Genomic DNA, 70,939 nt, shown 5'->3' with positions numbered 1-70,939 from the left:
GGAGTCTAAATTGGGGAAGGCATTGAGTCCTTTCACTGGGAGGGACTAGCCTGAAGTCCGGACTGAGCAAAGCATGAGGCTGTGCTGTGGGGGAAAGGAAAACTCCCGAGAAGGTCTGCTTCCTATTTGGAGACTGTTTTTCCACTTTGCAACCTCTCCAGGGTTTACTTCAGAAGATTCAATTCTTACCACTACACTTGAGAAACAGTAAGGTGTGTGTGGGAAAGTCAGGTGTGCATCCCTTACCCGAAGGCACTTTTCATACCAAGTATTCTCTCAAGCACTGGCTATTCAGATAGACTCACCCTGTTCTCAGTCACCCATGTAAGGGCTGTCAGGTTGCTGAGGCCAGCCTCCTCCTCTCACAGCCAACCTGTCCAAGTCCTCTTTGGAAACTCATTCTTCAAGCTCCCCTCGTGCTCCTTACGGGAAGCTCAGTCCAGAGTCTTGCTCCTCTACTCAGTGAGAACCTTCTGCTAATTTTCAGTGTGAAGGTGCTCGTGGCCAGTTTATACCAAGCTGTTCTTGTACAAGTATCACCCTGCACTTTAAACAGAGCTTTTCCCACCCTGGTGTCTCGGCTTCTCTGCTGTATTTAGTCTTCCTGAGCTTTTGGCTTGTTAGGTTAAAAAAAGCTGTTTCTCTTGCCTCCAACTGGATTTGCATCAGGCTTCCTACAGCAGAAATCTTGAAGTCTGATGATACCAAGAGAGGAAAGCAGACAGCTGAAGCAAAGAAGTCAGTACAGCACGCAGCATTAAATACATCTTGAAGAAATAAGAGAACTCGAGAGCATTTTATCTCTTTCCCCCCGAGACCACACTGGGTTAAGTTGTCTTTATGCTAAGGCTGTGCCAGAAGAAGTTAGCTTCTGCATACTGAAAATAACTGGAGGTGTTGAAGTCCATTCTTGCAGTCACACAGGCATTTGTTACTCAAAACAAACAGTCCTCTTGCTTCGGTTAACCATTAAGAGTTTAAATTAAGATGCTTTCCTCTTCCATTGAAAGATGCGGTGAGTTATTTGAGACAATATCTGTATTCCTGCTAATGCAGGAATATTGCTGTATCGCCACATGGGAGCCCATCACCTGATGCTGAAACCAATCTAAGTTTTACTCCAAGCCACCTGGAGAACAAGGTGTACACCTGGTGCACAAGGACTCTAGCTACCAGCCTTCAAGAGGCACCCACTTTTCACTGTGCTCGTCTCAAGAACACTTTCAGAGGGCAGTGGAGATAATTTCCCTTGGGAACTACCCCTCCTCCTGCTGGGCAGGCTTGCTGTTTAGGGCTGTTTTGTTGTTTCTAAGGGTAAAGGTTGACTGTTTTGGCAGATGAGGACTGAGGCATCACAACAGTCCTTTGGAAAAGGGATTTGTTGCACAAGCAGAATACAGGCTTGAGGTCAAGGCGTAAGCTACACCTTGCTGCCTAAGTAAGCTCCGTACCCCAGCATTCGGCAATAAAGCATTCACATTAAAGGTCCCTCTGCCTGGCTGATGAGGTTTATTGCGAACGTCTCTCAGACAGATTCCTTGGGAGGGGTAAGCAGATAAGATGGATGAGGCAAGCCTTGCAGATGTTCAGGTGAGAGTTCCTAAAGCAATACTGATAAAGACAGCAGAAGGGCAACATGTTGCCTCCAAAGCAAAGAAGGTCAAGAACTTCATTTTGAGAAAGGAAGATAAAAGCAATCTTCAGTTTCAAACTTAAGGTCAGCCAGATACATGACACCTTATGGCATCCAGTGTCAAACACAGCGTCTAGGGAGAACAGGCTGCAGGAACCCAAAGGCTGCACTGTGCAAGTGCCTTACAGCTCCACGGCAGTTTCTAGACAGGTGTGTACCTGCCTCTCCATCCAATTCAAGTATTCCCATCACTACTTATTTCACCTTTCCTGTCTGCCCCAGTTCGCTGTATGGCGGCAGCAGCTACGAGTTCTGGCATGTGGGTGCAGGCTCTGCTGGGTGCAGCCCTGTGGAGACACAGCACTTGCTCTGAGGAGCTCACAGTCTACACGAAGGGGAGAAAGTCTTCTGTACAGCAGTTTGGAAAAGCAGGTCATGCTGCAGACCGGAGTAAAAGATCTCAAATGATATTTCTGGACACATTAGTTGGGAAGCCTGCCACTTTCTATTCCCAGTTTGATTCAGGCATCTGACACAGCACGTCTCAGAAAAAGACTGACCAAAGCTAAGTTATGTGGTCATCAGAAAACCACACTGACCGATTCTGTTCATTTATAACGGGTGAGGGAAGCGACATGGTCTCAAGCCCACAGGTTATATTAGGATTGGAGCTCCAGATTTTTCTGAAATGTAGTAAGGGCAGAGGTAAGCTTAAAGATAAACTCACACATTGGACCGAGCATGCGAATGGGAGATCCCGTGCTCTTCCACTGCAGAAGGCACGCTCCAACACTCCTTGCCTTGCACTTCTGCAAGCACCAGGAAATTGGCCTCTGCTTCAAAGGAGTTGCCTCAAAGCCACCCCACAACAGCAGAGATGTGCACAAACAAGAATAAACGAGACACCGGAGGAGATATCAACAGCACATCCCAGGTGAAGCGCTCTCATGTCTACAGCACAAGTGAATTTGCAGGAAGTCTTACAGAAACAGAGCATGACGGATTTTACCAGTTAGCAAAGCAAACGTCTACAGCTACAAGGAGCAAAAAGCCAAGAGCAATAGGGGTAAGAGCTTGAATAAAAGTGGCAAAGTTTCCCAAAGGCAGGGAAGCTGCCAGGATACTGGCACAGTCAGCAGGTTGATATATAGCTTCCGACTCTTAGTGTCTAAGAGAGGAGGAATTTTCTCCAAAGTTTTCCAATTTGGAAACAAAAGGGAAAACACAATGGTTCACTTAACTTAGGAAGACTATCCTGCAGGGACCCTGTCACATTACTAAAAGGATGAGTATAAAACTGTAAGAAAGCACTGTTAACTAACAGCAATTTTTCAGAGGAGCACAAGATTTTTCTGCTGTTCAGAATCTAGATGCTATTCTGGAGCAGGGCCCAAAGGAGGAACTCAAAACGTAATGCTCTGTCTCATGTTTTAAGGAACATACTTTACGATCCAAATGAGCTGCTCTAGTTTCAAGTCTGCATCAAACATGCAAGTAGGAGCCACCCTATTTTTGGAACTGACTTGAAGGCAACACAGACTGGAAGAACTCCATTGGGAAAGCCAGTGTCGTATTTAAACAAATTTGACAAACCTCAGAAAGTACGAGCTCCCACATTAAAGCTAAGGCAGATCTAGAGCTAGAATTGCCTTGTCCTCTATAACCCCATCTTCTCAGCCCTTCTCTAGAAACTAATAGTGAACATAATCTGTAACAGACCTTTTCTGTAGCGGTCTAGGAAAGTCTGTCATTTACTCCCCTCTCTCCCATTATTTCATGAAAACAGAATAGCAGGCAGCAAGACGACGTGATGTGCAGCGCCTCTCGGCATTTACACAGATCCCATCCTTTTGATGCCTGATGTGTTCCTCTTCAGAGCTCTTTACTACGGCATGAAAGATAATGCCTGAAAAGTATTCAGCCTAAATGAAAAGCAAGTGTGTCCCATCAAAGCACTGCGAGCAGCACTTACCTGGGCTCCTCTAGAGTAGGATCTGAAAATGGTGCAAAATCTTCCTTGCCCTGATGTGTCCCTGCAACAAAGGAAAGTTACAGCTATAAAATTTGGAGAATCGAATCCCATACTGCACATCTCCTATTGGACCTAAAATAAGTAAGTAAATCAGTGTTGATCTTGTCAGATCTTTAGAACATGCATGGTATCCAAACGGCTCTGCACGGTGTTTTTTGGGAAGAATCAATGGGTGCATCACCACCTTTCCTTACAGTCAGACACACTCCAGAGGTCCTCGCTGTCATCGTGCTTCCCACAGAGAAGGTACAACCCAAAACTCAGCTTCAGCACTACCTTATGACGTACGAGGATGTAAGTCATTTTACTCCCTTGGGCAAAGGATTTTCGCTCTAGTTCCCCACAGTCCACGGGAGTTCAAAGTGAGAGTGAGACCACAGACGTCTCCTAGTCATGGAGAACAGCTAACCTATTGTAAAATGAACATAACCACTCAAGATGGGAGGAATTGTCTTCCACTGTCTAGTTTCACTTATTTTTCCAAACACGTTTTAACCAAAAATGAAAGGAAGTCTCTTTATACCCAGATCTCCGACAGACCTGGTTGGTCATACCCTACAGAGAGCTCAGGAACAGGACTAAGGAACGGCATTTCTAGCCCACTGTGACAATAAGGGGCTATTCAGTCACTATCACTTGTCCTGACTGCAACTCTTGACATGGTGTAAATAAGTTTGACTACATTACCAGCACCTCTCAGTGCCTGCAGGAACATCTGGGACAGTCAGCCAGAGCCCAGCACACTGATTTAACCGGTATATTCTGAAATGCGTCAGGGTAATCAGAGACACGTTATTATGTTTGTCATATCTGTTCACTGGGCCAGCATAAAAGACACATTAACGACCACTGAGAAACCTGATGAATCCCTCAGCCCCAGATTTGCTCCAGCTATATGAAAAAGGCAGTGACCTCAAGTTCAGGACAGTCATTCTTTCAGATCTAAAGCTTTCAAGGTTCATACTATTGGTCATGGATGTTAATCTAACAGTCTGTGCTCTTTCTCCCCCGACAATCAAATATTGGGTTGTATGAGGAAAGTAATGGTAAAAGATTACATTAAGGCATCATAAACCGATGCTACCAGCTTTTCAGGTTCCGTGCTGGTTCTCCAGCTCAAGAATTACAGCATAAAAAGAAGAGGGTTTCCGGAGGGAAGCAATAAGTAACCACACACTTGGGGCTGAAATGTTAGAACAGACATCTTACAAGAGAGACAAAAGAATATAAGCAGCACATATAAACGTACAAGGTAGAAGAGACAAATTAGCTGCTTCTATTCTTTTTTAAGAAAAATTAGGACATTCAGCTTCAGAGAGCAGGGGTATAATTAAACTGTGAAACTATATGCTGCTGGAGGTTGAGAACATGGCGTTCATTCCTATTTAACAATTCACACAGATTACTAACATTCCTGTTACCTGATACAAGCGTTGGTAAAGGAGCTATTTAACTTCATGTTTTAGGGCCCGTGTCATTCCCTACTAGATCTGGGTGAAACCTAGAACAGGGGCAGGCTACCTGTCCTTCCCCTTTCATCTAGAGGATTGCTGTGGCAGCTTCTCAGCAGGTTAAACCTCAGACAAAGCTCGGCCAGAAGGACTCCAGGTCTCCCTCCAGTGCTGACAGATAAGGCAGGGGTCACCCCTCCCATGCAGCGTTCTCCCGTCTCCATCCCAGTGTCAGGTCACTCCAGTAAGTCCTGCTCTCCAGGGGTTTACCATACTGACACTAACTGTGAGGTCTATTCACTGCTCTTGTTTTAATTTTCTACTCAAGTCATTGAGAAATATCCAGCTTCTGTAGGGGCTAAGAGCTTCACCCATTTTTTTCTCCTCTTTGCCTATTCTCTCGGCTGTATTTCTCATCCTAGGATTTCAGGAAAATCCAGTATTACTTCCAAAATAATACTGTTCCCTCAGTGATTGAGAGCTGTATGGGAACACAGTCGGGTATGACGGACAAAGACTGAAATCAGACTCTTCCAGCAAAGAACAGCATGCTGTTTGTGCTACTCTATTAACAGAAAGGGAGCTGGTTTGCTAGAATAACTCACTGGTAAGAACTCAAGCCTCACTGCACGCCTGGGGATGCTCTGCACTCTCCACAGCTCGGTACAGCATCCCACTAGCAGCACTACCGCCCCTGTCACCGGTCCTGCGCTCGCAGCCAAAGCTCACTCACCAGAGTTCCAGCTTGACCCTTCTGCCGTCCAACAAGATAGTAGTGGTCTTGTAGTCAATTCCTGAAAGGAAAACAATAAAAAGCTGAGCAAACACCAAGCAGGTCTTCAGAGACAGACAAGAAATCTGCTCTGCCCACCCAGATCTATCACTTGACATTTACAGAAAGTGATGTTTTCTCCCCCTTGCTGTATTGCGTGTTTGCGGAGGGCTACAGAGACTTGTTAGAAATAGACCTCTGCTTCAAGGCAAACCCCACTCTTGCGGAGCTCTCTCCCTCCTCCCTAAAAATATAGTTAACCCCTAGGTTGCTTCTTACTTCTCCATGGTTGGATAAAAGCTGTTAGGACTCAAGCTGTAGGAGATTCAGCGGTCTGTAGCATTATCCCAAGTGACAGCATTAAGTTACAGACTTTTGGGGGGGTGCGCCAGAGAGACGAACAGTTTAGAAGCATCTCTGCTAAGTCAGCCTGCAGAGCCATCACCTCTCAACAAACATCACTGCCCGAAACATTCAAAGGACATTTTGGGAGGCGGGTGATACTGAAAGCCTGTTTCTTCTTCCGAGCAGCTCTCAGGTGTGTAGTATCGTACAGGGTCAGATAAGGCAGAAAGCACTCCCCCTTTACCAACAGCTGAGAGTGCAGCACAGACAACTGCTTTTCATAGCCATAGTACCAGAGCAGCAGAAGACCCTCAACCACACCACCAGGCTGTGCTGACCAGCAACTCATTCGCACGGGGGGTGCCCAGCATCTTCAGATACACAAAGAGTTTGTTAAAAACTGGGAGCCTGTCTCTCACATTCAGGCAGAGAAGAAGTTTAGAAGAGGGGCAACTCCACTTGCAAGCAGCACGTCCAAACCGAGCCGAACGTGCTGCTTGCCATGGCCCCAGGCACAGGAGGGAAGAGGCACGCCGCACCTCCCACCTCCTTCCCCAAAGCCTGGGCTTGGGAACAGCCAAGGGGCACCAGGTGCCCAGGAAAAGCAGCTTCTCCGCAAGCTCCAGTTAATAAGCTTCAAGAGTATTGAAGTTGCTTAAACAAAGCACCGTGCACCATTACTGCACACCCACTAAAGCATAAACTAATTTACAATCATCTTTAATAAAGCAGAGTCGCTTCACTCCGATTAGATCAACTTTAGGTTTTCCTCTTGCCAATAGATATCAAACTTTGAATCTATATTAAAAACCCACCATTGTGTTACGACCTGTATTTCCCCTTTCCTGCAAGGAGAATACTGCCCTGATAACCAAACAGACAAGTTTGCCAATAAAGCAAATGGATTTTTCTAAGTCATCAGCAGGAGCTCCCTGTTAGCGAAAAACAAATTAGATTTCAGCCTTCACAGGGTGCTATAAAAAGCAATAAAGATAATTATCTTAAATTCCAACTATTTCCACTGCTTTATCACAGAAAATAGGCGGTTTACATTTTATCTTCCTCCAGAGCCAAGTGAATGATCTGTATTTATTTTCAGGTGGATATAAGTCTCCCTCGTCCCCAGGGATGGCGAGCAGTAGTGGGAGCAAGCCTGCTCCGCAACCAGGAGGGAGCATCCAAACATCTCCCCCCCCAAGTTCCTGAACCAGGATCATCCCCTGGCACAGGCTGACGGGCCCTTAGGGAAGGGGCTAATTAAGCCCACTGCCCTGTTTCAGATGCAAAATCCCCAGAGACTCTGCTCCACGCAGAACTGCCCCATTTCTCGTTAGGCACAAGAGCTCCCTGCAAGCAGAAAGTCCTCAGCATCCTCTGTGCCAGCAGCCCAGGCGCATGGATGGAGCAGTTGTGTGCAAGCACCAAGGAGGGGAATAACGACACCCTTTTCGGGGCACAGAGGCCACACGCTTCCATAAATGCCGCCATGGGGTGAAACAAGCTGCCCGACTATCAGCTCTTAAAAGCGAGAGAGGTTCAGCTGGACTGGAAAGAGAAGAAAACGCATTAATGGAAACGCCAAACACACAAACCCAGAAATGCCCTTGTTAGGCTCCACGCTCAGGAACTGCCCAGCCTACACCCCCTACAGAGGGAACATGCGTTCCCTGTCACAAACATACATGACTCAGTCACCAGAGCAATGCTTCTAATACCCGTTCCCTCCATGCCCATCTGAAACTACACCACATACTTTAAATCAGAGCAACGCCAGCCTTTGGGCAGAACAATATGGCTATGACCAAAGTGGGAAACCACCAGAAAACAGCACTGGAAAACTTCCTGAGCTCCTGCTGCAACTGCTCCTCGCTCCAAAGATGCTCAGGGAAAATAAATAGGCAAAGTAGAAGTTCTTCACGTCCTTCACAGCGATGCCTATGCTCAGAAGAGAAGGCATGCGAGATGGAGGGAGGAAGCATGAGGTGCATGGTTGTACCTGCCCCTGCAGATATCCCTTCCCAGGGGACAGGCAGGGATGGCAGCCCATCGCTTGTGCGGGAAATTAACAGAGCTCACCACGATGGAGCGGTTCTGGCAGACTCTCCAGGCACCTGCCGCCCGCCACACTTGACGTCAAACACCGAAGGCAAAGATCACCGAGAAATGAAAGTACCAAATCTCTCTCTTCACGTTTCCAGACAGCTGCCAGTCAACTGGTTTTGCTGCCTGGCCTCAGGGCAGCCTGTGCCTTTGCGCAGAACTTCTCTCCTTGGCATCAGAGTGCTGGAGGTGAAGGCCTTTCTGAGGACTGCACACCTGCGGTACTGCCGTGAAACCGGCCTGAGGAATTCACATACACTTGAGTTAAAAGCAAAGCTGTTTTGACTCTTTATTCTAGGCTACCGTCAGCATTTAAGCAGTATCTGGTAATATGGGTTGGAGGAAAGCGATGCACTTTTTAACTTGCATACATCCAAATTAGGATGAGGGGCTAAATTTACAAAAGGTTTTTGAGCAAAAAAAAAAAAATCTACCTACAAGCTCACGGATAAGGACAAAACCCACGCAACTGCAACATTCTGGAGAAAATGTCAGCTTCCCTCTTCCATACACAGTGCATCAGGACAGCTCAAACGGACTCCCTTTAAAGCTTGCACGCAACATCATTTTTTTTTTGTGCGTGTCTGTTTTTTTAAGCTGATTAGTACTCGGAGCAGGATGCCGCTCACAAGCGCAGCTCTCCCATGGCTGTGCAGGACAGCCATGGCTCGCTGAGGCTAGAAAACTTGCATCAATCACAAATGCCCTTAAAATCGCGGGACTCGCCACAGCAGCTAACGCTGGTGCTGGCCACCTCACAGCTGGCACCTTACTATTTCAGTCCCAGCACCACACAGCAGTTTCCTGAGCTGTAGCCCAATACACACTCCCCCAATTTACAGCAGGCAAGGAAGCCGAGCAGCCCAGCTTGCTTTCCTAGGCTCAGCCTACAGCTCAAGCTCAGCCTTGGCTTCCCCCTCGTCCCAGGGACCCGGGGACAGAGGGCCACAGCCCTGCCGGCCGCAGCAGCCACTAGATGCCACCATTGCACAGAGGCTGCTGGCAGCGTGACAGCCGCTGGCAGAGCGTGCCCTGGCCGTGCTGCTCCAGGGCTGCTCCTCTGCCTTTTCATTTCAGGCAGCTCAGACGCCAGTAAGTTAAGGGAAGTTTTTAAAATTTAATTTCTGTAGCTGACAGGGTTTCCCCCACCTGAGCATCACCTCTGCTTGCAACCAAGTACAGCTCATTTCGAGACTGACATTTATTCTCCACCAGAACATGCTTTGATCCCCCGGAAGGGATGCGCTGCTACAAACCCCACGCAATGCTCCTGCGGCACACGCAGCATCAGCAAACCAGCCGACTCGCCACCAGCAGCTGCCTCCACAACCCCGCCTGGCCCTCGGGGCACGCAGCACCGGGGGAAAAGGAAACAGTCTTGTTTAAAGCTTATTTTATATCAACTGATCTCTTTCCTGACCAATATCTAGCATGATGCAACAAAATGAATGAGGCTTGGAAAACAAGTCTGGGCTGTTCTCTCTAATTTAGCATTCAGGCCGACTCCTCTGCTATTTTTCCAGTCCTGCTTTAGACTCCTACTTACGCTGACGCCATCTCAACCCCACTTCTCGAGCGGCAAGCTGACCTGGCACAGGGCGCTCTGCAAAGCGATCTGCTGTCACCAAGCCTGATGTCAGACACCCGATTCCCCTCCGCAGAGCCAGGTTTCACACTCCCGGGCAACACTCCAGGGAATTTCAAACCTTTATTTCTTTTGCCAATTGGTATAAGGAAAACCTAAGAAAGCAAGCCATTTTCCCATGGGAATAGGCAGGATGCGTTATAGGAAACTCTGACCTCTTCCAAATTACTCACGCAGAGCACAGCACACTTCGCGTCAGTGTGACCTGAAAAAAACCCGCACCCAATCTTAGCTTAGTTCAAACTTACAGACTTTCACCTGAAAGATTACACCTGATGTGACCAGCAAGAGTAAAACCCCTCCAAGAGAAATGACAATTTGCTTCCAGCACTTGATACTACTTTGTATCAGGCTGTCAGTCCCCCTTCCCCGTGGGAATTCACTGCTCGGAGAAAGGCGTCCCTCCGCTCCGCCAAGCCCCTGCACGGCATCTGCACAAGCAGCAGCACACCGAAAACACAATGGAGGAGGCAGCAGGCAAGCAGATGCACGGAACTGGAAGCCACACTGGAAAAGGTAGAAAGACAAGGGAGATATGTATTTCACGCTACTCTTGGGCTTTCCCTTTAAACAGATTAATATTTCAGGAAAATTGCTTTAAATAGCTCAAGTGAACAAGGCTCTATAAAGATTTACTGCTGTGAGCACAGCAGCTTCTTGGCTTTGTGTAGGTCTTTGTCTTAGAGAAAAGGAGACAACTTTGCAGTGGCAGACTCTCAAGATGACTCTGCCCTAACACCTGGGCGGGGGACCAGAAGGGTCGCCTCCCCTTAAAACGGCAGATTTGAGCAAAACCTTACAGCAGTAAGAGCAGCACGTGCCTTTTTCCTCCTTTAGCTTTCCAAGGCGATCCTCCCTTAGTGCTGGGGTGAGAGCGATTCCAGCTCTCAGTGTGATGCTAGAGCCAATACTGCATTTTAGGTTATTGGTCCAAATCTAGTGTCCTCCTCCAGAGATGCTCTAACGATCCAACCCCCAACTAACAGCTTCACTGCACCTATACAAGTATCAAAAAGGTACAACCGGGATTCGCCCCGTGACAGAGGGACGAAGGGACTCGCCCCACATTAAAGCAAGCCATCAGCAAGTTTTCCTGTGACCTTCCTCGAAGGCTAGGCTGCAGCAGGCTGGCAGCAACATCTCCAGTTTGCATCTGCAGTGTCTTTGAGAAGAACATAATTTATTCACACATCTGGGGCAGAAGACATTCCAGGTGACACTCAAAAATCTCTTCCCAAAGGGGAAAAAAATTAAATAAATAATAATAATAATTTAAAAAAAAAAAAATCAATGTACTCAAGTGAGACTGACACATTTTTACGACAAGTTTGCTTCCCTTCCGAGGGACACTCTACTTATCACTTGAAGCCATTTACAGTTTGCGTGAATCAGATTGGCCAAAGATGCTTTTGCCACCTCATTTCTTAAATGAGGTTTTCTGCTTGTGGGAGCTCGGAATCCACCACCTCACTTTCTGTTAGTCTACCCACAACAAAAACCAATGCACATTATTTGAGCTACATTAAAAATATAATCAGTTCCCCCAGCTTACAGACATGCGCTGTATAATGCCACCTCAGCTTTTCTCTTTTTTTTTTTTTTTTTTTAAGTTAAATTAAATTGGGTTCAGTTTATTTATAATTCAAAAGAAGTCAACCAACCCATTTGCAAAGTGATATATAAGGTCAATAGTCAAAACTTGAGGTGCACAATGATGACGAGCCAAGGCCAATCCTTCACTCAATGCATTATATAAATAAGAAAATAAGATAAATTGAGTAGACTTTTGTTACTTATCTGACTAATGCTGCTTTTTGGCAGATTGTTATTTCATCTATAGACATAATTAAGCCAGAGTGGCTCCATTCTGCAACTCTCCTAATAATGATGGCATTTGAGTCCTCAGAGGCGGACTGATGAGCGAGATATGCCTGATCTGTTGGCACCTCTAGAGGAACGCTCTGCTCTACCGGGAAATTCTAACACTGGCTCTCAAGCCACCAGAAACACTCGTCGCGCCACCGCAGTGCCTCACCCAGCAAGCCCGGTGACGGACTTTCATTTGTGACTGTCATTAGTACAGCCAAAGCCACCACGCCACAATTGTCTAACTGAAAATGCTGCATTTTCCCCCAAAGCACCCCCCAGATGCTTCTGTTTTCCTACAGGTCATCAACTCCGCCGAGTCCAGAAAAAGGTCTAGGACTTCTTAAAAGGTCGTCTTAAAAATTTGCAGGTCTAATGCCACACTGACCAGTGACTGCTGGGAGGAGGGAAGAGCGCGGGGCTGGAATAAAAATAAAAAAATTAAAAAAAAGAGAGAATACACATCAAATATTTAACTTGCTGCAATATCACAGTGAACTCGAGTAGCCAGCTATGAAGGGCTGGTCACGCTGCATCGCCTTCAAGAGGATCCTCAGGAGAAATTGATGTAGGTCTTTGTGAGCAACTGGCAAATTAATAACTGAAAAATTTAAAGACATGTCGTGATTATAAAACAGGCAAACACCATCAAGAGTATCGAGCAAACCCTGTTTCTCCTGGGGCAGCACTGAGAATACCTCCCAATCAGCGTGGCGGACTTTACAGACAAATTGCAATGAATTTGTAACCCAAGTGTCGTGGAAATCCTTACTTAATACACAAGGAAGGATCAGAAGCCGTAATCATCCAGTGTGCAGCTGGTCTTGTGGCAGTGAAAACATTCATTTAAAAGTAGATAAACACCAAGAAATGCTTTAGAGTGGGTCAATGGGATATAAATAATTTTTTCCTTCCCTTTTGCAAAAGGAAAAAGTTAAGAATGAGTCTCCAATAAAGCTTCTCAACAGCAAGGACTCCAAGAGCTGCGGCTAAGCAGAGACAGGTAAATTTAGTTTAAAACCTTTATCACCAGTACAGACAATGCTGTGGATGCCAGCAAGAACACCATAACCAACTGTGAATTTTTGGGAAGACATAAACTATACACATGAGCCCTGTCCCCTCCCTGGCAGTCCCTGACCGGCCAGACAACTGCTCACGGGCAGCCAGGCCAGGCTCCCCGGGACGGCCCCGGGAGGGGTCTGGGCAGGGTGTCCCCTCCTCCGAGACGCTCCTGCAGGGCTGGTAGAGCCTGGTTGGGTATCGCTTGGGCTCCCCAACCTGCCACCGTCCCTCGGCACACCTCTGGGGATACGCAGGCAGGTTTTTTTAATCACATAAGCTAGCAGCCGTCTTAGTTGTGTGTGCAAAACGCAAGCTGCTGAAAGGTCCCTCCCTCTCCCTCCAAAGGGCTTGGGCAAACCTTCCAGCTGGACTAAAAGAGGAAAAACCAACCAAGCCATTAATCTGTGCAAAAACCAGTGCAGTGACTGTACAACAGAGCCTTTCTGTGCTCCGGTAAGTTCAACCTAAAGCCATTACTGCAGAAATTAATTTATCCCAAATGCCAGCAATAATTGAGCAGTGTCCAAAGACGACTGTTTATTCTACCAAGTCCCTGGGTGTCACAGATGCTAACTAGACCTTTCTCAGCCATGACTCTCGCAGCTGGGTTTTAAAATGGAAAGCCTCGCCCCTGTGTGCACAGGCACCAAGCAAGGCTGCCCGGCTCCTTCAGAAAGCCGGAGCGACCGCGGCGTGCCATGCATGCGGGGAGAGCGGCCGGCAAACTGACCACGGCCAACGTTTTCGTAGGGTCAAGTTAACGATGAAAAAGCAATAATCATTCCCAATGGAGCAGCAACACCGCGCCGCACCTGACATCTGGGATAGCGTGCCGCTTGGTTTCCCCCAAAACAAATTAGGAGGGATGCCCCCGTCCCTGCTGAGTGCAGAGAAAGGGCAGAAGCAGAGACATCCAGCCAGTCCCGTCCTTATCAACAAGCCGAAGAGAACAAACGAGGGAAGAGAAATGATGGGAGGTCACAAAATTGAGGCCAAAAGATGGGTGCAGTAGCTCCAGGTCTGTGTTGGGACATGACAGCAGACCAGCTCCAGAATAAGAGCATCATTCCCACTTCCAAGCCTCGGCATGCTAAAAACCCCACCCCAAAACCAAGGCAAAACCCCACAGACCACTACCACCCCCATAACCGAACCGCGCTCACTCGTGGGGCTGACAGCTGGAATTTGGACAGCAGCTAACACCACCGTCTGAACAGAGACCCTCCCTGTTAGGTTATTTCAGAGTGAAATAACCCCCCACCCGCAGGGTGTCATCCACAAGCAGCGTTCCCGGCAGCATCCCTCTCCAGTGCCCGGCTTTGGGGGTGTACCGGGAGCTAGGTCAGGCCAAGAGGGACAGAGCTACTCCAGAAGTTTCATAGCACATTCCTGCAACACAGACAGCACCGTACAAACTCACCAGCTTCTCCACAGACTCTTTGCTAAAACCAGAGTGGGCACTGGCCTCCTGGGACTCATCTTCCTGCAGAACAACTGTATTCCACAAGACGACAGCAGTTATTATCCACACACACCCCCAAAACACACACACAGAGCCCCCGTCACCATGTTCACACATTCCCTCTTATTGCATCCCACACCCTGCACCTTTTCATTTAAGAAGAGTTTATAGTGAGATGTTCAACTTACAGCAGCAACTGAGTCCAGCAGCCAAGTTGCTCCAAGAAGCAGAATACGAAGCTAGGATGCATTATGAGCGCAGTTCAAAATGCCTTATTTGGGGGTTTTTCGGGTTCTGTTTTTTTTTTTTTTTTTGTGCCTTCACCAGCCTATGAGTAAAAGAGCAGCCAGGGCTGAAGACTCATATCAGAATTGTTCGCTTGTGAGCAGAAGTCGATACAGAAAGACTTGTTTCATTTCTAGTCAGCGAGGCAGATGGGTACAGAAATGCCAGCAGGCCAGGAGTTGCCAGCTGTTGAATGCACGTTCAAAGCAAACAGGTTTTGCACTGCAGTGTGCAACACCTGAATGTATTAGTCCAACACCAAAATCTGCTCCTAGGCAGAGGGCAGCTGCTGGGGCCAGCACCCAAGTAACGCGTGCACCAAAGACGCAGGTATCTAGATCCTCTGACTCAAGTAATTTAAAGGACAGGCAGTAGCATCTGTACGTAGAAGATACTACCAGGGCATTACCTTCCACTGCAGCTCCTACTATTAACTTAGAGTAGTTATTTTCTCCATCATCTGTAAGTGATACTAAATCATTCAGAAAAAATGTGGTATGAGCACATAAACACTAGCTGATGAAAAAAGTGAATTCAAGCTATTCAAATAACAACTGATGAAGTCATCTGACCTTAAAAAGTGTGTACAACAGCACATTAACAGCAGCAATTTAGCTAGTCAGCTCAGAGCTGTGAGCCGCAGAAAAAATCCCTTCCAAACAACACATGAGCTCATCAGTTTGAGTCATGCATTCAATTACCTACTCTTTAGATAGACAAACAACAAATTATCTCCAACAACAGGGGACAACAAAACATATGCTTTAAAACAAAGGTGGATTCACCCCAGGTCTGTGTCTTTTGCTGTTAGCATTTACCTTGGCAGTATTACTTCTTTGTTTTATTCAGGGTGATAAAAGTTTCCGAACAGCATCACTGCAAAACACCCCCAGCTCGTGCCTGCAGAGCTGGAGCTGAGGGTCAGGAAGCATTTGCTTCTACGCAGATGTTGCACTCCTGTCCTGCACTGTAGCTAAGCAGCCGCCTTGGGAACAGGATCAAGAGGTCTCAGTTCTCACCGGGCACGCAGGAGACCAGTGCTGCTCCTGCATGGTGCTGGCCGGGGGACAGGGGTAGATGGAAGCCATCTGCTCAAGCCTTCATCATCGCCTGCTCGCAGCAGCAAATACAGAATCCACTCTCGCTGCACAACTCACTGGGGGGTAACGAGGAGCTTCTGATTGTTTAACTGTGCAGCAGATGAGTTTGATGAGCTGTTTTGAGCCGAGGAGCTCAGCCCCACGCGCACGGCCAGGAGCCCACGTCCCCGCACGAAGCTCAGCACATCACGCAAGCTCCAGCCAACTCAAGGGAGCTGCTGCGGCACTTGGCAGCTCTGTGTGATACATCCAACAAGCTGCCAAGCACCTCGTACAAAGACACATGCAGAAACAGAGAGAGAACAAACACCTTTCAATTATTTAAAGTTACCCAAATTTGTGGATTTTCTCCCGAAAACGTACTCCGTTTTCCACTCACATCCATCTCATTTCAACTGAGAGTGCTTTTGATTTAGACTGGAAGCCTTTCACAAAAAGGCTGCTCGTGTCAGAGTTTGTTCCCAGGCGTTGTCATCTACAGCTGAGGGCTCGTAGGTGGGGATCTCGGACAAGTAATTGCTTGTTTGGTTTTATAACCAGCCAAAAGCAAAACACTTATTTCGGAGACCTCTAGGAAGCCCAGATTTGCAGAAGACTTCACTTCTCCGCTGCCTGCTCCACAGCCCAGCAGCGTTTCAGCAGCTACGTGGTCCTCGCACAGAGGAACTCTGTTCTGGGCTCATTTAAGGATGACAACTGCATCCGAAAACGGCATTTGGAGCCAGAAGTAAATCTGTTCCTAAAGCTCGAACAATTTCAGCAGACACCCGGGAAGCCACAGAAACAGTCAAAAGTCAGTCCAGAATTGGGGATGTTAAGTGGATTTGTGCTTTAGAAGAAAATCAAGAACGATTTTATGCACAGAAGCAACAACAAACAAAAGAGTTTCTTCATGCTTTACAGTTCACATCTCCATAAAAACTATACAGCTGCACACAGAAACAAAGACAGCCTATGAGGAAAATCAGAGGGCACCATAACAATCTTCATTGTTGCTGGATTACCATACAAACACCAAGATACACTTGGAGACAAAAAAAGCCCCACAACACTCAAAAAAATCTAAGTATTTGTCCAAAATACCTTCAATATCAGGCTATTGAAGAGGTTCACCTTCCACATTTACACCTCTCAACACTGTGCACGTTAATACATGGGAAATGCTGCTCTACACCACCAGACCTTCGTGGCATCACCACCAGGCTGACGTGCGTGCCATCCTGCACGAGGTGCTGGGCTCACACGTACGGCTGCACACCTGCTCGGGGATCCCGCACACGGATCCGGACGCACACGGCGGCAGTTTCCAATCGGCGGGACACGCGTCCGCAGTCCCTCCTGCCATCCACACCCCGCTGCTCAACGCCAGTTGGCATCTCCAGCTTTTGCCATTTAGAGGGTCACATTGCAACACCGCAACAGGGGCAGCCAGCAATGACGCAGCCGTCTCCAGACTGACGCTATACACCCAAACGCCCAGAAAGAAGGCTACAGCATTTCAGCTGGGCGTAGTCGGGTTGAGCACCGCATGCCTGCCGAGCACACGCACTCACAGAGCTCCTGGAGCAGCTACAGAGAGACCACTCACCATGAATTTCACTGGCTCTCAAATTTGGTCTCGCTGCACCAACCACCAGCCCCATGCCGGAAAAAGGACTGCTCCACGCTGGAAGCACCAGGACGCCTGCTAACACTGGTTTCACATTTCGGTGTGCTGCTTCCAGCGATAACAAGTCTCCAGGGACTTGACCTACAATACATCGCTGCGTACACCCAACAGTCCCTCCTTGCCCTTAAAGGATCGGCTGGCCCTGCTAGCAGAGCAAGCACCCCTCTACACTACGTAGAGTGCTGCACGAAGCGTGCCACATCGCAGCGGCTCCACAGCAGCTCTCAACAGCCTGAAATCACGTTTTCAAACCCTCCGTTCTCAGCCCAAATTGGAGCCTCCCAGGTCCTCTCCTCCTCCTGACCTACAGCTGTTGCAGAACAAAGATCTCACCCCAGCTACCCTGGCTGCAACTCCGAAGCACGACTTTTGCTGCTACCAGGAGAAAGCCAGCATTTTGCATTTTTAAAAACAGGAGAACAATATTGAATTTTAACCTTATAATACAGATGACACCTACAAGAACACAAGCGTGTCTCAACCTAAGGAGGCATTTCACGGTAAACATATGTTTGCTAGCATGGCGAGCAGCACAGACAAGGCTCTCAGGTTAGGTAAGATCAACCCCACAGAGTTTCATCTCCTTGTGCCGTAGCACAGACCCGCACACTGTTTCCTATAGGGATTTTACCATCAAGTTACTTAAGCAGATTCTCAGCATAAGGAAAAGAACAGCTCTCAGGACAAGAGATGATTTAAGATTAAGTAAACAGCACAGGCAAAATAGCGGGGTGGGGTTTTTTGAGGTTTTTTGTTTGTTTGTTTTCGTCTAGTTAGGTCTCCTGTCCACTCGGCCTCCAGAACCACAGGCAAAATTTAACGGCCTGTTGCTATTAAAACCGGTACAGAAGCAAACAGAAGACAGGGTGATTTCTGTGTACATGACTGGGTGTGTGTGCAGAGAGCAATCATTTGCAAAGACAGGAAAGTGGTACAATAAAACCCCCAAATAGGCCAGGGAACTCAGAAGCTGGGCTGGAAAATAAGTTCAAATGACATCTCTAAAAAGAAATAAATAAATAAATAAATCTGTATTTTCTTCAAAAGGAGATTATTCCAGAGATGCACAGCACCTTCTATTAAACTGCCAGTTAAATACAGCCTTTCAGTGTCCCCTTCTGCCCGTCTCCTCCTTAACCACTGATGGTTTAAACAGCAAATATTTTGTTTGAATAGCGTGAGGATTATTGATATTGATTATTGATATTGAAATGCCCGCAGCACTGCACAGCACATACAGGACATTAATCACCTCAGGGGTTATATGTGCAGAACAGGTGTCGAAGTTTTAAAGTGAGATAACATTGTCTAATTTCCCAATGGGGTAATGGAAATGAGACAGAGAGGAGCTGGAAAAGAGGAAAAAAAATATAAAAAGCTATGGCTACGTAAAAATGCTCTCAGCAAACAGAAGCCCTATAGGAACAAATAGTCTCTGAGCTGATGTTGCAACCTTACTATTACTACAACTTTTGCAGAAACAAACAGACCTCTTCAATGGAGGGCCCTAGCCCTGAGCCACGATCCTCTGCGCCCCAGGGAAATTTTCCTTCAGGTGAGTGCCAACTCACAGCAAACCGTTTAGCAAAACGGGGCTGGAGGTTTTCACATCAGAGCTTCCTTCCTCATCCTCTGCCTGCAATCAAATAGAAACCGCTATGACATAATGCTTCTGTATCGCTGCTCGTTCCGTGCCGAGCCTGGGCTGCCAGAGGAAGGTGAGGGGTAAAGGGAAAGAAAACGAGATAAAAAGCAGGGTTATAAAACCTCAGCTCCAAAACCTAAGCTTGGAGCGTAGCTATGTGCAAGTGCAATCCTCTGCTCTTCTGAGAGAGGGAAGCCACCGGAGGAAAACATGCCAGGGAACAGCTGGAAACAAAAGCTGAAGGAGACGGGGCGGAGGAGGAGGAGACATTTTCCATGGGCTTTCCTGTGCGGCTTATATACCGAAACAACCAAACAGAAAACCCCACACACCAAGAGAAGTGGACAATGCCAGCGCGGGAGCTGGATAGCACAAAATCTACTCGCTTTTTAAAGATAAAAAAATACAGAGAAACTTTTAATCCCAGTTATTAGAAGAACATTCCACCCATTTCAGATTTATACTGCTCAGTCATATCACCTTCATGCATTTAGGGGTCAGAAACATATTAACAGCCATGTAAAAGCAAAGCTTTTATACAGGGGATTAGAGGCGGCGAGAACTGCCCAGTGCCATCAAGAACTTTGCAGAATAACTCCCCAGCTTTATAAAAACACAACAAAAACACAACCGTCCTGAAACGACCCTCCTACGGTGCTGTGCATTAATCCTGACTTGAGAGAGCGCTGAAGACATCAAAACCTGCTAGGCGCTCAGTTTGGGGTTTGTTTTTTGTTTTGATGGGGTTTGTTTGTTTGTTTGCTTTGTTTTGGGTTTTAAGTTTAAGCCACAGCTAGTTAGTCCCACATCAAGCAGAGATGGAGGTACAACACTGTACATTTGGAAATGTTTTTCACACAAAGGAGTAAACAACGGAGAAATAAGAGATGCTGGAGTTGTTTCTCAGCCAAAGCCTGCTCTGATGAGATCAGTTTTGCATCCCTGATGACAGGGAAGCGAGCATCCCTAAAGTACACTGATGCAAGTGCTGGCAGACACGGGGAACTGCTGCAACAACCACTCTCCACTCTGCAAGCCATCGAAAGAGATTTCTAGCAGCACGACCAGTGTGGTCCAGCTGAAGCATTCCCTGCAGATCAATTCTGCAGTCACTACAGGGACGTGATGGCAAGGCTGCACTTAGAACATTTTGCTTCAATCCCCCTCGCATCAGAGTGCTAAAGCCTCAAAAGAAAACATTATTCCAATTAATACAGTCATGCCAGAAAATAAACAGCAGTTTCCACTGGCGTGCAGCCTCTGAAACAGCAGGCCAGCCCAGCCGGACAGCTCGTGTCTACCACCGACAGGGACAACGCTGCTCCGGCAGACAGCAGGAACACACCCGGCAGCACATGGACCGGCAGGGCGGAGGAGGCAGCAGCAAAGCAGCACCAGGATCAGCGTTTCCCTCCCCACTGATGCCAAAGAGAGCCCTGACACACTGCAGCAATGCCGGGATGAGCACTCAGCTGCAATCTCAAGGCTGTGCTGAACATCTGTAGCTCCCGTGTCTATGCTCAGAAGGTGCCACCACATCAGTGCTGCTCCCCCCGAGGTTTTACCGAACACAGGTACACCCAGCAACTGTTTCTTGTACGCTCAAGAAGGGAAGGTTAGATGCTGTCGGGTATTTACAGAGGTCCTGTCCTTACAGAAGCTGCAGAAGTTTAAAGCAGAACTGCTCGGCCGAACCAACGATGGCAAACTGCAGCAGCGCAGCAGGACCTCCAGCCAAACACTGCAGCAAACAGAGAGGCTGCAGACGAGAAGCAAGAGACCACCTCCCCCATCAGCCTTGGAAACTCAACAGGCAAGGAGCAGAAGCATCGAGAAGCATCCCCTTGCACACCCTCCTTGGCAGCGAGGAAGACGAGACAAGGCGTCCCCTTTCCTCCATCCCCGCGTACGCTGGTTGTGGTACAGGCGATCTGGTTGGCAAGTGACTAACTTGAAGACTGCTACGAAGCAAAGCAGAGCAGTTTTACAGATGATGTTTCTGGATGCACCTGAGGGGTCACAGGACATACCGAGAGAGTAACTGCTGTAGAGAAAGACTTGAAAGGGACAGCTTAGGGACCTACAAATTTAGACAGCTGCACAAAAACAACCAGAGGGAAAAGACATCCAAAGATGTGGGTCACTCAAATAAACAACCTGATAATTAAACAGCAGTGGTGAGGTCCCCAGGCAAACAGCACCAGCTGGGAGGGGCCTGACCACCTCCTAGGGCCGAGCAGTGTCTTCAGCCGCTCTTTGTTAACGCTGCCTCTCCCTGCCCTCCCGGCCAGGGAAAGGGCACGAAGCTACACTGCCCCAGACCTTGCTCCTTGAACAGACACCGAGCTGCGGTGGGCTCACCGCCCCTGCCCGAAGCTGAATTCCTTGCGCTTCTGCTACGGGGGAAGAGCTCTTGGGAAAGATCCAGTTTTTATCTGAACCATAAAACCTGTCGGTAGCTATTGCAATTGAGCACTTAAGTTGCCTTTTTCCTAACATTTCCTTGGGCCTTTGGGTAGCAGTGGGGTAACAGAGCACCTAAGGATGGTGCTCAAATAAAGGCACTAAGCCCCAGCTAAGGGATGGGGTCGAAACAAGGCATCGGGGCTCACTGCTTTAGGCTGGTCACAGCACCATCCCCGCTGCAGGGCAATGCTTTCACTTCAGCTTTCACATGCTTTTTGAAAGGAGATCAGAGTGCGGACATAAGGCTTCCTTCTCATCGCTTTCTTAATAGAAGCTGAGGAGAGGGGAAAAAAAAAAAAAAAAAAATCCATCCCCCTTCCAATCAAAGCCATCTGCTCAGAAACATGCTCTACTCTTTCCCTAACACACATTTCTCCTTTCCTATGGGAACAGCAGCAGGTGAGGGGGAAGGCTCTGCCGCAGAAAAAGCCCTCCATCACGTGAGGATGGAGCACATCACATTCACGTCTGCGTGGTGAGACCAGCCCGGCCCTATTTCTGGTGCATGCAGGGCACCATCTCATACGGCAGCAACGGCACTCGTGCCTGCCGAGCGCCCCCGTGCAAGGAGCCCTCCCCTGACTCACCCGGTGTTGATGCAGCCCGAGCAGGGCTGGCTTCACAAGCAAGCCAACAAACCAGCTAGGCAAGATCCGTTTCAGCACAAGCACATGAATAACTAGATATTCGAGAGTGGATGTATGACACAGTAGTGACAAAGCCATGGGTCCTTCAGGTGAGGAATAGCCTTGTCTTCCTTCTGCAGGGCACATACGCTGCCCCCACTTTCACACGCAGCTCCACCACATCTCGTTATCCAAAACCACCCTGCAACCAGAGACGTTTCTGTCCTGCTTCAGTACTTGGGGAAGGATAAGGACAGACCTCAAGTGGGCAACTTAAGCACCAAAGTGAAAAGCGATCTGTGTAGTTGACTCGTACCTTAGAGTAAGGCACACAGTTTTGCTCCGAGTCAGCCGTAACACGGCAGCTCACAGCACAGGGGCCAGAGCAGCCCACCCCTGTACCTCAGGAGAAGGAGCGAGTGCTGAGAGGAGAGGGCATTCGGGGCAAAGGCAGGATTTTTGGTTCCCAGGTGAGGTCCTCCGGCTGTCAAGAGCAGCGGTGGGGCTCCGCGAATGGCACCCTGCCTCCACAACTGCAGATTTGGGGAGTGGGGTGGGTGAAAGTTGGGAAGGAGGACAACATTGGAAGCCCAGAAGAAAGAACCATAATGTTCTCCCAAAAGCCCAAATTTTCGCCAAAGTACTAGTAAGATGGCTTAATTCAGGGCCTTTTGCGGCTCGCCAAGAAAAAGTAAAAGTCCACCTCGGTTACAAACCCTCCTGGGGATGGGAGGTGACAGTATCCAGCCACACGACACAAACAACACTCCTGGGGGCAGATCCTGCTCTGCACAGGGAGCGCTTGGCCTGATGCTCCTGGAGACTGATACACTCGGTAACTTCAGCATGAACCTGCTAAGAAACACGCAGGTGACTACTGGACCTCAAATCCCTCTTCAAAATGTTGGTTTTAAGTCACCAGAAGTTTTATACCCAGTGTCCTTGCAGCTCGGGCGCAGCAATGGTCAGGGGCATCACTCACACCTCTTGCTGCAAAGGCCATCAGCATCCAGGGAGTAACAACCACCTCTGCTTACATGGACCAGACTCATTTCTGACAGCAATTTAAATAAAGGACATTGCTAAGGTCTTGCTATACACAATAGGAACCGCAGTGTCTAATTTAAGACGTGCCTGATTTAGTATGAGGTGCCAAGCTATAAGACTAAGTTGAGAAGCGATGCTTTGGCTCAGGGATCCTGAACAAGGACGGACAGAAGCGACTACGATGCTTTAAGAAAGACACAGCTCATACTGCACCCAAGGCTTTCAGAAACTGGACATAAGCAAGCAGAGGATGCCTGCTGCTGACTGCTCGCAAAAGCAGTACTGATAGAAAAAGGGCTATCTCTTGGTTGCCTGCTCTTCCGACACCCAGCCGCTCATGGAGAAGAGAGGAATCCCTCAAACCCTTTTCAAGAGGCCAGCTGTACGGCAGATGAGCAGCAGCGAAACCAGAGCTTCATTTGCAGAGCGTCACTTTTAAAGGTATGCCTTCCCAGAGCTGGAAGGACAATCCATTTCACACCGCATTTCAAAAAACCCGTGTCAAAACATTGGCCAACACAGTAAAAGCAGCAGACCCCAACACGACAGAGAGGGCACAACGGCTTTACCCCTCCCCACCAGAGCTTGACACGAGATGTCCCAATCACAAGATCAACCTACAGCATACTCCATTTCACATCGATAATGGCAAGTTCTGTTTTCTGGACAGATCAAACAAGTAGTAGACGATACAATACTTGTTTCAAATTGGGATGTAGGGCCTGGGAGGGGATGAGGAGGAGGACGACGCACTGACAAGTAAAAGATTTACAAAAAGAGCCTCCACATAACGTTCCACCGTTGCAGTTTTGGGACAGCATTAGGCCCATGTCAAAAAGGGGGCCAGGCACTACCTGTTCACAAAATCTAAGTGCCTTCACGTCAGGGGATGGTCCCTGTCAGGGCAGAGTGAAAGCACGCTGGCGGAGAAGCGTGCCCTGTCAGTACGCACATCCCAGCTGCGCCAGAGACGGAGGGAGTTTGATTGCCAAGGCTGTCAGGAATAGCAGCAGTATCAAATTCACTCAGATTTCAAAGCTACTCCATCTGATTACCCAAAAGGCACGTAGATTCGGAGAAGCAACAGAAGCAGAGACTATCAGAGCATGTATTACTGTGAAAAAACAGCATGTGACCTAATTTTCTAATTAGGAACGGGTTCGACTGCCCACAGAAGATGAGGGAAGGTTCTGAAAATATTAGTTCACCGAGACTTCTTTTCCTAGAAGAAAGAAGGTAGTATTTTGTTGTTATAAAATAGCGGGTACAGAGACAAAGCTTTTACAGCGATAGCCCAACTCACCGTTCTTTGGGTTTTATGCATATATCAAAGAACCCACTGCACACTCACTTTGCAATCGTACTTATTACTCCTGCATCGCCTGCTTCAAAACAGCGGTCAAAACCACTTCTACCAGAAGACAATTCCAACTTCAACACTTCACTTCAAACAACCACCCTGTTACACTCTTCATCCCTTTCTGCTTAGTAACGCTAACTCCTAGGAGCGGCTCTACAGCTCCCAGACGAGGCAGGCTCTTCAGAGACACAAACTCTCTTCAGGGAAGCTTAAAAGCACCAAGCATCTCCTCGAAGGCAAACCGCACCAGCTCAGCCAGACACCCAAGGAGATGAATGATACCACAACCTTCTAGTTCCAGAATTTGCTGCTCTCATTTCACAAGCATCCTGACTTCTGAGTCACCACCTCCCTGTAAATCTCTGCGGAGCAGGTGCGTGCTTGCATCAGCTCCTACGAAGCCGGTAGTAGCTCTGAGGACCAAGCACACAGCCAGGAGCCGAGCCGTGCCGCTCGTTTATGCTCTAAATTCAGCCAACTTCAACACAGAGCATCGAGAAGCACCCGATTCCCTCAGACTCCTGCTTACAGGCAAAACTAAGCACCACCTGCTCCAGCCCTGGGGTTGGTTGCGGCGATGATGCAGGGTCTGAAGTGGATTGCTTCTGTCGAGCCCTTGGGGACATTATTTTGCACGGAGGCTGGGGGGGGAGGGGGGAAGGATGACAGATTGAAAACCACCCCAGGACCCACACCCCGCCAGGCCGTGTTACGCTTTAACTGCAGCGAGGGGACGCAGGAAATAGCACAGCACCACTCCTTGGCTCTTAATTACGGTCTTGTGACACTGTAGTTAATGGTCTGTCATGGGCTCCATTAGAAACCTTGATGTTTGCAGGAGGCAGACCAACCAAGCTGCGCTCGCGGTAGCCAGCTACCGAGGGAGAGCAGGTCTGGCCTGGAAATAACACTCCTGTTCTTTTGTTACGGACCCGCTTCCTCTGGGTACAGCTCGGTCCTTGCGTTAACCCCTGCGGTGGCCATGGGAGGCCATGGGAAATCGGCTCGGCTCGTCGAGCGGGGTGCCGAGGCAGAGCTCCGCTTGGGAACGTCCAGCTGCGCTGCGGGATTCGCGCATCCAGGGATTACATCAGACACCGACCCCTCTGCCACCTCTCTGGCCAAATTCTCCTGCAGATCTTCACGATCTCAAGGAACAGCCGTGGCCTTTCTGCCGCCGGCAGCGCGAGCCCTGATACACCGCGCTACGCTTCCAGTTCATTAAAAAAAAAAACCCCAAAACCACAAAGAAAAAAGCAACACAAGCCCCCCCCCCCCCCCCCCCGCCGCTGACCTCCCCGCGGGTCCCCGCCGCCCTGCGGCTCGGGCTCCCCCCGCGGGGCCGCGGGACGGATCCTGCCCCCCCGCCCCCCTCACCGTTGCTGTAGGCATAGGGGGACTCGGAGGCCCCGTCCTGCAGGCTCTCCAGGATCTCGCCCTTCCCCACGTCGCTGTCCCCCACCAGCAGGAACTTGAGGAGGTAATCGTAGCTCTTCACCGGGCTGCCCTGGGTTCCCATCCTCCCTCTCATCGGCGAGGAGGCCCAGTCCGCATCCTCCGCCGGCCGCCGGCCTGAGGGGCGGCTCCGGCCCCGCTCCGGGGACGCCGCCGGGCCTCTGCCCCCGCCGCAGCTCACAGCCGGCCCTCCGCCTCGCCTCGCATCTTCCGCCGAGGGACGCGCTGGGGACCTGCGGCGGGAGGAGGAGGAGGAGGAGGAGGAAAACAGCCCGGCCCGGCCCCGCCGCCCCGCCGGCTCCTCAGCGCCCCCCGCCGCTGACAAAGCCCCCGCGCCCGCCCGCACAATGCGCCGCCGCCCCGCCAGGCCCCGCGGCCCGAACCCGCCCCGCCGATCCCCCGCCCCGGGCCGGGCCGGACTCACCCACCTCACGGCCGGGGCGCCCGGGGCCGGGCCGGGCCGCGCAGCCGCCGCCGCCACCACGGCCACAGCCTCCGCCTGGCGCCGCCGCGCAGCGCCCGCTCGGGCCGAGGGAGAGGCGGCGGCAGGGCCCGCCCCCCGCCCGGGCACCGCCGCTCCCATAGGCTCGGCGACGCGTCCGTCAAAGCCGGCCCCGCCCCGGGGCGCCCCTCCGGGCTCTCGAGGGGCGGGGCCGGCGGAGGGCCGGGCGGTGGGAGCTGCAGACTACAGGTCCCGGCGTGCCCTGCGGGGGACGGCCCCGGCCGCGCGGGGCGCGCCGGAGCAGAGCATGATGGGACAGCGAGTCTGGGGGAGGGTCGCGGCGGGGCCCGGCCGGCGTGGGGCCGGCCGGCGTATGGGGGGCACCCAGGTGTGGGGTGGGCACCCAGGATTGGGGGGCACCCAGGATTGGGGGGCACCCAGGTGTGAGGTGGGCACCCAGGATTGGGGGGGCACCCAGGTGTGGGGGGCATCCAGGTACTATGGGGGCCCACCAGGTGTGGGGGGCATGCAGGCATCGGGGGCGTCCAGGTGTAGGGTGGGCATCCGGGTGTGGGGGGCACCCAGCTGTGGGTTACAGGGGGTGGGAGGTGCACGCGTCCTGCTGTTCGTGGGGCAGGCCTGGGGAGGGCTGACGGGGCAGCCAGCACCTAGTGAGGGCTGGGGCCGGAGGGCTGGCGTCCAGCGTGTCCCCGGGGGACAGTGACGGCCGGAGCCGTGGACGCCAGGCTGAGCCCTTACCCACCAAGGGCTGCGGCACCGATAACCGCCCCCGCTGCTTCAGCGGCACCTCACCGGGACCGGCCAACCTCCCTCCAAAACCCTCGGCGTCGGCCTGGCAGTGGCCTCTGGGAGGCCCCGGCTCCACGAGGAGCCACTCCCAGGCCCGATCCCACGGGATTCCCATGGGAAGGTGCCGGTGCCCGGCTGGGTGAGGGTGCCCTCCCTGCCGTCATCGCTGACAAATCCCTGTGCCAAACAAAGCATCTTGGCTAATCTTTTTAGAGCCGGGCACCCACTAATTAAGTTCCCAGCCTGGCTGCCTCCAGTTAGTCCCATTTAAACCAGTATGTCCCCCCCTCAACCCCAGGAGCGAGGGGCCCCCAGCCCAGTGAGCGCTGGGGATGTTCATCAGCACGCAGGGATGCTGCAGCTCCCCCGGCTCCTCTGGGAAGTTTCCAGTGGCTGCATGTGCCAGAGAGCTCCGGAAAGGACCGAGGAGCGTGGCAGAGCCTCTGCATTAAGCCAAATTAAGATTCGGGGTCAGCCCTATAGATGTGCTGGAGGAGCAGGAGGTGGGTTGGGGTTGGCATCTTTGGCCGGGACCACTGGGGCTGCGGGTTCCCAGCTCCGCTGCAGTGTTACGGGGTGCCAAGGGCCTCTTCCCACCCGCACGCGTGCCCGCGCCTGCACACGGGTTCCCTGCTCCCTCCTCCCCAAGGAGTTTAGCGCCAGGGAGGGGGCAAAACCCCACGGACCCCAATTCACCCAGGTGCTGCTGCCCAGGCTGGTGTCACTCGTGGATGGAGGGGGAGAGGGGATGGATGGAGAAGGGAGGGATGGAGGAGGGAGAAGGGATGGAGGGAGGACAAAAGGGGATGGATGGATGGATGGATGGATGGATGGATGGATGGATGGATGGGAGGGGACGGAGGGGGAGAGCGGGTGGATGGAGGAGGAGAGGGGATGGCTGGGGCTGGTGATGGAGGGTGGGAGGGCTGGGACAGCAAGTGGGGGGTGGTTTGGCCACAGCTTCTGGGGGCAGATTTGGCAATCAGGTGAAGAGGAAGATGGTCGGGGAAGAAGACTGTCCCAGCCACAGGGCGAGGTCCCCAGCAGCCTGGTGCCCGCGAGCCGGCTGGACCAGGAGTGCTGGCACTGACAACCGGCTGGGCAAACGCTGCTGGAGCCGGGCTGCCTGCACCACTGCGGACACCCGGCATTGTCCGAGAGGGATGGAGAGAGGGGAAAACCACCCCAAACCCACCAGCACCCGTGAAGCCCCGCTGCCGGAGCTGCAGCACTCCCGCCCAGCCCAGCTGGTCCCTCCAAGTCTCCAGAAACATGGACATAGCAAGAGATTGTGTCACGTCAGCCCAAAGCAGGAGGGATTACAAAGGGCCGTGCAGCTCAGCACCCCGCTGCGGCAGGGCTGGGCTTCTCCCCAGCACACGGTGGAGGCAGTGGCCCCCCCAGCTTCAGGCTTTTCCCCTTGACCTCTCTGCCAAACCGCCCTGGAAATGGCTCCCCTGGGGCGGAGGAGGTCCCACAGGAGGGCTGGAGATGGTCCTGTCCCACCGTGGGGTGGTGGGTCCCTCCCAGTGCTGGTGGCAATGGCTGAGCATTGCCCCAGTGCTGGGGCACTGCTGGGGAAGGGCACGAGCCTCCGCTCTGCCAGGATCAGCTTTGTGCCATAGTGGAAACTGGTGTCACCGCAGGTCTCCGGGCAAGGAAGCACCTGGGACGTGCAGGGCCCTCGCAGATGCCAGCGAGCGGTTCAGCTCCATCCTGATGGGCCAGCACAGGGTGAAAGCGGTGATGGGGGGACAGGATGGGACCCACCACCCAGCCCCATCGTGCTCCAGCACTCTCAGCTGTTGCTTTGTTCCTCTTTCAGCTTTCAGGCTGCAGCCCCCAGCTCCGGGCATGGTGGTCCCACCTCCCTCCTCTCTGCTCCTGCCCCAGTTTTGAAACCCTTCCCATCTGCCTCACGCTGGGAGGACACCAGCATCCATTGTATCTTCCCCCGCTGCCTGCTACGAAGGTGCCCCCATGCAGCCCCAGCGCCCCGGGTCCCTCTGCTCCTCCTGCCTTGTTCCCTGATCCCCTGCCTCTTCCCAGCCCTTCTCTCTCCCCGGTTTCTACGCTCCTGGGAGCCCGATCCTGCGTGAGACCCCCCCCAGCCTCGGTGTAACCAGTGCTGTAGCCCGTCAGCGCAGGATCAGGGCTCTTGCCATGCCCAGTGGCATGGAAGCCCGCGGCTCTCGGCTCCGCGGGGCTGATGGCAGCCCTCCCTCGGGCTGGTGAGTCAGCTCCTCTGCTCCGCTCTCCTCCAGCCTCCGCTCCTCCTCCTCCTGCTCTGCTCCCTGGCCTGCGCTCCTCCAGTTGCAGCAACAGCAAGACTTCTTGCTTTTATAAAATATTAATTGCTGCCCAAACCTGTCTTTTACTGAGTGGCTGATTCACCGTCCTCTCTTGGGGATTGCTCTGCATCAAGCAACGGGCCGGGACAGCTGCGGCCATGGGCACGTGGATAACCCCCATCACTGACGACTCTGCCAAAGATCCTCCAAAAGTGGGGCTGGCAAAGGGGAATCTGTAAAATCGGTTGAAGTGGGGTGGACCGAGACCAGGCAAACGGCAGCTGGCAAAGCCCAACCGGCTCCACCACGCTGGCCGGGCAGCCAAGGAAGGGAACTTTCCACCCTCGGAGGTGATGGACTGGCAACGTGCAGCGCTGGGGACCGGCCAGTGATGGGTGCATCTGTCCAGACATAAAGTCTGGGCACCAAGATGCCTTGTCTGAGCACCCCGCGGGTGGCAGGACCCCGCCGCCCCACGGCTCGGGGGACAAGGGACCCTCCTGTGCTCCGGCGAGCTGCGTGCAGCGTCTCTTCCCCTTGGGTTCTGTGCCACTTGCAGGAGGGCAATGCTCTGAACCTGCCCAGCCTGGGGAAGGCAGACGGTAAAGCCTTTCCCTCCGTGCTCACAGGGTGAGGGGAGATGGCAGAGCTCTGGGGTGAGGGGCTGCCCCCCGCTTCGGTGGTCCCAGCCTCCCTCTCCCCTCCTGCGGCCTGAGGGCTTGAGCTCATTTGCTGCCTTGGAGCTACACGGTGTAAACTCCTTTGGGGGGGCTTGTTTTGATGAGGGGTTTGTATCCCCACGGGGTGAAGGTATCCTCACGCTCAGCGCTGCTCAGTTTGGCTTGTCTGCACGGCAGGGGCCAAAGACAGCCCCCACCGTCCCCCCGCCCCTGCCTCCCAAACAGCCCAGCTCATCCAGCCTCTGCAAAAGCAAAATGAAATAGCAGATAAAAGCAAAATGAAAGAGCAGATGTCCTGCTGACTCTGTCTGGAGCTGCCGCCCCCAGCCGCTGCCAACAGCATTCCCTGGGGAGCGGAGGCTCGGAGGGTAAAGCCTGCAGAGAAACTCTTACCCCAGGACAGAGCCCGGGATGGTGGAGCAGAGGAAGCGGAGCGGGGAGAAAAGTCCAGGAGGAGAGAAAAGCCATTCCTCTCGTTTCTGTCCATCAGCCCATCAGATCCAAAGCGGTGGGGAATGGGCAGAGAATGGGCAGGAATCTCCTTGATTTTGTTTCTCTTTTCTTAGCCTCTGGTTCTCAGTCCTGCCACTCCTGCAGGGCCAGCCCCGGAGCCCTGGTTTATGGCTCTTTCAAGTGATTTCTCACCTCCTTGGTGGGATGGTGGAAACCAAACTAGAGCCCAGACCCATGGGAATCATCATGAGAGAGGAGCACCGTGGAGAAGGCGGTGGGGTTGCTTAAGGGGCTGACAGCAGCACGCTGCAGGAGACAGCAGCCGTGCTTGACGCTCAGCCGGCCTGGAGCAACGCTGCTTCACCGCTGGGCTCCCGCAGCACGGCACACGGCAGCCGCGAGGGAGCCCGAGCGCGAGCCCGAGCGCCTGGGGAAGCCGCTCCTTCCCCATCCGCCGGCTGCCGAGGAACAGCCCCCCGGGGCTCTGCTGGTGACAGCGCTCTGGTTGCCCTTGCACACCGGCTCTGCATGGCCTCAGACAACCACCCGCAAGCGGTGGTGCCCTGGGCCTGCTTGGATGATGGCACGCTGCAGAAGGCAGGCGGGCTGGGTGCTGCTGGCTGGGCAAGAGGCAGCCGGGTGCAAACTGCTGAGGAAGAAGAAGAGGAAGAAAAAGGAGAAGGAGGAAAAGGAAAGGGAAAAGGAAAGGGAGAGGGATTCAAGGGTGTGACTGCTCTGATGTGAGAAGGAGAGGAGTGGCCACGAGGCACCCATCATTCCCAGGCACGGCTTGTGCTCCTGCTCAGACTGCGCTGTAAGTGCTGCAGAGGTTTGTCCCCCTCCGTCCTGCCCCTCACGCTGAACAGCAACACATTGCACGGGCAGGCTCACGGAAAACAAAGGAGCTCCTCACTGCGTCACAGGGAAAAACAGGGCTGGAGGAGCATCACCTCGACCATCTCCCAGGCCTGAGGCAGGATCCACCAGACCAGCGCTCCTCCTTGCAAGGGCTTCATGATTTGGCCTTAGCAGAACACCCTCTGCCAGACGAGCGGCGAAATACCTCCTGTGTGTGGAGAGCAGAGATCAAGTAACCGCCCGGCCGGGCCTCAGGACTGGGACGAGCAGCCCGCTCGGACAAGCCGAGCCTCCAGCAGCCTCCCTGCCCAGTCCCCGTGGCGGTGGCAGATGCTGCTGCGGGCAGCCCCACACAGGTGCTCAGCGGCAAGTTAAACAAGAGGCAAGAGCTCGATTTTTCTCCCAACATCTTTATTCTAGTGTAATCAAAATCCATTTAAGTTCTGATTAAAAGGTTTAATTAACCAAAAAATCCACACCTGTCAGCAGAACAAAGATCTCCATCCCTAAACTCTCAAACACAGGCACCTGCAACAGGTACACGCAGCGCCTCGCTGGTCCCGACTGGGCAGGGACCTGCCGACACAAGCCCTGCTGGCATCGCCATCGCTCTGCCAGGCACTTCTGTCTGCAGAAACGGTACTGCGATGCACACGAAGCAAGTCTGTTTACTAAGGCAGGGGTTGTTCCCTGCACTGGTAAGCCGGACTGCTGCGTTTTAAATCAGGGCTGTGGTGGGAAGGAAGTCACCTTCAAATGGTGTCAACGGTGACATTTTAAAACAGTGTGTCACTACTATGTGAGCACTTTGCTCCTGCTTAACACTTGGTAGCTTATGTGAATGCAAAGAGAAAACAGACCGGTGCTTTTTAATCAGCATATCAAATTTCCTCATCATCTTTTATGTGCACACGCAAACACACACACACACACACTGCTAGTTAAACTGCAAATGTGTCAGCGCTCTTTTATAATACTTCATTTAAAAACTGAAAACATTATCAGTAGGAGGATTGACTACCATAGTTGTAGAGTTCTCACGAATTTCCCCAATGCCAGGTGCTTAAATACTATGGACGGGAGACGTGTGTGCAGCCCCCTCCCCCGGCAGTGAGTGCAGAGCAGGGCCCTGGCTCTGGTGCGTCCCCGGGCAAGCAGCCACCCAGCACTTCCACCTGCTCCTGAGCCTCATCACCCATCTGGAAACGAAGGCTTGACGTTCTGTCACCGGCAGCATTCACAATCGCATGTACCCTCCTCATATTTGGCTTGCTGAGACAATAAATGGGGAACTGGAGCATTCTTGGTTTGAGGTCCAGGCCCAGATGTGGATAAGGACTGGAGGTGAGGCTGCCAGCTGAGAGTCAGAAGGGACAGACTCTTGGAAGCAGACGTTCCGCTCCCAGTGCAAAATGGTGAGCCAGATGCAAAGGTGATGGGCACGCTCTTCTCATCCAGGAAGGCAGATCAGCTGCCCACATAAGGTTTGGATTGCTCTGAGCACGTTTATCCTGCACAGTGGAACACAACCCAAAAGCTCCTGAACTAGCTGGTAAGCCCTGTGGCCTCACGTCATGTGGATGGACCAGCTGAGATCCAGACACATCCCATCTGTATTCACAGCGCGCTGCCACCGATTACCCATGCAGAGCCTGAGAGCACCGCACAAAGGCGGCTCCCCGATCCAAGCAGACCTGCATGCTGCCAGCTCAGGGGTTTCTGCTCCACATTTCCCAGAGTTTCCACCCCATGCTCAACGCAGGCAGCGACTCTGGCTGGAGAGCAAGCACTCTCTCTGCTACCAGGTCCAGAAAAGCTGGCAAAGAGCAGGTCAGGTAACTGGCTCAATGAGCAGGCTACCCTCTCTGACTGCAGAGGGCTTAGATACACCCAAAAGGCAAAGGGACTGCTGAATAGTCCCTGAACACGACCGCTCAGGAACAGAGACAACATGGGACCGCAAATCTTCAAATTCGCTGAAGAGATTTGAGTTATCGCATCTCCTAGCTCAGCATAAGACAACGACAGGACCAGAGGCAGTGGGCATGAATTGAAACACATCAAATTCTGTCTGAAGATCAGGAAACACTTTTTTACTGTGAGGGTGACCGAGCACTGGCACAGGTTGTTCAGGGAGGCGGCGGAGTCTCCATCCTTGGCGATATTCAAAAGCCATCTGGACATGGTCCTGGGCAACCGGCTTTGGGTGGCCCTGCTTGAGCAGGGGGGTTGGACCAGGTGACCTTAAGAGGCCCCTTCCAACCTCCACCAGTTTGTGATTCTGTGATGGTGTAATCAGCAGGTCTAAGCACAAAGAGTAAGGGCTTGAGTTAAGCAAGAAGATGGTGGTGTGGCAGCAGGATCAGGCAGCACAGGGCAGAAGGAAAGCAACTCATTATCTGCACGATGACCAAGCAGGAGATTTTCCTGCCTTACCCTCCTGAGAGTGGAAGTCAACATATGGATTATACATACGTGCAACGCTCTTTCTGTGGGCCTGATGGTATATTCACATGCGCCAGCAGAACAAGGCACAGTCCAGCTGCAGGACCAGGGAAAACTCCCAAAACTGTAACCAGCCTTCAGTGCAGTGTAATTACTGAGATTTCCTTTCAGCATCGTCACATGCAATTCTGGTTAGGAAAGGAAAGTATTTCTCAAAGACAGAATTTCTATCTAGGATGGAGTTTTGCATGCAGTGAATCATGTTTTCCTTCACAAAAACCATGCCTATGCAGAGGCATATCGCGTGTTGTGCCAGCCCTGGGAACCATAAAGTGGAAGAAATAAGGAGGAAATGCAGGATTAAAAAGAGTCTGCAAGATTACAGTCTTTGAATGATGGTTGGCAAAGGCTGCTTGTTGCCTGCTATAAGGGGTGTGTGGTAGGAATCAGAGAAGAGCTGAAATCTTTAACTACTTCTCATCCAAGGACTGATACGGATAATACGGATCTGAGGATAAATTAGAGCCATAACCTCACCAGCAGTCTCTTCCCTGAGGAAATGTCAGTGCTAGGCCAGTCTGTGCTGCTGTGGAAGATGATGCTGATCCCAACTTGTAATTAGAGAGATGACATAAGGTCAAATGTTCCTGAGCAGGATGTCTGCTAAGTTGTTGTAATGTCTCCGCGCAGAATCGGAAAAGGGTGGGGGAAGACTATTTCACAGCAGTGACTGGAAGGGAAGAGGAGAGACACGGCAAATATCCAGCAGAAGAAACTCGTAGGCTCAGATACCATCACGGGCAAGGAGAACACCGAGGATGAGAAACAGTAAGACAGCTCAGGCAGCAGTTCTGCCTGACACAGCAGAACTGCACCCACAAGGGGCTGTCATTTCCCAGCTGGGCTACTCAAGGTCCTCTGTGTCGCAGAAGATTCAGGGTTTGAGGAGGAGCTTTTTCTCCGTTCGATATTTCACCATCCCCGGAGTCAGTATCAACCTTTAGTAAACAGACCCAACACTGGAACATCTAATATGTTTGGCAGGTTCCCAATAGGAAAGTCACATTTGCTGGTTTTCATGGCTCTGTGCTGTCTCTGGGGCTTTCAGGTCACTTGGTCCCAAAGGACAGCCACGATTAGGACCGTTGTGAGCTGTTTGGTCTCACAGAAAGATTTTAAAAGCCAGGATATTAGGAACATTATTTTCACAAGACCAAAAATAAAGTTTCTCGCAACAGTTAGTAAACCAAACTATGCAGGCATGGGAGGAAGCAGGGGGAATATCGTTTAGTAGCTCAAGTGGAAACATGAGAGGGAGGTAAAGTGTAAATCTGTTCCGCTGAGTGCCAGGTAAGGATGGGTGTCCATGACTCTGACTTAAGCTGAGGTGAGAAACATTATTCAGACCATTCATCCACTAAATGGATCACAACCTGGAGTTATTCACACCTGGAGTAGAGAGAAATACTTGGGCATCGATATTCCAAGAGAAGAATGCCTATGTTTTAAGCACTGACCATTAAAGAACAACAAAGATCTCTCCAGTTTCTGCAGCCAGTGATGTCCCACCCAGAGCCTGCGGTGGCAGACGGGGGGGGGGGGGCTTTTGCCACGCTGGCTTTCTTCAGTGATGCGCCCTTCTTCCCTGGATCGAGGTAACAGGACATCCTCTTTGGGTAGCAGTGCCCATGTAATACTGCCTCCCTTCATGATGTCCTTAAGAAAACCCTAAGACCTTGGCAGCTCCTGTGTTTGCCTGCTAAGGAATGTCTGGACCAAGCACCTGCCTACAGAGCTTCATTTTCTCCTGATCAAGCTACAACTGAAAAGGCAGTGGCTGCACCACAAGAGGCTTTAGCAGCTACAGACAAACCAAATATATCTGGCCAGGGACGTCTTAAAGCAGCCTACATTCCTGGGGCCGTAACCCCTTCTCTTCTGTGACAGCTTCAAGTACACGGATGAGACATGGGGCTGGTGTAGGAAACTCTTACCCTGCCAGCGGAGGTGCTGACTGAAGGCTACTAAAGCCCAGGGCACCTTGCCGTGGCTCCTTGCCTCGCCTCCACCTACTCCTACCAGAATATGCAGGCAGCCTTCCAGAGAAGGGCTGAGCAATGCAGCCACAACACATCCTCCTCTTCCTCCTCCATCCTTGGTTCCTTGAACAGACAGAGGAAAAGAGGGCATGATCCAGCACACCTCCCACCTGCCAGTTAATGCAGTCGCTTCGGGCGCGCAAAGTGGCAGCAGGGTACAGTGATACCACATCCTTGTTTCGGCTGGGGCAAGAGGAGCTAGCAGACCTGGAGAAAGCATACTTTTGGGTAACGATTGCATGTAAATGTCTACACAACAACAAAGTACTCAGCGGGACATCACACTCTTGTGCACAGAGGGACTCTCCCCAAGACAAGGAATAGAAGACTGGCATCAATATGGGCACACATTCAGACCGGGACACCCAAAAAGCTGAGCACTGCTGCACTGTGGAGGTAGTATCCAAAGCAGGAAAACTCTCCTAAAAAAAACATGTCTACAGTTTCAGGGAAAGAAGTGGCTTTAAATGCCTCCTATCTGAGATAACTTTAAAAGCTCCTTGCTTATCAGAAAGTGCAAAAGATGATGAGGCACCACATGACGAGGCTCTCACCTGGGCCCTGAGAAAACAGGGGGATGTACTGACCCTGTAAGGGAGCGCAGCACACGCTTCCCTGAGCTGGAGGAGCTGCGTAACAAGCCGGGCTGCTGCAGTCCTCTGGCAGACACACCAGCCGGAGCTGGACTCGGCAAAGCTACGTTTGCCTTACGCTGCGACTAAGCGAAGAAGCCCTGAGCCTTGGCAGAGCCCAGAGCTCTCAGCTACCATGGCTCGCTGCCATGTAAACCTGAGCAGTCTGGGGTCTGGGGCTGTGCGCTCTGCACTTCAGTTCTGGTGTCAGCTCAGGGCTCAGCTCTCCCCAAAACACGATTTGCTTTTGAAAAAAATGTAGATGAGACCATATAGGCACAAACGTACAGCGGTCTGTGTTTCTGGGCCTCCAGCCCCGCTGCTTCTATGCTTAACCTCCCCTCTGGTGCTGCAGTGGGGGCGAATCCAAGCCCACCCAAAAGGAAGAGAATAAATATCCTATGAACCCAGACAACCCCGCTGTACAGTTTTCAGTGTATGACTCTACAAGCTGATCCTTCATCTTGGTTTTGATCAGCTGGCTTGAAGGCCGAAGCATAAAAGGTCCAAAATACCCTTTGGCAGAACGCACTTCAGCATTGTGGCTTTGAACCACCCGAAGGACTGTTTTAATACGGCCCTGTGAGCTTACATGGAAGGATATATGCAACATCAAACCATTCGGGAGGTACTTCCTCGATGACACTAAATGCTGGTTCCATGAGGCACTGATGCGTTTAACCTTTTGCTTCGAAAATAATCATTAGCGTATTACACAAACACAGTGTAGGGGAAGAGGAAAGTTGAAAAATAATGTTTAAAAATACTTGCCTTTAAAAATTCAGCCCCTCCCATGTTACCAAAATCTAATTAAAGGGATCCAGCAGTTGCTGGCTCTGAGATGCCTTTGGTCCAAAAGCATTAGGATTCAATATGTTTTTCTGACCAAGTCTTTCAAGCTCTTTTGCTGTCTTTAGTCCTGCTTCTCTCCTTTGTGTTTCCAAGGGTAGATTAGCTCTCCAAGGAACAGCTTCTTGCAGAGAGATGTCCAGGAATCCTTAGGGTAACAGCTGTAGGTCGGCAGCCTGTACGTCTGTACCACGCTGCCATATGATAGCGGGTTGATCTATGAGGAGAAGAAGGAGGGATAGCAGCAATGAAAACATGTTGTAGTAAGAAACACAGGCAGCTGAGGAGGGCAAGTGCAACTTTTGCATGGCACTGGCCTCTGTTAAAACATCAATACTGCTACTCACAAAGCGCCAAAATCCCTCTCTGGCTAGCTAAAGCTGTTTAGCCTTCTACAACATCCCAAAACATTAACAAATCGAGCTTGGCAAGGAGTATTATTAGAATCATTTTCAAGCAGAGCAGCAGACGCAAACACCAGCAGGATTTGAGAGTGATGCTCATTACACAAGGGTGTGGAACTGTCGCCTCGTTGCGTCAGGAGGTTGCAGTGGCTGGAGAGACGGGGGCCTCCCACCGCAGACAGCAGTACTCTGTTGGGGGTGCACTACGACTCTTGGGAACTCCCCTATAATGTGCCAGTTAAGCCGTATCTTTTACGGGCCTACTGCTTTAATGTGCTAGGCTCTCAGCCCACAGCTATGCTTTAAGCTAAACCTGGTATCACCTGATATCCACCCAGTGGAATCGAGTCCTAGCAGAACAGGATGCATACCACACAATGCCACAATGCCAGGGCTGCTCATTACCATTTTAAATTAAGTCTCCTTGGCTGAGTTCATCTTTTTCAGTTTGATTTCAATCACCCTCCCAAGAATGACCACGTCTGGAGTCTCTGCCTACGAAAGCTCGTGGCCTCTGATGGTGGTCACAAAGTTGCCGTATTGGTCTTTTGGAAGGTGGGGGAGGCAGACAGACATGTTAGCTGGACAAGGGGCGACAGAAGCACATTAGACCTTGGAAAAATCTCATTCCAGTGAAGCATTTCAGGGTAGAGAGATAGGGGAAGTCCAGAGGATTGATCCAGTCTGGCCAAGATCTGATGCATGAGAAGGATGCACAGCAATAGGTTGTCTCCAAAAGAGTAAACAGATTACACAGAAACGGTGGATCTCAGAAAACAGACCATGAGAGATGCCAAGGTGAGGAGACTTACAGAGCTAGAGGAAGCTTGGACAGTGGGGAGAAATGGAAGGACATCCTCCTCTAGTGAAAGGGTCCAACCAAGCAGCTGCGTGAAAGGAGACTATAATTCACAGTAGAAAATCCAGCCACAAAAAGGAAAGAGAGACAGCAAAAACCACACAGACAGTCACTACTTTGTCAAAAGCTGAATATTTCTTTTGTCCACTGAAGAGCAACCAGTTTTCTGGGGGTTTGCCCGTACCACCAGTTTGCTTCAGCTGTCTGGTGGTCATGGAGAGGGGGAGGATGAACTCAGGGCGCCTACAGAGATGGAGCTCTGGGAAAGGGTGATAAAGCAAAGAGTTCATTAGAATTAATCCTGGAGACCTTTGTCAAATTAGTTTCAAAATACACCATTGCTGAAGCAGAAGGAGAAAATGCCTGTACACAGAAGCATCCCTATGAAGTTTAGGAAAAAGGCCAGGGCAGCAGCTCGCGCAGGCTGAGGGAAGCCAAAGAACAGCTGGACCCAGCGCGGTCCGGCTGCGGGACACTGACTCTTTAGCAGACATTAAATGGGTCCCAGACAGATTCACAGGAGGCTAGTTCCGAATGCGATCAAAACGAACATTTGTACCAGAAACGGAAGAGCGGCGCTCGTACCACCTGAGGTATGTCTAACCCAAACTCATGCGGCTCATACTTCGAACCCATTCTACAGCCTACAGGCCAAGGATCGACCACAGCATTTATGGGGCATTCTGCATGACTACAGCCAACCTCACCGCATTGCGGTCATAGACAGTGAGCCAAAAAAAAAAAAAGAAAAAATAATTAAAAAAAAAAAAGACCAAAGAAACCTGCCCCCAAAACAAACAACAGTAAAACCTGAGTAACTATTTCTGCCTATTTCCTCAGCTGTAGGCAAACCAGTATATTTTAAGTGAAAACACGCTGGGGGAGGATAGGAACTGCTGCTACACAAGGGAGATACACAGTGTATGTTCCTCTGACTATTAGCTACGTGGGCTGGAAGGTTTGGACACAACATTTCTCGCTGAAAATCATCCCTAGGCAGAGTGGTGATACCGAGCGGTAACACTTGCTTACTGAGAAATAACAAGCGATGGTTTTATGCCCAGCGCAATATATGCGTCTGCCTCTCCCATTACAAATGGAAACAAGCAAAACAAAAGCAACCGTTTATTAGGGAAGTGGCAATATGAGTTCCTTTTATGCAATTTCTGTAGTCCAAAGCTATAATATACCCTAATATATATCCTTTGTTTCATAATTGAGCTGTTCCCTTCTCCCTTCCTCTTTTGCTTAACCCTTTTCAAAGCAATTGCTGTGGAAGATGACACTTCTAGCAGAAGGTATACAGATGAATCAAACTCATCGTGTCTTCTCACTGGGCTATCAGTTCAGCTGAGCCACACTGTCAGAAATATTTCTTCTCATACACCAAAATAAATGATTTTAAACACTAATGAAAACACTGAACTATGCAAGACTTCCTGGAGAAAATTAAGGAGCATTTGGAATGGAAATATCATCCCCCACCCTCCGCCTGCCTGTGTCTGGTCTTTGCATTCCAGTGACACTATCTTAAAAATAAAAAATAATCACTCGGCTGAACTGCAAGCCGAGTGTGAATGCTCAAAACCAGCATTATTGATTTCTAATCCATTACCAGCACCCCAAAGGATAGCTGTGAATGTATCAGTCAGCTATAGCTTGAATTGTTTTGGGCATAGTTACATGCATACAGCCTTACTTCCATCAAGCACGGCTCTGGAGGGCTACCATACGGGGAGGGGACCAAGCCACTGTGAAATTTCTAGAAAGGAACATCATCATGTACCATAAATAAGAATTTTAGCATGTGACTTAAAAATAGGCTTTTTAGATTGTCCTCTCAAAAGACCTATCAGAAAGTGATATATTCAGCAGGATTTCTGACACAAGCCCATTTTTCATTTCCACCAGCACAAAGAGAGCAAAAAAGTGCCTTTACTGACTCTCTGCTCATTGTTATTTGAACAGAAGGCCAAGAGAGAATCCACTAAAGCACTTCCACCTCTTGATATGATGACTTATGCTATATTCTAGATAGCAGAAGGATCTTTCTGCAGCGGTCCAAGGAAAATTCATCGTATTCATATGACTCACTGCCTTTGCTCTCCAAGTCATGATCTTTTTCCTCTGGAGAAGCTATCCATCTCATCTCACAAACACACTGATGCCAAACTCTCTGCTCAGCAGCTCCTGTGCCTCATCTTTGGTGTTCGGTTTCCTTTTTATGGAGTGTTCTGGCCACGGAGAATGACAGATTTTGGTTCTTACACCACTACCCTACTGAAACACAGGAACTGGGTAGACAGCATGCTTAGGAAATGCTAGTTTTGCCCTAGAAGACATCTGTTGAAGGGATTCCCTTTCGAATTGCTGCTAGCTGGTGTGCTGGTTCCGTGCTAATCTGATCTCTGCTGAAACAGGGCTGGGGCTGGACTGGTGATGGAAAAAGCAAAAGAACTGGAAAGCCGCAGTTAATTTCTTCCCACACACCCCTGCAGCGCCCAAGTGTCTTTTATAAATTCTACACGCTACTTGCAGACTGTCCTCCTAGGATGTCAAGAGCAAGAGAAGCGCCCCTGTGATATGGCAGTACTCCCGCAAAGTCAGGAAATGGAAATTTCACAATCACTCCTGAAAGCGTAATGAGAACCTCACTGCTACCATCACATCATTTCTTTTCAGAAAAAAAAATTCCTTTAGTATCTCTGACGACAGAGCATGGAAATGCGAGGTTACAAAAGCACAGGTAACCTTTTTCAATGCACCTTGCCAGAGCAACTCAGGAGTAACAGGAGGCCCTTCCCCTCTCGTCTCGCCCACGCACGCATCCTGCCGGCATCGTGGAGCAGCTAAGGCTTTTCAGCACGTCTGGAGGGAAGACCTTTTACAAGCCCTTCACTGTCTGTCATTCTGGATGGTTTAGCTGCCACCTTTTGCTTCTCTCGGTGTTCAGCAATTATTAAGGTGAAGCTGCACAGAGCCAGGAAGCGAGGTGATAATGACGTGAAGTCTTAATTTCAGAAGTAACAGAGCTCCACGTTTCTCCCATCTTTCACATTTCATTTCATACCATACAAGACACTGTGTTTTCTCTAAATGGAGGACTCAAGCAGGGTATTAAAAGGAAGAGAAAGCAGCAGCCAGTCATTGCAATGTGAAATGTATTTCCCTTGTTTCAGCATTTCACAGCTGAAATTTTTCAAGTGGGGCCTTTCAGTGGGACCAGTCTCAGAACTGCTACAGAAGAGAGAAGGACCTTGGGGTCAGTCTGAGGCGAAGCCTGCAGCAGAAGATGTCACGGAGGGCACAAGTGGCTTACCTGCATAAGGAGTCGAAGAGGTTTTCCATCCTGCTGCTCAAGGACTCTGAACTTCACACCAGCTGAAAAGAAACAGAACAAGGAAACCAAATCCATGCTGGAGAAAAGCCCGTGCCGTTTGCTGTTCAGCTCTGTTGGCTGAGCACCGATTTCCTAGAAATGGAGTCTTCAACCTTTCTTGATTTATGAACCCTTACACATTTTCAACAAGAAGCACAGATTCTCTCTATAGTGGTTTTAAGCGTAATGACAAACGATGCACTTCTCTTAGCTCCATTAAAAGCAGCCCTCTGACTTCCAGCTTGAAAACGCAGTCCTAAAGAAAGTACAAACCCTAGAAATCAGGCAGCCAGGCCTGATGGTGACAATGGGACTGGAAAAGTCTTTCTCTTTTCCCAAACTTCCATCAGAATGGGAACTCCACGTTAACAGCAGGCAGAGAACTCACCTTTAACTTGTGCTCATGTGGATACAGCACGTGTGCAAATCTCTCCCTCTTTCAGACTAAGGGAGGAAAGCGGCTGGCCTGGAGGCATTAAAGACATTTCAAAGCAATCGCTGCCTATTAATCCCAGCATTCATATGTTTTTAACACACTACTAACCCCATCACACCTGCCACTTTTATATTTCCTCTTGGACTTGCTACATTCCCAATACTTTAAAGATAAATAGGAAAGATTTTGGATTCCACTGGTGACATACTGCACATGAACATTTAATGCAATGTTTCAAACAAAGGTAACAACTAGGACTAGAGAGGCATTTTTCTGTGAAAGATCTCGAATCACTTCACAGAAATAAAACCAATCCATCTTCTGCAAACCTGTACCAGCCAAGTGTGCCCCTATTATTCCTTTCTACAGGTAAGAAGATGAGGCAAACGTAATGAAGTGATCTGCCACAGATCAAACAGTGACTGAGGAGTACAAACAGAAATAAAACTCTTCATCTGTGTAAGCCCCATCACTATAGTATCTATGTGACTCTTACACATTTAAAAAACCAAAACATTTTCTCTTTGAAGTAATTTGAATTATTTAAAATTACAGTTTACTCCGTCTGGGAGAGAACGCTCTTGTCTAGCGGACAGCTCTGGTTTAAAGTGTCTCCCCAAATCCTAAAGCCTTTTTTGTATAAGACAGGAAGGATTTATCTGTGTTTGGCTGGGTTATATTGAAACATGGGCTTCCCCAATGGCTTCAGAAAGATCTTTGAGTACCCGGGGTCTCAATAAGCAAACGTGCTGGATGACAAAAAGTGTTCAATATGATTCATTGAGTTTTGGCTACGAGGAAGTGTCTAAACCATTCCAGGAACTGCTTTTCAGGCAGGCAATTTGTCAGAGAGAGACAGAAACAAGTGGCACTCAAGTTTCAGGTACATGGTCGAGCACTCTGGAGCCTTATCCTAGGAACGGTCTATTAGACCAGAAAATGCCGTTTCTGTAGGTCATGGCCACACACTTCCCTTCCACAGCTGCAAGCCAACAATCTCTTAACTAGATTATTTAATTGTTCAAGAGTCTTAAACTTCTAAGAAAATATATGCACAAAAAGGCTACAAATTTATTTTAGAATGACCTATAGATTACTACAATGCTCAGGGGCCTAAGCAATTCATTTCACAGAAGAAGCAGGAAGGCTCGGTCTACTGCAGATCACTCTAGAAGAGGAGAACCCTAAACTATTCTGTGATTGCCAGCCAACTCCAGAGCTCAGGGTTCTGCTTTCTGTGTACACCGGCATCATCGATGACACAAGAGAGGTCGGGACACAAACCCATTTGCTTGGTTTCACATGACAGCTCACTAGAGCAAGCTCACTGCTTGTTTGTATTCCAGTAATCATGGAGACACCACCATGACAGGTCCTACAGAATCATGACAAAACTTGCCCCAAAGTTTGTGATGTGAATATCTACGTATTGGGCAAGAGGGAAAGAGAAGTACAGAGAAAATGAACTGACCTGTGCACAATCAAACAGTACGTTGGTAACTTGGGCGTGGGCAGAGTCCGAGACCCCTGAACCTCACTGCTACGCTTCACTTCACACTCTAAATCAACAGCACGGTGTACCCATCCCAACCAAGGTGGTATCCCTCGAGCTCACACTGGGCGGACAGAACTCTTGCAGAGAGGACACCAGCTTTGATATATTTGCAAAAGGCTTTTTAAAGTCTGAAGTATTTCACTTCTGATATGTGGAAAGAAAATATGGATTTTGTTTCTGGTGTGTGGAAGGATCGTTCATCTATCCTGGCCCAGGCTTCACCGATACAATACTTTGTCAATTCAGAAACTGAGTCGACAAACTTGGAGGCCAGATGCCACGACTGAACTGAATTGAACTTAACCACTGCACTAAACCCTTGCCGACAGGAACAGCTATCCATTCACGTTGGTAGAGCCATCTTTATGGTGCCTGTAAAATTAGCTGCCGTAATATATGCCAGAGGATGTCTTATCCAAGATCTGAGTCTGAAAGGGAGGCAAAACCTAAGCAGTGAGGACATCAAGTGATGTGTACTCCCTATAGTCCTTTGAATTGGATTCAACTGCTCCATCTGTTACCACTCCAATGACGTGTTTTTGTGCTGGGGCAGGAACACAGGCTGCAGAAATTCTCAGAGATGCCTCTTCATCTCGCAGGCAGCATGGCACTGCAGTGTTCTCTTTCTTAAAATGTTTAAGAGGAGCAAACAAATAGCCAACAAAGAAAGTAAGTCAGGTAACAAACTCAACTGAGAAGACAATCCTCTGCCTGGGTGGAGGCTTATTACCCTGCAGAAGGTAGCTGACTAAACAAAACTGAGGAGAAGTAACCTAAGACTGATGGGAATATATGGCCTTGTCTCTCAGTGGCAACAAGATTTCCTTCTACCCTATGACCTGCTGTTTACTGGGTCAGTTTTCTTCAGCAGCATCTCCTGTTCTCCAAAGACAGCCCTGAAGGGCTTCTGCCAGGAAATTCATAGGAACCTGCTGAAGGCACACACGGAAAAGCAACTGAGTTGGTAACATGGCTCAGCTTTACCTTCCCAAAAATCGAGCCTGGCGCTGCTCCAACAGACAAAGCTGTTATCGGTTGCCTCAAGCTTCCTTTGCATTTGATGACTAGCCTTCGTTTAGCGATGATCAAGCTCCTTCTTGTATTTAAAATTCCTGCTGCACGCTCTTTAAATGGATGGGATATAATAATTTAGATCTGCTTGATTTTAACTAGATTAACCATAGCTGTTGACAGTTAAACCCATTTCAGAATGACCCTTTACTCTGACAGCAACCATAGCTGATGGTTACCAAAAGTGGAAAAACAATGACTAGTTTCAAAATGGTGACAGATTAGTCTCAAAAAAGAGAACGATTATCTGAAATCTGCCCAGAGCTCTGAAATTAATCCAAACACCTCTGCTCAGGACTTCCGTTAGTCAAGTCAGCACAGAACTGAAGCAGCTTCATTGATGCTGAAGCATCTACAGCCACTGTAGATCCAGCCCTTTGAAACAGCAGACGTTCCGAGTATTTTTGTAATTTTTGTAATTTGGCTTGTTTCAGAGCCCAAACCCCCAAGGTTAACAGCTTGTTTAACTCTCAGAAGTTTTACCTGACCTGGTACACTAGAACGGGAATCAAAAGATGAACTTATTTAGAAGGTGCTTGTTTGGATGTCACTTGTAGTTGCCACAGGCTTTGTAAAGGTGCTTCTGATTCTGCTTCAGCACCAAGTTCCTTTCCATTAACATCCTCATCCTGCAGTAATTGGTTAACGGTACGGACGACTGCGTGACTCGAGCCTTAGGTTCTTTCCTGCCCCTGCTGCATCTTTCTATTCAGAAGCTACCCATCGCATCAAAATTAAATGCATAATGCAAAATCCTTGAACTTCTGCATGTGCAGTCCTGAAGGACTTACCTGCGAGTCTGTAGGACCTGCAGAGCCGAAGGATGATTGAGTAAAGAGGCAGAGAGTCAATCAGGTCAACTAGCAAGTGTATCAGGCCTTGCACAATCACCACCAGCAAACGGAGCTACAGAGAAACAGTTTAATAAGAAAATCTCGGAGAAACAGGAGATGCAAATTCATGAGCTGATCTGCAATCTGGCATTGTCATGTGCTAAGCTAAAGCCTCCCAAAGCGGGTTTGATGTCTAGAAGTGCTGGGCATCCAGACCCTGTCTGAGGTTCCTTGACAATCTTAGCTTAAGGGTGTAACCGAAATGAAGCCCCTACAGTTGTAGAGGCCGTGACCTGCAAGGACATGAGAGCTATTCCACTTTCAACAGTCGCAGTCTAAAAGGGAGAATTCAGGCTTCCATTTCTAGTAAACTCCATCACTGTGTATCAGTGAATGTAAATTTTTCTCTCTCCAACAGTGAGCTGAAGTAGCTTATTTCTGCCTGAAGAAACTGCATGTAGAGCATCTAAGCAAGAACAAAGCAGTCAGAAATGAGCTTCCTGCTCCGTGTTTTCTGTCCCCTGATTAAAGCACCTCTTTTTGTCAGACTGCATTTATTTTTGCTGTCAAGCTCATCTGAAAAGAGAGGGCTCAAAAAAGATGTTGAAACCATGTGATGGCCACTGTCTGCGGAAAATTTTGCTCCAGGCAGGCCTCAGAGACGACTGGTCATACTGGGGGAAGAAAAGAAAAATAAAGAAGTCCAACCCTCAGAGCAAAGCCTGCCTGAAAGCATTTAACGCAGCAAGTTAATTTCCTGAAAAAAACAAGTTCTAGATCAAACTAGAAGGGCCGTCACCCCAGACGTGGGATGGAAAGATAAAAAATGACTTCCAAGTGAAAGAGAGGGGAACAGCTTGTCCTGCTGACTGGGATTTGCTGGGAATTCCCTTTGGAGAAACACAAACACATATCCTGAATTCCGCTTGCTTGGCCTACATGGGCTGTGTGAGAACCCTTCCTGGGACACTTAGACAAGTCTTATATTTTCTTTGCGGATGACAGTAAATGACCAGGAAACCTTTTTTAATATCTCAGAAGACAGTATATGACTAGCTTCAAGGGTTAAATCTTACCAGGGTGAAAACCAAATAATACAGTGCAGTGGTAGGCAGGAGGAACAGCAGGATTGTAAATAGCAAAGTTCCAATAAATAACTAGGGGAAAAAGAAACACAAACAATCATTAGCAGAGCAATGGCAAAATAAAATAAAATAAAAATAAAATAGGAAACTGTGAGACAATGGAAGTTCACAAGACTCCTTAACGTGGTTTTTTTTTTACTCCCTGTGTGAATAATGCTGTTACCTTGAATATTTTCAGTACTGTTTTTCTCACTGGGCCTTTTTAGAAAGCTCCCTATAATAGGACTATGTTTGGAAAGACAAATAAGCTGGATCCTGACAGCAATTTTTCCTTTATAGACAATAGCCAAGATCTCCTATTTCCGGCCAGCTTCCTTATGAAACAAGACTTACATGATCATGCTGTTTGTCCACCCCCTACCCCTGCAAGTTTTAAAGCCCTTGGTCAGTTTTTACCAGGAAAAGGTGGAAGGGTACAAAGAAGTAGAAATTTGGTAGGGAATTTTGTAGAGAATTGAGAGGTATTTTTGTTCCTCCTTGTTTTAGCAGAACAAGCAGCTGGGGAAAAGCTGACAAAATTTGGTTAATAGACATTCCCAGCAGCAGCAGTCAGCTGGTCAGTCCAGCCACAGAACTTCTGCCTCTTGCTCAGTGGGAAACTGGGAAAGAGAAAGAAGCTGGAGTTACTGGGGCGGGGGGAGCAATATTCAGAGGATGAAGGACAAAAATCCATAGGAAAGCAGGTGTCATTAGCTCCACTGCCCACAGAAAAAGTTATTTTTATTCTGGGCCAGCCCAGCTGGCGTAAGTCTAACTAATTCCAACTGGGAGAAATGCAGATTTATGACAAATAGGGATCTGACTCTTCCATTTTCAGTCACCACTTCCAGAACAGAGAGGCCACAGGAACACAGGGCACTGCCATTTCTGCAAAAAGAGATCATGGCCGTGGTATATTATGAGAGAAAATAACCCAGTCCTGTCACAGAGGTGGATCAACATCCCAGCTTTATGCACATAACCAGAAATAGACCATAACCCAACCCATTCTCTTCACAGCAGTTGTTTCTCCCCTCCTCTGTCACTCCACTGCCGTTGCTTAACATCTCCAAAAGTCTTTTAAGGTCTGCTTTGAATGTCTCTTCCCACCCAGGCCAACGACATAATTCCCACTGGCCTCCGGAGCAGCAGGACGAAGCCTGAAGTGCCAAACCAATTCTCCTCAAAGCACACAGGGACTGAGCCCTGACGCAAACGGCCTTCCTGGCACGGAGGCTCTTACTTTTCCATCACCAAAGAAAGAGAAAAATAGCTCCTCCGCTGGGATGTAAGAAGCTCAAGGTTCTCTGTTGCAATGGAGAGAGAGGCACTGGCCCTGGAAGTTACCAAATATTATTCTATTATTTTAGTGATGTTTGCAACTGCCAGCGTGGAGCAGTTCAGGCTCTGCTGAACTTTTGCATGGCATTTCAGAAAAAGAGGCTACAGCGTTTGACAAAAAACTGCCTCTGCTGCCTGAGTGAGAACGTGTGGGCCAGGCTCCAGCCCAGCGTGAATGAAACAGGGCCTTTTAATAGAAACGCTGGCACGTCTGTTACTGTGGCAACACTGCTGGGCACCACTTCTTAAATTGCCTCCCTCCCCCATACCCACTCCCATGCTCCAGGAGCTGCGAGCATCTGCAGCACCCATCAGAGTTCACCAGGGTGCCTTGCAGGTGCTCAGCGCTTGCCAGAATTAGGCCCCCTGAACATGCAGAGAAGTGAAGGGGTGCTGCAGAGCAGCAGAGTCCGAGCATTTGTTCGAAGAGCCACGGATGCAGAGTGCCAGGCAGGCGCTTGTTCTGGGCACCACAAAGCCTCCCGTGGCTTCTGTCTCAGTATTAGTCGAAGCAGGATAGAATCGTATTGCCCGTGGGCAGCGTCCTGCAGCGAGCCCCGGGTGCTGCAGCACTACCTGGTCCAAGTCATAGGAGCAGGAATCCACCCGCTGCCGGAGGACATTCCACTTCTTCCCACGGAACAAGCGCCAGAGAGATGACAGGCCGTAAATCTTCAGGCAGTAGAGCCTGAGCAAAGAGAAGACGCTGTGCATCAGAGCTGCGAGTTCCTGAGCTTCAACACAAAACAGCTGTCATCATTACACCCCTGCACCCACTCACTTACCGACGCCACAGAACTCAGGGCAGCAAAAGAAATCAGCCTGAGAATGACGCAGATAAAATACTAATTGCTCAGTCAACTGTATTCGGGCTGGCCTGTGGCACGGGCAAAGCAGGCTACCGCAGACAGCTCTGGACCACTGGAGGGCAATGGCCATGCCATGGCCCGGGGCTGCGGCAAGGCTCTTGATTTCTGCTCCTGTTGATGAAGAGGCTGGCATATGGGAAGTGGCAAGTGATGCTGGAGGGTGGCCCTTATGAGCAGCAGCAAATGGCCAGCCCCATGCCACCGCCTTTTCTGCGGCAAAAGAAGCAGCAAGCTTATTCCCCTGAGCTCACCTCTGTCTCTCCAGTTTAGATCTGCTCTGTTCCCCTTGCTTCACACCCCTTCCACGTCAGGAGTGGCCAAGGTCTTACCCCTTACACTTGAGTCAATACAATTCAATTTTGCCTTCGCAGCACAGAGAGGCAGGGGAGAGGACTGGAGCCCCTGCACCTTCTTTAGTAAACCACAGCTTCAAACATCCATTAAGGGTGGGAAGAGATCAACTAAATGGCTGGTGGCACCCCTGCTGCATCCTTTCCTCAGGCTTTCGTAACTTGGTGCTATGACACTTGGAGCTACTTCCCTCCCAGAAAAATGGCAACAGTGCGAGAAGCTTGGGGCGATAAGGGGTGGGAAATAGACACCTCTATGGAATAACATAGAGGAAGAAACAGCCCCTGGGATGGAGAAGAGGCACAAAGAGCCCTGGGCAGCAGCGTCCAACATACAGGGATGTAAAGAAGGGGGACACAGCCAATCTGTGGGGCAGAACAGACCCTGAGAAAGCCTGAGCTACAAAAGCCAGACTGGTTAACCAGCCTAGTTAAGGCGCAGAGGCTGCTCAGATTTCAAGGTAGTGTTGTGAAAGCAGAGGCAAGGAGTCTTATCCAAGAGAAGAATCTGGTTTGAGGAACACCAACTGCTTCAAGGAATTGGCAGGGTGCCCCCAGACTGGCAGGCACAGCTCGGTGCACTAATCCCTAGGCAGGAGAGTGCCCAGGACAACTCCTCCAGGTTGCTGGTACATACCTGCCCCGTGGCTCTGACTAAGGCCACACACTCCCCACGCACCCTGACGTGGCACCAAGCGGGTGTTCCTGCTGTAGCACCTGCCCCACCTTCCCTGGCTGCCTGCACACACATGCCCGTTCTCGTTTCACCGTGCGGTTTGTTTCAGAAGGGGATCTCAGGCTTCACCAGCACCTGAACCAGCAAATTCTTCCGCCAGCTGCAGGAACGCAAGGTGTTGTGGTGGCCGTGTTGATGTGGGTGACTGCTATCCCTTTCTGACTCTCCACGGGGGGCACCTGGCACAGCAGGGGCAATTTGGTGCCAGCGGCAAGATAACATATAGCTGCTCTATACTTCTAACAAACAGCCAAGGCAGGTAGACTGGCTCCCTGCAGCTCACAAGGGAAAACCAATCAGCTGAGAAAATGCTTTTCTTGTTTCCACTCTCTGCACAATTAGGAGGAGCAAGGCCACTCCTCACAGCCCAAAACAGAAATTCCAGTAATTAGAGGTGTTGGGAAGAGACTCCCCATTACTGACATTACTGATTTCGGGCGTAAGCCCTATGCTCACAACAGAACTGATTCATAAACCGTATCTCAACATTTCTAACCATCCCCTAAGCTACCCATAACTAAAGTTCTACTATTTCTTCTGTTGTTTGCAATGTAAAGCCCTCTGCTCACAGCCTGGGGAGGAACAATGACCATTCTGTACTTTATAAGCCAAAAGTTTCTTTATTTATTACCTTGTCTCTCATCTCCTTGGCAAGAGCAGCTATCCTCCAGTGGCCTGTGTGACGCCTTGCTGCAGGACGTGTTAATGGAGGGCAGGAACAGAGCACGTTGGTGGGCACCATTTGCACAGTAACCCCGACATGCCCTGGACGTGCTCCAAAGCCCTCTGCACTCCCACACACTCCCTCAGAGTCTCCGCCTGGCTCTCAGCCTGTGGGGCCCTCCAGTAGGTCCAGACAATGACACCAGGATGGTGTCACAGCCATGCTTAACCCCAAACCTGGCATCTGTGCTCCACAGTGCAGACAAGAACCTCTGAAGTAGGGCAGAGGCAGGGACTTCGGGGTTTTTCCAGAAGTACAAGGGTTCCCCTTCCTCCTCCTCTCCTCCAGTTCCCCTCAAAACTACTGGGTAGAGTGCAACTGAAGAGAGTACTAGAAGGTTGAATCAAAGGGATAGGGTGAACTGCTTTCTTGTCCTCTGCCTATCATGTAGTTTTATTTTTCAAGGTCACTACCACAATAAATAAATGTTTAAATGCAGGAGAACTGAAAGACAGGTTGCTTGTACTGCTGCAGCCATCACTTCCACGTGCATAAAAGAATGCAATGCATTAACTGCTGGCTAAACTGTGAATTCAAGAGAACTATGCCAGGACTGAATGCTCCACAAATTAAACATGTGCCCTGAGTGTTCAGTGGCCCTTCTCTCCAAACATACCCAAGACGTAATCAAGAGAGATCAACTCACCTGGCTCCGTAGACATAGAAACAGTAGATGTGGAAAGTCAGAAGCGCAATGATGTCAGAGAGGATGCAGAGAGCCACGGTCAGGCCCAGACAAGCCGACAGACCGACGTACCAGAGGATCATCTCAATGAATGGGGACATCAGGTGAATGTAGCCTAGTGGACATTGCAGAGTGTCAGCATTTGACTGAGATGTCTTCCTGCTGACACTCTCAAAAGACTGATTATCCATGCCTTAGAACATTGCTCCAGAAATCATAGCCACAAAAACATGGAAGTAAAACTGGAAAACTCCTTTAGATGCTGTCTTCTGTTTAGGAGGGCCAACAAAAACTCTCTTTCCCCCTAGGTTTCTCTCCAGGTGTGGCAGCTCTGTGAGGAAGGGGAGGACATGCTCAGCTTAAACAGAGCAATCACCTTGCTCCACATGTGATTTGCTTTTCTAGATTTGTGTCCAGGTTCCTAATTACATTTTTAACTGCACACATCAACCTTTACTACAACCATTCTCCTCTTCTTGCTATTCCCACAAAAGCCATCCCATATGGCTTTTGTAAAATAAAATGGTGTGGAGGCACACAGTCTCTTTCATCACTAAGGTGGAGCAAAGTCACAGAAACGAGACCATACTTGATTGCTGAGCCCACTAAATCAGTATAATAACTGAGGAGTTCACGTCCATCATGACTATGCTCCTTCATCAAGACACTTATCAAGGATAACAGGGGTGTGTTGAAATAACAAAATTGCACTAAGCTGAAGTCAGTGACAAGACGGAGTTTGCATTTGCATCCCGAGAGCATGCTTCTCATCCCTGTCCTATCAGCTGCCTCTTACAGGGCAAAGACTGTGAAAGCCTACGCAAGACCTAAAGCCTTCCCTTGGACACTCACCACTAATGGCACCAAGAAGTAAGCTCTGTCGTGATTTGCACTTCTTGCAAAGCATCAGTACAAGCACTTTATTTAATATGCATGACTTCCTTGTGTGGGAATCCAACTTTGGCTTGGGTTCCCACAGCGGGAAGACTCACAGACAAGTTTGTACTTGCAGTAGCGCATTTTGATTCATTATTCACCTCTAGGCAAACATTAAACACTCGGGAGGGAAGAGATGAAAAGGGAGGCTGAAAAGTTAAACAGTTGCACTTACTAATCCAAAGATGGATGTGGTAGAGGAAGAAGCGGCCCAAAACCTGATCCAAAGCTCGGTTCATTTTCAGTCCAGCTGGCGCTCCCATTAGCCACTGGAGCAGGTCCTGGAGCTCTTCAGCTACGTGCTATAAACACATGGAAGCAAGACACCTGAGATAAAAGACTGCTACCACACTGAACAGGTCCAGTGTACTGTACAAGATGCCCCCCCGCAAAGTATTCTTACCTTACCACACCCTTCAAACCAATGGGAAAAAACCCCCATCCAAACTACTACTTTACAGACAACTAGTTAAATCAGAAATGCACCTTTATTGACAAGTGTCTCTTTACTGAACCCAAACATAACAGCAGAGAGGAAGCCGAATTGCTTAAACGTGGAACAGTGCTGGGAACACAAACCTAGCGTTTGTTCATGGCCATCTCGGGTAGACTTGCACGGTATGATTTCTTGGTGTAACGAGAGTTCTTGAAATAGGCGGCAAATGCTGGTGCGCAAATCGACTTCTTTGGACAGTCAACTGAAAAGTCTGAATTGAGCAAGTAATCTAACTATGGGGAAGGCTGTCAGGATTTTAAAAGGGGCAAGATGGCAGTGCGCTCATGGGCAAAAAAAGTGCATTTTTACAAATAACCTGTATGTGTTTACAGCAGGGTAGAAAACACAAATACATAAATGTATTTCATACACAAACAAACTTTCTTGACACTCTGTGGTGTACTAGGCAAGATTAACCATGCTGTTTAGCACTGATCTTGCCTACCACTATCTTGCCTCTCTGCAGGCGTCACAGAGAGATATCCATGGCATCCCAGTAAAAAAGAAGCCCTCTGAAACACTGAGGAAAAAAAGCCTAATGGAGCTCGTCCCCAAATCACTGAAGGCTTTGGCTCACAATTTCTGGTGATTTAATCCCAGGCTGATATTACTTACTGATTTTCTCTCTCCACCCCACTACTCTGCCAGAGGTCCCCCTTGCAGTCGGCAGGGCAGAAGAAGGGGATGCTCTGCTCCTCAGCAGTTTGCACCTGACCTACTCACCTAAGCTGAAATCAGCGGTGAAGTCTATTTACCAGGCTGTGAATTGAGGTAGCGGAGAGTAGTAACCTCCAGCAAACAGGGGGGGAACACACCTGGAAGAAGCGACCTCTCACACTGTCCCGTATGAACAGAGATTGTGAGTAAAAGCCTTCTACCTCTGAAAATCCCACTTGTAGTCAAGTCCATGCAAGTGAATTGCACTGCAAACTGTGCACGTGTAGAAGGATCAAGACATGCTACCCGAAGCTGCTGCACTGTAGCCTACTTTCCCCATCATTCATATGGATAATTTCCCTAAGGGGAAATTATTTCTGAGGAGTGATTCCGTTTTATTTATTAACTGACAGGATCCTTGCAAAATGAGTTTGTAAACATTTACTTTTAGTGTAGTGGCAAAATTAAGGGCTCCATCTTCAACTTATCCAAAAGGATTGCCTTTTTATTTCATTCATTTTCCCTCTGTCTCACTGCAAGTCAGAAGCGATTTGAACCCACGGTTCTTACCTCTGTGGCTGAGAAGTGTTAGCTACTTTATAAATAGACTGTTTTTAATATTTAAAGTGTTGGACTGGTAACTTAGAAAAAGCATTCAGGGATTTTAATGAAATATTTAAATGCTTGAAAGCAGTCCTTCAGCAAGGCTGTTTTTCAGCACTGAATACTTCTGGAGGCTGCCAGTCCCAGAGGTGCTACTAAATTCTGACAGGGGCACGTAGCTCTGGGAAGGTGCCCTAGCTTGCCGTTATTTAGCTGGGCAAGGCATTTCAAAACACAGTCCTAAGGCATAACCTTGCAGGTTGTTTTCCAGCCAGATATTTTAGGACTGATCAATAGCAAGCAGAATCAGAAAAGGTGACTGGGAGTCCAATTCTCCTGTTGCAGTCATGAATACTGAATGTGGCCAGTATTAATAAATAAGATACAGTGAATTGGGAGTGTTTCAAAAAGGGGTGTAGGGACATTACCAAACTGGAGACTAAAGCTGACACGGTTTAGATGAGATCACTGTGGAAATATTTTCTTTACTGTCATGCTCTTCTTTCTAGTCTCCATATGCATTTGCCCTGTGTCTGTTGCAGGTGTTTAGGGCTCTTAAGTTATACTATTTTACAAATTAACATCTAAGAATATTTTCCAGGAAGTGTCCTCTCTGCTTGCTTTGCTTATGGATTAGCAGAACATGACTGAAGAGGAACTTATATCCAATTATCTCTAAGCCCCAGTAACATTTTTGGAGGCATGATCTATGATAAATATTTAACTGTTTCAAAGAGATTACAGCTTAAGAAAAAGAGACATCAGCAAGGATGAAAGAGGTGAAGGAGGGAAAAAAAAAAAAAAAAAAGAAGATGGTTTAGAAACAGTTCTTTTTAAAACAGACAAATGTAGCACTTTGAATCAGGTATTTTTGAAAGAAGGCTGTCTTGTGGAAGGCAAAAACAAGGACAACCATTGGGAAGCCTGGTGGGAGCAAGAAGAAGGAGGAGGGTAGGAGTTGTGAGGGCACCTACAGAGAGAAGATTATTCACATTTTCCATTCTTGGATTTGAAAGCCTGTCACAAAAATCAGCCCTTCGTATCGCATACAGCTACTCGCCAGTTACTCCCTAGGTGTCTCTGAATCACATCTGCCTCATTTACTGACAAAAGCAACTTGTTATTACAGTCAGCACAGCACAGCTCATCAAGCTGTGAAAGTGGGAGCTGCAGTCAATGATGTCTTGTGCATCATCAACAATTGCTAGCTAAGTGCTGATTTGAGATCCATTATATCAGGGGATGACGAATGATGGATAGGGAACACGGCTCGATCCTCACGTCAGCAGGCTGAGCTTGTGACCCTGGCAGTCATTGAGAGCCAAAATAACCTACCTGCATCTGCTTCCTTCCAGAGAGATGTTTGCTAGGAAGAAAAAAAAAAAAAAAAAAAAAAAAAGCACTGCATCCAGCCCCCTCCCCCCCAGCTATGATTTTGTCAATATTAAAATCGATCAATCAAACCAATAAGGTTATACGTTATATAAGGTTAGTTTGTCAATATTAAAATCAATCAAATCAATAAGGTTAAAATAAGGTTATGCATATAACCTTATAATATATAATAATCTTATTATAATATATATAATATTCTATTTACTAACAGATGCAGAGATGTAAGGTCAATGCCGTCGTCAGATCTGGGGGACACATCAAAAGCAAAACAGCAAGGGGCAGTAGGGAAGGAAGAGTAACTCATTCTGCACATGGGAAAGTTTGCGTTACTGAACTTGGCAACACATAAGCACTTGAGAAAGCCCAAGTGATGGGAATAATGCGTACCAGATGGACACTCAGCAGCAAAGAGGAAACCTACTGCTGAATGGCTAAGGGGAGATTTTGCTGTCATACTGGAAAAGAAGCGGTGCTGGCTTGCACACCAAATGCTGAAGTCATTGGTATATTTTGGGATCGCTCAGATCTGCATTTTTTAAGGCTTGCACATAATGCATATAAATCAATGCCCACCGAAGGCAGTAAAAGGACTCCAAATGATTTTACGTCCACAATCTAATACACTTGAAAGAAGAAAGTAAGGCTGGAAAGTAAGAAGAGTTGTAAGTGGCCTGAACTGATAAGCTTGGAGATATTGCAGAGAAGGCAGGCACCAACTGACTACGAGGCCACCCACACATGAAGGAGTTAACACTTCCAGGAAAGTAAGTAAACAGCTCTTCGTGATACCAAGGTAATGAAGTCCGCACACGTAGGAGACATGGTGAAAATAACTGACACTATGGTGCGTAAGTTGAGTGACAGATGAGCTAAGTTACTGAAAGAGGAACGAACGAGCAACTCTCACAAGCAAGCCTCTCCAGGACAGGTGCTAGGATCGGATACACCTTGAGCACGGAGAGCGTCCATCTGCCAAAGACACTGGGCAGATGGAACCCCTCCTGGAGCCACCTGTGCAAACAGGAACGCAGCCAAAAGCCACTTCCTTGCAGACTTGTTAAGAAACCAGATTTCTGAGAGCTGGACTCTTACAGTAGTCCCACAGGGAGAGCTCTAGAGAACTTAAACTTCTCCAGCTGAAATATCTGTAAGAGAAAAGACTTAGGAATAAGACTTAGAAAAATATTTTTAGTGTATAGCTCAAATACAAGAGCAAGTGTATTGCAAGAATTGTGGTCCTTTCTACCCCACCACTGCTGCTGAGTAGTGTCTGCAGCAATCCTTAAAACATGCAATCCTTAAAAGTTTGACCATGAAAGATAAAAAAAATAGCAATAGTAATGAGCCACAGCTATGCTGGACACTCCATACACACTTTCTGAAAGCACAGCATGGACAAGAATGATCAGAGACCTATGGCTTATAACAATTAAAAGGTTAGACGTGGACCAAGCAGATCATCATCAAGGGAAACGTGGGCTCTTCCCAAGAAAGACAGAATAAGTAGGGAAAATAAATTGCTGCTGGAATTCTTTAATCAGAATAAAATTCCTCCCGACCAAGAAGCTGGAGAAAGAGCAAAGAGAGGACATTCTCCAGCTGCTAGAAAGAAACCAATGGAAAGATCCACCTTCTCTCCCAGAAATGAAAGGAAAGCGGGCAGAGAAAGGATTAGGCTGTGCAGCTGCATGACAGTGCTCAACATTGGCTGCACACGTATTCCCAAGACACAGAAGCTCTTAAAATGGAGCTAACTTCAGATTAGTGGTCTGGTGTCCAGCCTCTGAATTACATTATATGTTCCTTACTGCCACTAAACAGATATATTGGAGTACTGCACCTAAAATGAGCCACCAGAAAAGCAGGATAGTATGAGTCATACTTGCTCTTCATGAATTTATGCTGATGCCGAGGGATCTTAGTGGGCAAGAGGAGTTATGTTTGAGAAAATCACAGGACACAGCAAGTTTTCCTAGTTTACCATCTGTAGACCAGAGCTCTTAGACAGGATTTCAGGTGTTTGTATCCTGACTAGCTAACGCCTTTGGGTTTCCCCATGAAATTCTTCTTCACAAGCACAGCTGCACTGCTTATCAAGTTTGACTTTTCAGTAGTTTATCAGATTCAACCCAGGTTATAGCTTTTTTTTTTCCCCCCCCCCAAACACCCCATATTGCAACAACTTGAGGACATTTCCTGTCGACTCCAGAATAAAAGTATTCTGGCTTGATAATCACTCAACCTGCAGCTGCAGAGCTCTGTCCAAGCCATAATTGTTACTTTAGGAGCTGGAGCAGCCCTCCGGTAAACAGATCTAATTACTATTCACTGCACATGCAAAGCAGAGCTGTGTTCCTTTTGAGCAGTCCCAGCAGGCTTGATTTGAAGATTTCACTGCTCTTGAGGAGACCTAATTTGCAATGGCTTCAGACAGGACTCTCTCTGAAATCCTTATGCGTAAGGCATCGCCTCCTTACAACTACCCCAGGCATCAACAGCTGGTTAGTACCCGCAGCAGGTGAAAGAGGAACATCTCTGGCCAGACTTACATCAGCCACGGGGATCAGAGTGTCAGCAAGGTGACCAATTCGGTTCTTTCTGTACAGCCAGGACATTAGCAGTATCCCCAGAGCCACATCAATCAGCAGAGAGACAAAGATGTTGGCTTTCCTGCATGCAGGATAAAGAGAAACAGAGTTAGAGCAAAAGGAGGGATGGCGTTTAATGTTTCAATGACACTTGTCGGCTTCACTTACATAGCATTTTTAATGTCCTAGGGACACCAGGACAATTTACTGAAGAGACGCGGTGTAGACATCTTTTGACTTTCACTGGCGTGCTGCTACTTCTGTGGCCAAACACGGAGCCACTCGGAGCCTGCCACACCACAAAACCTTTCTTAATAAGGGGAGCGAAGAGTGGGATTGAAGCTACAAAGAGGAATGTTAGACAAAGTGTGTGTATGTAAATATACTCAGGGGGAGATTTACCAATACTAAGGGCACCAGCACTCGGAGTAGCCACGTCGAGATCAGATGGCTTTCCAAGAAGTATACTTTAGTTGAACCACTAGTCGATGCCATAAACAGTGTTTCTGGGTTTATAAACATACCCAGAAGGGCTGCTGAACTGCCCCCTCACTGCTAGAGTTTCTGAATGAAATTCCATGACGTGAGTTATTCGGGAAATCAGATTAAACAATCACAGTTACTTTTGGCCTTCAAATCTGCTAATCTATTTTAAGTGTTCCCTGGGAGTCTATTACTGCAGGATCAGAGAACCACACAGAACAAGACTCGCTGTGTAATGGCCGTAGGGCATTCAATATCTGTCTCAGATCTCTGCCTCCCCCTGTTCCGCTCACTGTGCTGCATGTTCGCTTTTTCTGTTACATTGACTTTGTTACTGCTGTTGGGAGTCTCTGGTCTCCAGTTACTGCAAGAAAGATTCCCCAAAAGAGTGGGTGAAAGAGGGGAGCATTTAAACCTTTCTGCTCTTATGGAAAGTGCCACTGAATACCGATTGCAGCTTTTGGTTAACCACAGCATGTGTGAGAGCAATGAGCTTGTGGGAGTACTGATAGCAAAGCACTACACATATGGGTGCAGTACAAGCTTTCTGTGGGCAATATCCCGGTTGCCTTTCCCAGGCTAGGGAAAAAGGCATATCTCTGGCAAAAGGCATAATTAATATAAACAGAGCGCAGAGTAAAGATCTGCAAACTAGCAGGGAGTAGAGCAAGTGAGGCAACATGACATGGTGCAGTGAGGACCCCGTAGCGCTGTGCGGGCACAGGATCCATGGCTTGGGTTGCCCAGAGGAGACAGGGCTAGAGCAAAGGCGTGCATGACTTTATGAGTACTCCATACCTCATTAGTTGAGTCTGGGTTTGAGCCTTCTTGTTGCTGCTGATGACCTGGAGGTGCTGCAGGCGATGTCCCAGCTGCTCACAAGTGGAGAGTTTGCTCCATAAGAAAGACAAAGGCCAAAACTTCAGCACCCTGCAGAAACATGGGAATGTCCCCTTTTTCTTTCGCCATGTAGCAGGCTGTCCAGCGTACAAACTCCATGCAAAACATTCAGTGTAAAATTAAGGTTGTGCAACCAGAGACGGTGTCAACATATTATCATTAAGGAATATTAGATGTTAACTACTCTCTTAAAGGTTAACAGAATTAAGGCAGCCTTTCCAGATCAAGACACCTAAAGCAAACAACGCAACCTCTCCTTTCCATTCTGTAAAACCACGTGCCTCGCTCTTCCAAGGAAGCCAGAACGCAATCCCGACTCTGCCCTGTGCTTTGGGATACATCACTGGGATTGCACACTGCTCTAAGTCTCCAGGAGACTGGAGTCAAGGCAGTTGTGCGTACAGCGCAACAACACAACATGGTGCAACTGCTTCACAAATCTCAATATTACTAATCACAAGTCTCTATTTAGTGTGAGCTTGGTATAACAAACAGTTGTGTTCTCCCTGCAGTTTCTGCCCCTTTGCCCTTCTTTTCTTTTTCTTCCACTTGACATTTTTCTTTATTACTTCCAAATTCCTTTCCCAGGGTCTTCATTTCTGTCTTCTCTCCACCACCTTGCCAAGGGTGACCAGCATCATGTAGATAACACGACATTTAGCATTTAATTAGGTTTCAAAGTTAACTTCCACATTAGGCTTGTAGGGGAGGAAATATTCACACAGTTCTTTTTTTATGACTCAGAAGAAAAGTACTAAATGGTGCTCAATTATTTTTGGGAGTTACTTTTATTACCACACAACATATAAAGAAAGGAACAATGGTGATTTGTGTAGTCTAAAAATGACACCACTGGATGCAGGCTGGTCAAAAAATGCACAGTAGCGGTAGAGCAACACAAAGCACCATGTTTGTCGTGGGGAATAAATTCTGATGTGGACATAATTTGGATCACTTCTTTCCTGTACACAATGGCTGTTTCACTATTTTCACAGTGTTTCACTGTTTCTTATTAAGGGTCCAGGAATCTACGTTCACTTTTAGTCACTTCCTTCACCTACTCTCTCTTACTGCTTTGGCATGTTCCTTCAGTTTACATTCATTCCAAACCCTAAAATTAATCCTGGTATCCTGCTTCACTTTTGAAATTGTACAGCTGTTTGGATCATTAATGAGCGTGGCCTGGAGACCTCCCTGCACAGTGTGCGTGCCTCCCCCAGATTTCATCTGGAGGATTTCAGCCTGTTGGCCAGCAGCGGAGTGCCTTCAGGACTGGCCAGGATAAAACACAGGACGGGCAGGCTGGGGCTCCGGCTGCTATTTATACATTTTACACAAATCGCAAGGGTATGGCTGGTTCAAAATCCTGCTCGGTTCACTGTGGTTGCTATCCCCTTCTTCCCCCATCCTCCTGAGCCCTTTCAACCATCCTTCGTGCAGGGTTTGTCAGCTTAAAAAACAGAGTGCTGAAGTCCCCCCCTTTCCCCTCCCCATCCAAATTTCAGACACATTGGTTTTGAAATACATGCAGTGTACTGTGAATCATTCTTCTTAATTTGAGGCCTCCGAGTTACTCAGCTCTTCGTTACAGCCTCCCACCTTAGAGACAAATGAGCGCACTGTTCTTCAGCTGACTTGTCAGGAGGTGATATCTAAAGCGGCGGAGGAAAGAGCGCTGTGCGGGGGGGGAAGACACGGGGGGCGACTGCACTGGCCACTGATCTCAAAGACCTGGGGTCACAGATTCACCAAGGCGCAAGTGCAGATGAGTTTTCTCTTCCAATTATATCCTAGCCCAATGGTTACAAATTCTGGTGTGGCAAACCTTTGCTAGAGCAGAGAATTGCAGTTGAAATGCAAAGAAGGGGGAAGGAGAAATGCTCTGCCTGTATGGTTATGTACAGACAGCTGAAGGTGAAAAATTACTGGTCAAACCAACAGCTGCCAGACCATCTCAGTTCAAGTAGAAAGCAACGGCTCTGGGGCTCTGTGCTAAACACTCGCTGGGCTGACAGTCTCCCCATCCTCTCCCAGCAACGTGTGTCTCTCACCATCCCTTGCTGCTCCACAACTCCCCAAGCTAGAGGCAGCTAGCTTGTGGGTCACCAACCTACCAGACACCCCTGGTCAAAGGAAAGGACAGGCTGCTGCTCTCTTCTGCCTGAGGAACGTCTTGCACAAGCGAGAATGATTTCCAAAGCAGCCTCACCCCCAGGAGCACCCCCCAACATGTGCACCCGCTGCAGCCTGCGACGGGTAAACGCATCTCCTTGACTGAACAGGATGGGCCCAAAAGACACGTCAGAGGTCTGTGCTTGTCTGTGCTACGACTGACTCTCTTTCCACTTAACATCACGAGGACAACCTCTATTCCACTTACGTACTTCCTTTGGAAAGTAAATACATACAGATACTTATTTAAATAAAAATACAAACATACTGCAAAAAGCTCAATATAATAGTTGCAAGGTGTGCTACGGTAACTCTCATCTCTAGGGGTACTGAGGAAGAAAGCCAAAAATATTTCTTGCGTGGTCTCCTACCCCTATGCATATCTACTGTGCGTTGCCATAAATGCTCCCACTTGTTTACCACACAGTATACAGAATGATTTTTCAGAAGTGCAATGGAAAACCAACCAAATTAAAAAACAAAAAAAACCCCAAAACCAAAAAAACCACCCCCAAAACAGTGACTTTGTGTCATTGCATTATTTAAGCAGGAGATCTTTGGGGTATTTCCAAATATAAGGAATCTTAGCAATAAATTAGCATAGCCTGCATGAGTAAATCTTGATTTTCCAATTCAATTTTTTTTTCCAGGAGTGAGAGTGGATTTTTCAGATACCAGATGAAAAGCAATCTTTCCGAACCTGGATCACGTGCAAATATTAAAGCTCTGTTAACCAGAACCCCCGGCTGTCTTTTTGCTCCTTGCTAGAAACTACAGGAACAGTGCCTCCCTTCTGGATGAGGAATCAGAGGTCATGGTGTTTGTAAATGGACTTTTTTTTTTTTTTTTTAGGAGGAGGAGCACACAGAGTTTATGGCCTCAATACTAAATCATCCCCATGGCCCCAACAGCACACTAGAGACCTTCAGCGGTAATGGAAATCCTGCACGCAAGTGCCTCTGAAGGGAGGATTGCAATGGCCACCCCTTAGCGCAAGGTGGTGCTGAAGAAATGCCTTAATTTGAGATGTACAGGACTTGAGAGCGCTCCGTAAGCTTGGACGGATGTCAGCGCTCACTTTCTGAGATTTCTAACACTGCTGCCCTGCTTCCCCAGCGCAAAAACACAACAGTGGCATATCCAAAAAAGCCCCAAGCCTCCGCAGCCTGGGAGGACATCACTGATGTTTTCTTTAGCTTTTCAAAGCTGACTATCCCTTAACATCACAAAAACCTGGGAAAGAAAGAAGTCCTGTGACCAGAAGGAGCAAGAACCTGCTAGATCTTATTTTATGGGACGTCCTGCCCCAGCACAGGGAGGAGGGGACTGGAAGGACACCTGCACGTGACATCTTGAACCCTCCCTGCCTTGTGTATGCTGGCACAAAGGAGGTTGTACCACACATCACGTGCTAAACTGAACCAAATTACATTAAATGACTTAGAAGGTCACGCAGGTTTGTTATAAAGCTAGGCACTAATCTCTGTTCTCCAAGACTGATGTTTTAAAAACACCCGTAAGATCAGTAAATAGAATGCTGATACTACAGGTGAATAAAACAAAGCAGAAAGAAACCTGTATCTACCTCCCAAGGTTAAGAACAAGTTCAACCGAGGTTTACGCACAGCAAGCCTCGCATTCTGCCTGCTGGTACGTGCAGCTGGCTGCTAGCCTGGCGGCTGCCCTGGCTCAAAATGTCCGTACTGGGCTTAGGAAAAGCTGAAATCAGAATAGCTCCTGATAGGCTGGGTAGCAGCTATCTGTGCCCAACCTGTCAGACTGAGCTTGAGCTCCCAAGTTATGCTTAGACTGTGGCATTCTGGAGACCTGCGAGGCTCGAGCTTAACCTGACTCTAAGCCTGGTCTGAGTCCTAAGCGCCGATCAAGGTGGGCAAGTCTGACCTTGAGACCAAGTGCCTACGCAGAAAAGGGTCACTCTGTTTGTTAGTAGTCACACACAGTCCACGGACAGGCAGAAAAAGGACCTTCAGAGCTGATTCCCAATCTTCTACCCAACCACAAAGTTCTGACTTAGTTACCATTAACAACCATTAACGCACAGTCAGTGTCTACAGAGCAGTCCCAGGAACCAGTGGTCCCCGATGATATCAGGTTTGGGTTTGACCCTAAATCTCTTCCAATAGAGTAGTCCAAAACCAGACAGTTTTCCCTTTGTGTACCAAAATGCGTAACCCAACTGTTCAGAAAATCTTTGCGTATGAAGAGTTTCACTGTAATTTTTTTATGACAGTATCATACAACTGGAAACCTGTTAAAAGACTCTGTTCCCTATACCCTTAGGCTGTACTTGAGAAGATTTATCCATGAATACAGTAGTAGCTGTTATCCAAATTTCATCAATCAAAGTGTCCCCTTGCAGCTTGGAACCTGAACTCCACACTCCTCTGTCACAACCTCTCTAGACAGGCTGACCAGATGTGTTATTAAGCTTTATACGCAGAAGCTTCTCCCCTTCAAATCTGCTCAGAATTCCTCTTTAGTGCAAGCACTTGCCACACATTACATTTGAAGCATCCTATTTGGTTTCATGGTTGTGACAACGGGATTTCACCACGGATTCATGTAGACCAGCAATCCCTGTAACCTGCTACAAGGTGCCAAGGTTGCAGCACCACCCTCTGTTAGAGAGATGATGGATTTAGACACACGATTTGCTGATGTTTCACAGCCGTGGAGGGATTCATAGCAAACAGGGAGTAGGGAGTCACAGCTATCGAGCCATTAAGAAGATCCTCATGTCATTCTGTCAGCCATGGAATAGCTGGAAAACCAGTGTTTCAGCTGTGATGAAACCGAAGTGGGGCTGAGCTACCCCCGCTGCAGATGGGGAGGAGATCGGTGCCTCCCCAGAAAACCTCCCAGCTCCTTGAAGAGCTCTACCGTATTTGAGGGAGCCTTTAGCCTTGCGTTTTCAATGGAGCTCCCCAAACTTCAATAGCAGCTCTGCAGCAGCCTGTTTCCAACAGAACGATTTCATATCAGCTGTATTTCTCACTGGGGTTGAGCAGGAACCCTGCAAATACCTAAACATGAATTACATTTCCATGCAAAACGTAAGCTGGCCGATGTCGCATCACTCACCTGCTCCTGCAGATCCCAGAGATAAGTGAAAGCAGGAATGTCAGCAGCATGCACGCAGGCACAGAGGCCTGCTTCATCAGCTCCACGATGATACTAGCTTCAACGCCATCTGACTGCCAGTGGGTCAACTTGATGGGCCCATCATCATATCTGTCCGTCATGAACAGTATCTTACTCTTCGCAACTGTGTCAAAGATGGCAGAGAGCTTTGAAGCGTCGTCTGCCTTGTGGTCAGCGGAGGTAGCTGTGTCCAAAGGGGGATGTAGGTGGGAAAGCATGACTTTGCGCTGGTCATAGTATACTAAGATGATTTCTTCCTCCTTCGGGTTGTTAGAGTGTTTCTGAAGGGTAGAACAGCTCCAGAATTTGCTGCCTCCCTCTTTGCTTATCTGAATCCATGGCTCATGGGAGAATATTGTTCCAAGGTCTTCCAAGAACTCACTCAGACTCTCTTCTTTCTCCTGTTTGCTGTTGCTCCATGAGCCAAGCACAGAAACACTGACTTTAGTCACCCGTTGGACTTCACTGAGATACTGCTTCACCTGGACAGGAATAAAAGGGAAATGGACCACGGCAAGGATAACAGCAGAGCTCTGTTCCGAGATCCAGCGGCCGATCAAAATGCCACTTTCTGCCGAGGAGCAGCATGACGGAAAGAAGACCTTAAGTACCATGGCAGCAATCCTGGAAGAACGGTACACCTGCCAATAAACACAGAAATAAAACTTGAGAATGGCGACTAAATGCAAGGAAAATCTGAGCTGACCAAAGTCACCGGGGAGGAGGACCAAACAAGTTTTAATAAGTCCAACCACTCGCATTAACGCCATCAGAGAAGTATTTAGGAGGTTCCTGATAATCTACAGTCTTTGAAGTGAGGGGTGGCAAGCCTGGAGTTTCTCAGCAAAGCCCTTCTCCGAGTCCTGGAGCAGTCTTTCATGACGGTACACTGATAAGCACAGCCCGTCGGACCAGCCAAGATCAGGAATCCATCCAGCCTCGGATCTTGGATCTGACACTGGATGCGCTTGAGCGCTTCCTAGAGAAGGGACTACATCGTAGCACACTGTGATGCCTCTGGGGAGTATTTCCTCCTATTACTGACAATCAAATAGTGGTTTATGCTATAAAGCCAGGTAATTTCAGAGTCTCCTTTACCATCTAGGAACCCAGAGCTGTGCTGTGCAACAAACTCACTGAACAACCTTGGTCAGATCACTCATCTCCTCTTGTCTCACTCCCCTCATCTGGAAACAGAAGCGGTAATTTTGTCAAAAGGGACTACAGTGATTAACTGATTGAAGTTTACGTAGTAATTTGTTAGATACAAGATCCTAAAAAAGGAGAAACATCTCTGCTTTATCAGTGTTCTTCATCTACAATATTTTTCTTTGTGTCATTAAGAAAACATCTCAACGGCTTTGTAACTTTTACAAAAAGGAAGCTTTGAGGCAGTTGACAATGTCTCTTTAAATAAGGTGGAGGTTTCTAACAGAAATATAATTGCAGTAAGGAGGGCGCTGGCGCAGAACAGTCGGCATCCAGCGCCTGTTGTCCTTTCCCGTCCTTCAGTGCTTTGTTAGAGATGTGAAAACTCCGCAGGCCCCCGAGGCTGGCTCCTCTGCGAGGGACCCAGTCAATCGGAAAGAGGAACACAGAATGTATTTATAACACGTAGAGAGGATGCGCAACGTGGAGGTCCCTGGTGGTTTTGGCTTTCTCTCTTTTTAATACAGGACAATTGATCTAGTAAACCTCAGCACCTGGCAATTTGCTACGGCATGGAGGCAGCGATGGGGAAGCAGCAAAGGCGAGTGATTAACCTACTCCCAGCCCCACAGCGCTGCCAAGTTCAGCAGTAGGAAATGCCTGCTCACGGATGAGTTGTCAGCCCCTCGAGGCAGCAAGGTGAAGTTTCCTTGGCGCACAGCTTGCTCCTCCGACGGGAAAAGCACCACAGTTGCTGCGTTTGCAAGGAGTAATGTTTTTTTTCCTGGGACCGAATTTTCCCTTTTACTGCAAAACTGCAAAGCACACCCCAACACTTCCCCCCAAAGAGGCGTTAAGGGCGCTCGTGAGGGATTCTGCTCGCAGCGTGCCGCTGGAAGCAGACAGCGTTCACAGGTGCTGAGGGCAGAGAGCGCTGTCCCTCGCTGCCCCACAGACCCTCCAGCCCACAGCGAGAGCTGGAAGCCACAGAGGGACTTACTCCTCTCACTCCTTGACCAGGGGGATAACCTCAGAGACGTGGAGTCTGTGAGGAAGCAGGATCTCAGAAGAACCTCAAATAATACGTGTGTTTCCGAAGGATTGCAAGCCTCCAGCAGAAGGGAGAGGGAAGCAGAAAGATGTATCAAAGGAAGGGTAGAAAAATGGCAGATGTGACACCTCGAGACTGTGAGGGTGCAGGACACCAGGCGTGGGAAAGGCCAAAGACTTGCAGTACAACTGAAAAACGTCATCTTTCACCAGACAAAGGTTAATGACTATTAGACCCAAATGGACTGAAACCCAAGACATCCAAGCTTCCTTTTCACTTCTATTGAAATAGCTAAGACCTGGTATTTTTTGGTGGGTTGGTTTTTTTTTTTTTTTGGAAGACCATGAAGGCGACAAAGCACACATATCCTATTTGAAAGAGCTGTTCCTGACACACATAGGAAACCTTGGTGAAAATCAGCTAACAGACACAATTAATTAGGTTGGCTCTTAAAGTTTGAAATAAACACCATCCCCTACATTTTGCTTTTCTTTTAGAAAGACTCTAGTTTGTCCAAGGACACTGGCCAAAACGGTCTCCCCTGCACTGCCTCTCCTACCTCCTTCCCTAACTCGGATTGTTAAAGAAACATTATCAGGTGAGATGAGATTTGCTTCATGATTTAGCTTTAGGTTTGAAAAAGGATTTTCTTTTTTTTTTCCTCGTAAGACCCACAGACATCTTCCCAGGAAAAAGAAATAAGTCATATCAATACAGGGGCTCTGAAAGGAAAAATAACAGATTGAACGTGTCGGGAATGTACATACATGCATATGCTCAGAAATTATTTAAAATAATATAAATTTAGCTAGAGTGATAACATTCTAGCTATATCGCAGTACCAAAACCTTACAAGTGAAGTTTACCAATAACTGAATACTCTAAAAATAGAAATTGAGCTCGATATTTTAAAGAACCCAGAGAAAAATGAAGAAAATAAGTTATTGAATGGGGTTTTTCAGTATTTCTATTTTAATTACCAAGGCTACCACCAGTAATATTGGACAGATAACTTCTTAAAGTTGAATTTTTATTCTTCTTTTTCCTCAAGGGATGTCACAGTTGTTTGAGAATATTGCTACAAGAGACTTCCAGTGTCCCTGCACGACTGTCCTTCTTAAAGGTTTGTCCATCCATTGGACATTTCAGAGAAGAATTATCAACTGACTCTTAATTCAAACATTTATTTTTCACTGAGATTTTTTTTTAAAGATAGCCACAGTCATCCGGGAAAACTTCTCATGGAGGAGAAACACTTCTCATCCTTATCCTCCCTAGTTTGTGAGTTTTTCCTCTTACACCTTCCCCAACCTTTTAAATTAACTTAGTTTTAGGCAGTTAACTACTTTGGCTATAGCTCAGGTTAAATAATACCTAAGCACGTCATCTGTCCTTTGGCTGCTGCAGATACGGCAGAGAAGACTCTGATACAATTTTCAGGCTGTACAAAATATCTCGATAGTTGAAAACTATCAACTATTCATATGTTAATGCGGCATATGGTGGCAACCAGGGAGCCGGCCTGGGAAGCTCAGGCGGCAGGGCTTGTATTCCCAAATGCACGACTGGTCGTGCATCCTACCTTAATCATTTCAACAGACCGTTTGAAGTCTAAAGTTGACATTTTAAATGTCATCACAGTCAACTGTTTCACTGCTGCTAATTTTAACAGAAATACCCTGCCAATATGCTTAGTCCGTGCTCATAAAGTGCCTAAAGTCTTCCAGATCTGCCCATTTCTGCCGGAAAGCCCCAGCTTTTCCCCGAGATGCCACACAGCATCAACGCCACGATCTCGGGCGCAGCAAAACCAACAGTGGACACCGCCTAAAATGCATCAACGCCACCAACAAATGAAGAAAGGACCCCAGGACTGATTCATCACAGAATTTTAGACAGAAAAGCAAAGGTGAACAGCGGGACCTGGTCCCGGCCTCACCATGCAAGCTGCCCCATCGCCACCGGCCATGCCAAGGGGTGCTGCCCCCTTGGCAAACCCACGCCTGAGCACCCCGAGGTCTTTCCACGGGGTTTAGGGCCACCAGGCCCGGAGATAGATACAGAAAGCACTGACAAGCTGGCCACGGCTGTCCCGGGGGAGCAGGAGCGGGGCTCTCTCCCTGCAAAGCCCACCGACTTCTTCCTCATTCTTTTGGGTTTTGGGTTTGTTTTTTTTTTTTTTTTGTGGTTTTTAAATGTGATCTTAGGGCGCGGGCGGGCTGAAAGACAGCAGCAATGAAATGCCTCCTCCCCGACACCCCTCGTTCGAGTCTAAGGCAGATTTAATCACCACCCCCTGGCCCTCGGGCTGCCCCTACAACGCCTACGGGACGCTGCGCTGCCGCCCCCAGCCCCGGCTATCCCCGGGCTGAAGCAGCCGGTAAGGGCTAACACCCCCAGCCAGGCCTCGGCGGGGAGGGAGCCCCGGGGCCGGGCCGCTGAGGGCAGGCGGGGCCGGCGAGACCCCCGCGGCCGGGCAAGCCCGCGCGCCCCGCTTCCCCCCGCCGCCCCGGCCCGGCCCTGCCCGCCGCCCCCGCCGCCTACCGCCCGCTCCGCCACGCCGGCCGCTTCCGGGGGCCGGTTGCTCGGAGACGCCGCCGGCGCCGGGCTGCGCACCGCGGCGGGCCCGGCCGGCGCCGGGAACCGGGCTCCCGCGTTCCGCCCGCGCTGCGGGGCTGCCCGGTGCCGGTGCCCCTCTCCCGCCCGGCGCTCTTCCCTGGTTTTTAAGGCCGCGTCGCCCAGCAGCCTGGAGAGGGCCCGGAGCAGCTCACGGGCCTGCAGCTGCCGCGGCGGCGGCGGCGGTGGCGGTCTGCCTCGGCTTACCCGGCAGCGCTGCTCGCCAGAGGCTCGCCCCGACGCCTTCCCGCGGGGCCGGGAGCGAGGCGGCGGGGCTGCCGGCTGAGCTGGCCGATAAGGAACGCCAGCTCGCCCAGCCCTCAGGCATGCCATCACCCGGGCCTGGGGCAAGGGCAGGGCCTCGCCTTTCCTCGTGGGACCCCACTGTCCCCCATCCCCAAAGTCCAGGGACTCGCCTTTCCTCACGGTTGTCCCCCATCCCCACCACCTCAGCGGGCCCCCCCGCCTGGCAGAGGCCCATGGGTGCAGACGCCGGTGCCCGGGAGCTTCCCTCCTGTGACCCAGCGGTGGGCTGGGGCCACGAGGGTGCCAGCGAGCTTGGGAGGATGCTGGGCAACTTGAGGGGGTCCCGCGTGGGAAGGGAGAGCGGGTGCAGAGGTGGGGGGTGCAGGCCCCGCAGGGGTGGGCTAGAGAAAAGGTTTGGGGTTTTTTGTTTTGTTTTGTTTTGTTTTTGTTGGGTGCCACAGAATTGGAAATAAGGTGGGCGAAGATTGGTTTTCTGGGAGCTCATGTGAAGGGAGGGGATGGGACAGGCTTATCCC

The 70,939-nt window shown here is 49.0% G+C and overlaps 2 protein-coding genes across 5 annotated transcripts in view; both read right to left on the bottom strand.

Moving 5' to 3' along the window:
* RAB40C (RAB40C, member RAS oncogene family) overlaps window positions 1–26,507 on the bottom strand; it is a 38,114-nt gene extending 11,607 nt beyond the window's left edge. Inside the window, exons 1-4 of the mRNA XM_076350841.1 lie at window positions 26,453–26,507; window positions 25,947–26,257; window positions 5,850–5,910; window positions 3,606–3,666 (exon numbers count right to left, since the gene is read on the bottom strand). Of these exons, the coding sequence (XP_076206956.1) occupies window positions 3,606–3,666; window positions 5,850–5,910; window positions 25,947–26,100 (276 nt within the window). The 5' untranslated portion in view covers window positions 26,101–26,257; window positions 26,453–26,507. The remainder of the gene's footprint in view (window positions 1–3,605; window positions 3,667–5,849; window positions 5,911–25,946; window positions 26,258–26,452) is intronic.
* Window positions 26,508–37,567: 11,060 nt separating this feature from the next.
* Window positions 37,568–70,402, bottom strand: PIGQ (phosphatidylinositol glycan anchor biosynthesis class Q). 4 transcript variants are annotated; one of them, XM_076350711.1, is made up of 11 exons: window positions 70,365–70,402; window positions 65,282–65,982; window positions 59,906–60,037; window positions 58,586–58,706; window positions 53,061–53,187; window positions 51,911–52,064; window positions 49,162–49,273; window positions 47,197–47,277; window positions 46,079–46,193; window positions 42,166–42,227; window positions 37,568–37,800 (listed from the first exon to the last, which is right to left on the bottom strand). In XM_076350711.1, the coding sequence occupies exons 2-11, from the start codon at window positions 65,953–65,955 to the stop codon at window positions 37,648–37,650; spliced, it is 1,731 nt and encodes a 576-aa protein (XP_076206826.1). In that variant the 5' UTR covers window positions 65,956–65,982; window positions 70,365–70,402; the 3' UTR covers window positions 37,568–37,647. The 4 variants fall into 4 exon arrangements, with proteins under 4 accessions (XP_076206826.1, XP_076206825.1, XP_076206827.1 ...); XM_076350710.1 differs by lacking the exon at window positions 70,365–70,402 and adding an exon at window positions 70,086–70,148; XM_076350712.1 differs by lacking the exons at window positions 37,568–37,800; window positions 70,365–70,402 and adding exons at window positions 38,204–38,568; window positions 70,086–70,148.
* Between the last annotated feature and the right edge of the window lie 537 nt (window positions 70,403–70,939).

This window comes from Aptenodytes patagonicus, chromosome 13, assembly GCF_965638725.1.
Source record: "Aptenodytes patagonicus chromosome 13, bAptPat1.pri.cur, whole genome shotgun sequence".
NCBI classification, from domain to species: Eukaryota; Metazoa; Chordata; class Aves; order Sphenisciformes; family Spheniscidae; genus Aptenodytes; species Aptenodytes patagonicus.
Note: the sequence above shows the minus strand (reverse complement) of the source record. Positions and strands in the feature narration are given on the sequence as shown.

What these genes read in the sequence shown, in the direction of transcription:
- PIGQ (XM_076350711.1), bottom strand. Translation starts at nt 65,955, where the DNA reads ATGGTACTTAAGGTCTTCTTTCCGTCATGCTGCTCCTCGGCAGAAAGT. An exon ending in TTCTATGTCTACGGAGCCAG is followed by an intron (nt 49,274 to 51,910) that starts GTGAGTTGATCT and finishes CTCTTTGCTCAG; the next exon opens with GCTCTACTGCCTGAAGATTT. An exon ending in CAGGTCCTACAGACTCGCAG is followed by an intron (nt 42,228 to 46,078) that starts GTAAGTCCTTCA and finishes GTTTCTTTTCAG; the next exon opens with CTGGTGTGAAGTTCAGAGTC.